Raw genomic sequence first — 72,089 nt, forward strand, 5'->3', positions numbered from 1 at the left:
TGCTGTTGGGGTGATTTTCTTCAGCAGGGACAGGGAAGCTGGTCAGAGTAGATGGGAAGATGGATGGAGCCAAATTTTATTTTTTATTTTATTTATTTAACTTTTATTTATCCTCGAGAGACCAATTGAGGGGTGACTCTCATTTACAATGACGTTGAGTTGAAATACAGGGCAGAAAAATCTGTTAGAGACTTGAGACTGGGGCGGAGGTTCACCTTCAAGGAGGACAACTACCCTAAACATACAACCAGATCTACTATGGAATGGTTTAGATCAAAGCATAGTCATGTGTTAGAATGGCCCAGTCAAAGTCCAGACATTTTAGAATATCTGGAAAGACTTGAAAATTGCTGTTGACAGACGCTCTCCATACAATCTGATGTTGAATCTGAAACTCAAGCTATTTTGCTAAGAAGAATGGACAAAAATGTCAGTCTCTAGATGTGCAAAGCTGGTAGAGACATAGGCCTACCCCAATAGACTTGGAGCTGTAATTGCAGCGATATGTGGTTCAACAACGTATTGACTCAGGCGGGCTGAATACTTTTGCACGCCACATTTTTCAGTTCATATTTCATTTTCATTCCACTTCACAATTATGTGCCACTTTGTGTTGGTCTATCACAAAAAATCCCAATAAAATATATGTACGTGTGTGGTTGTAACGTGATAATGTGGAAAAGTTCAAGGGGTATGAATATTTTTGCAAGGCACTGTAAGCTCTGGTGGTGAGCCATGATTTTCAAGGAAGAAATGTGGTCATTTAGAAATCTAAGATGGGGATCACTTCAAACGTTTGGTAAAATAAAATGTCTAACAGTGAAAGTATGAGCATTTCCACATGCACAGAGAAAAGGGACTAAACAGCTGTGTAGCTTTAAGAGAATAACAATTTTCAATACTAGAGCCCGGCCGATTAATCTGAGAATAATCATCATCGGCCAAAAGTTGGCTGATTAACCGGATGTTAACACTTAGATTCTTCCTGATATTTATGTCCGAGTAAAAGAAAAAATTGCCCCACATATAGGGATAGGGATCGTTAATATCTATTGATATCGATACGCCTTATCGATCCGGGTCTTTATCGATACCACTATCGATACTTTTCTATTATTATTATTATTATTATTATTATTATTATTATTATTATTATTATTATTATTATTATTATTATATATTTTGAAGAAAATATTATTTTTGGTTTTAAAAAATCAAGTGTATACTATCTATGAAAAAAATATATAAATGTTCGCACTTGTTGGTTAATGTATTGTCTACTGTCACTTTATCATGTTTTAGTGATTAGGAAAATATTTAGGAAATAAATAATTGTATTTTAAATTAAATTAAATTTCTAATAAATATTGGCATCAGTAGTTTAAATATATATTTTAAAATGATGAGAGCACTAATACAACTGTATTACTCGTGTTTCTCGCCAAAAACTCAATTTCCCATTCCTTTATGTTACACTTGAACGCATCATGATAACCTAATAGTCGTTTTACTGAGCCATTGTAGGAATTTGCAACATTTATGTTATCATTTTAAAAGAAGTTAGTACAAAGTTTTGAGACAAGCAGAAAAGCCACACAGGCCAGAATGACACAGCACACAAACTGCAACAACAACAGCTGTTGTAGAAACAGCAGAAAGATAGGAACACCATTGCAACATCTTGCTACAAATAGCCCGGATCTGACACTAGATCTGTTACACACACACATACACACATGCACTCACTTGCACACTCTCACTCACACACTGGTAGACACATGCACACAGACACACACACCCAACTGCCTGATATAAGCCATAGTGCCTTGCCACTAAGGCGCGCTCTTTCGCCCGAGGAATATGACAAGATGGCTAGGGTTTTCGGGGCTCCCCTTTTCAAAGTTCGGTTGAGAGTAGGTTAATTCTAGTAATATCTGAACAGGAGGTTATGATGGCAATGTATAGGTAACATCTATATTGTTGAAGCTGTCTCCTAGCTTGTAACTTTGAGTCAACCTTTAATAAAGTAAACCTGTTGAACCCTGATCCTACTTCTCCGCGTCTCCCTTTGCCTGCTGAAGTCTGTCCCCCTTGTATCAAATGTCGTGGAATCAATGGCCCACTCGGCCATGGTAATATCTCATTATTCCACCTCACCATCCTGAACACATCATCACGCAGCACGTCTGAAAACTTTGTTTACTTTTTAAGCTAACTAGCTTGTATGCTGCCGATTACAACACGGATTTCACAATTGGATTACTATTTTTAACTGACGGGACAACAAGCTACACAGTCTGTGTGTGTGCGTTTACCACTGGTACTTTGTGGATGATGAAGACGGGCCCGTCTGTGGTGCGGCGGCAGCAGCAGGAGGAGGAGGAGTCTTTTCAATCCGGAGACAGTCGAAGTTACTGCATTTGGCCTTTATTTGATGCACAATGCTGATGTGCTTGGCCATTGAGGTTGTGTTCCCCCCTTTACAAGAAATTATTTTGCAACATAAGTTGCATTTCGCTTCTGCTTTATCTTCGAACTTGGTAAAATAAAGCCAAACCATAGACCTTTTCGCCCGTTCAGCCATCCTCGCGAGCGAAGCTAACTGCCAGACTTCACTTGTTTTACTTTTAATACCTGTTTGCATATCATTCATAAACATTGGCGGACATGCAGCAGTGATTGGTTTGATTTGATTTAAATGCCGTGACGCGACTCGAGGGACACACAATTGCGTTACAGGACCTACGGGAGAAAAAAAACGACGAGACTCGATAGTGGTATCGATAAGCCCAAACGTTATTGATTTTCGGGTTTTGAAAAAAGTGGAACCGGGTCCTTGATAGAACCGGGTTTCGATCCCCATCCCTACCCACATATTTGTTTCACTATTTTGTTTTGCCTGCAATGCATATTACAATTAAGGGAAGTTCCTGTACACATTGACAGTAAAAGTATTCTAAAATAGTAACATATTCTGCCTCCAATTCCTAATTTGTCACAAGAGTTTGAACTGTATTCAAAAAAGTAATAAAAATAAATATTATTAGAAAACATTTAGAAAATGTCAAATTTAATCAGCCGATCAATCGGTTATCGATTTTTTTAATGCCAAAAAAAAATCAGAATTAGACCCAAAAATCCATATAGATCGGGCCCTATTCAACACGGTCTTTAGGCTCCACAATATAGAACATTCAATTGTGTATTTAGACCAGTTTACACTATAGAACACGTGCATGTTCAGTACCGTCTTTTCGCCATCTCACGCTGAATGGCTGATTTTCTATTTCTGACATAATACTTCACTGCTGTCCAGCTTCTTCCGTGAAGTTCCTTAGGTGAAGCCTTAATGCAGGCGACACATTGGGCTTTACCTGGTACTTTACCAGAGGTGATGTTCTCCATCAGGGTCTTTTCAACAGCTTTCACCTCTGCAGAGGACCACATCCTCTTCTTTGAGGTTTCTAAGAAATATAGAAAGTAAAAAGAAAGCCATTCAGAGGTGTGGACTAGCGATGTAAAGATTATTTTCTAACCAATCAGCTTTACAAAACTGCCGCTGTTTGTCGATGTAATCGGCCAGGTAGTTTTACTTTTCTGTTAGAAATCAAACGACAGACCTAGTGGTAAGATTTGCATAGGATTTCCACAACTTAACATAAAGCTCAACTGAAACCTGCCCGTCTCCAGTGTCTGGATGTCTGTTAGTTAACTCAGGCAGGAATGTCCTTCTAAAAATTACAGCATATATAAACATATAAATAAAACATTGACACAAATATATCATATACCTGTGTTTCTATCCTTTGCTGATTTGCTCATTGCTTTCTAAAAATCACTTTCAATTTGAGATTAAATCGTTCAGCCGTGGCAAACAGTACATTTAATGTATGAATTACCTATGTTAATGTCACTACTGTCAGACTCTGCAGTTTCCCGTCTTCTCTTTGTGGTTGAGGGTCCTGTTGAAAGAATAAATTATGAGTATATCCAAAACAGATAGAAGAAGAATCTGGCAGCTAACCAGCATAACCTGTGTGTTAAATACCTGTTTCTGGGTCATCACTTCCTGACTCAGAACACTGCCTTTCCCTGGCTTTCCCTGAGGATCCTGTTAAAATGATCACTATATTAATACAATCAATTGATTGCTAATTGGCAACCCACCTTTACTGTTTGAATAAAATCCATCTTTATCAATATTTAAAAACACCCAGAGCAACAGATTTGTTCATAGAAATTTAACAGGTGCATTTTCCAAAATGATAATGCACATCTGGAGGTACTTCAGGCACATCTAATGTCAGACCAGGAAGCAAACCTAAGTGTCTCAGCTGGGAGCATACATTGTAACAACTACACTATCAGTCACTCAAACACTGAATATTCTATTTACCAAAGTGAGGTATTTGGCTGGAAAAATTCAAAAGAATGTTCTCCTCTGTTCAACAAATATCCATATGTGATACAGTGATGAAACAATTTAACCTTTAAAACATGATGGCTTTGGAGGTGCACCAGGTGTTATAGTTTTCACTCTCAAAAAACGTAGGCTAACTATTTTTACAGTGAATAAATGTAAACAAATACTGATAAACTGCAGGAGAAACAAAAACTGACCAGGTGCCTCATCTTAACATTTTTCTTAAATGTTTTCCTAAAACTAAAAACAAAAGATAGGATTTGCTCAGGTCACATGTAACATAAGATACATTATTATCCTGTGGGCCGCTGGCCCTCTCGAAAGATACTTGCCACCATGCCTAACAACTTTTCTGGGGAAACCCTGAAGGAATATACTGTATATGCACATACAATACTAGATGAACTATAGATTAGTTCATTATTGGTTTGGATGCAAACATGATTTTTTTTGGAAAGAAGAAATGTATAAAAAAAAGGTAAATGTAAGTTGTTTAAATTAAGTGTTCCACTAGTTCCCATAATGCAAATTATTATTATATTATTAATTATGCTGTCAGTTCTTGTTAGGGGTGGTGGATCTGAGTCTTCCCCAACACCAGAGTTCGAACTCTCGGGCATACAGTTTGTGCTGAAATCTGGGCTAATTTCCTATAGGGGAGAAAAGAAAATGAAGCTGCTACCTAATTACCTACAGTGGAAACAGAGATATGAAATATACTTTGTCATAGCATTTGTCTAACGCGTTCTTATTGCCTATAATGCCAAATCACTCCCTACTTGCTTTTATTTTAAGAACAGCCTGTCATGTTGAGCCCCTTTGGTGTGTGGAGGCACCATGGGACAATGTATTTTTTTGTATACAGTTTACAGACAAGATATCATGGGTAGATACTTGTTTTTATTGACAGATGAATAATACTTATTCTATTTTTAACAATGGCGTCAAATGTCTGATTTGCGACATTAACATTTAGGTTTAGTGATATCCTACAGCTTGCACTCAACACTTATTTATTGTGTTCAAACACCCACATCACAAACATAGTGCTATCAGTAGCTGCATACTCACATAAGTCATTTCTAAGGCTCTCGGAGTATACTGGCTATAGAGGTGGGCAGTACACCGTTATCGACACCGTCACCGAATATGGATTTCACAATACCATCATGACATCATAAACACCCACACTTGACTGACTCCAGGAGCTGACAGTGAGCTACTGAGACTCCTGTGCTGCTCCACAGCTCTGAAAGCTCCATTTTGGAAACTCAAATGGTGCTTAATCTATTGATAATAGACTTGTAAGTGTTCGCACACGTGTAGACTACTATTCCGTGGGGAGAGGATCATGTATCCCCGCTGACGGAGCAGTCGAGCCACAGAGCTGGACAGGCTAGTGGGGATAGCAGCCGAGCTAGCTGCAGCTAGGCTGCTATCCCCACTAGCCTGTCCAGCTCTGCCCGGCTCAGTCGCCGTCTTCACGGGTGTCACTCCAACCATCGATTACTGCCGCTGCACGCTAAGATATGAATAGCAATAGATGAAACAATAGTAGGGCAATTACATTATTTTAAATGTTTTTTTTAAGGAAGTCCCATTAACAGTAAATAATATTACATCGACAAAAGTGACCTGGCCCAGGTAGCAGCTAGTTTGTTATAAAGCCTGTAATTTCAAAATCTTTAGTTTATAAGAATGCATGAAAAACTGTTGGAAAATTATCATACAACCCATCCACTTAAAAAGGTGCACTATGTAATTTTGGGTGTGTCAGAAAAGTGACATTTTCTAATCACTGAATGAACCAACTTTCCTCACAGGAAAATTCCCTGGAATACTGTTTGAAGTTGGAATGCTTCCTGAAAAGTTACTGTTTCACTGTTGTTGTTTACAGCAGCTGGGCCCACAATTTGGTTTACAAACATATTCTAGTCTTACGTTTGGTTCCAGGTTCTTCAAAATGATTTAGTTTTGATTTATGATCATAGAATATTCAATACTAAGAATTACATGTAGAGAAAATATGTTTTGTAAACTAACTGCAGGCTCTGTGAATGTAAACAAATCCCCCTCATCTGAAACTGCACAGTGCACCTTCAAGCTATTTTATTATAAACACATTAAATGTACACTCAACAAAAATATAAACGCAACACTTTTGTTTTTGCTCCCATTTTTCATGAGATGGACTTAAAGATCTAAAATTCATTCCAGATACACAATTGTACCATTTCTCTCAAACATTGTTCACAAATCTGTCTAAATGTGTGATAGTGAGCACTTCTGCTTTGCTGAGATAATCCATCCCACCTCACAGGTGTGCCACATCAAGATGCTGATCTGACATCATGATTAGTGCACAGGTGTGCCTTAGACTGTCCACAATAAAAGGCCACTCTGAAATGTGCATTTTTTTGCTTTATTGGGGGTCTGGGGACTCAGAACCAGTCAGTATCTGGTGTGACCACCATTTGCCTCATGCAGTGCAACACATCTTCTTCGCATAGAGTTTATCAGATTGTCAATTGTGGAATGTTGGTCCACTCCTCTTCAATGGCTGTGCGAAGTTGCTGGAGACGGCTTATGGTGGAGAAATGAACATTCAATGCACGAGCAACAGATCTGGTTGACATTCCTGCTGTCAGCATGCCAATTGCACGCTCCCTCAATGCTTGTGGCATCTGTGGCATTTTGCTGTGAGACAAAATGCCACATATATATATATATATATATATATATATATATATATATATATATATATATATATATATCTAAAAAACTGCACTGGTGATCCGATCTTGAAGTGCTTGCAAAAGTTAATATGAATTTCAACCCGGTTATGCAAACTGAGAATATTACTTTTTCCTCATTGGGAGAAAATAAGTCCCTGCGCGCTGGTGTGCTCCGACAGCACCGTGCGCGTCTCCCGAGGGGACTACTGAGCTGAATGTTGCGTCGCGCTTCCAGTATTTTCGGGTTGGACATCGCCCTTTCTTTTACCCAACAGTCCGCAATGAAACGGGCTGTGGGGTAATGCCTGGTCCCGCATATCTATTATAAGTCCGTTGCGACTTCCACAGGAACACAGCGCACAGGCTGAATTTATGAATTAAAGTATGACAGTTGAGTTCTGTCCAGGGTTTACGCTAGACAAAATTGGTGCCGGTCATGTGACCAGGTTTCATTAACGGTCATATCGGAAAAATCCAGTTCCAGTAGGCCTATTGATAAGCAACTACTGTATATAAAGATTGATATCATCAAGGCATGTATATTTTTAGCCTACTGTAACACCCGGGACTTTAAGAATCTAGTAGTAATAAAGGCAAGTCAAGTGTACATCATATACTCCTTTAATTTGTATCATATGGACAGGGAAAACAGTGACATAGCATCTCTGCCAACAAACAAACCAAACACAACATTAGTACATCCTAAAAAAGTCATTCCTTGAATATAAAATACATTATAAATCCTAAAACATCTCATACCTTCCTTGCAGTAAGTTTGCAGGGACCTGGCGTCAACAAGTGCCTCCCGAGCCCGAACGCACCGGCCCAGCCCGCTACAATCACAACACAAATCACACGTTTATCAAACACACCACACATCGGACCATACCAACAAAAGCATGCTTAGTCGCACTCTACTCACAGTTCTGTGTGCAACGGATCGGCTTCCCCGCACGCTGCCGAGTCCCGGCACTGTTTACAAACCCAGGAAGCTGCCATATTGACATGACGCTCCCCCTTTATTAGCGTCATGAACCTACTGGCTCCCGTAATACAGGGAGTAACCGCGCCCAGGCTGTTCAGCCACAATGCCCGGACTACGTGCGTCATTTTACCATTACATCCCCGAGGGTATGTTACACTACTATATTTAAATGTGGGCTACTTTCAACAGGCAGTGACGACAACACAATTCAATCAAAGCACAAAACATTTAATGTGCCGATAGGCATATTTTTCACTTCAAAAGCAGAGGAAATAAAACAGCAGTTTTTGCCTAGAACTTTGTGAAAAATCGACTCAACGCCGATTTTCGACTCGTAGCCGACTGAAGTCTCAAAATAATTGTATTATTATAATGATTGTTGTTGGAAATGGAAGACGTCAGACGCAGCCGTATGCGAGTTAAATGTGTGGTTGTGAGCGCACTGCAGGAGGTTCACTTCTGCTATGTGTGTAGCCTACATGAAAATGTCAGCTTCACAAATGGTTTGGAGATTTTTTTCAAACAAATGAGAAAATAGTGCAATGCAAATTATGCAGCATAAAGTTATAACACCCATTTACGACTGGGATGTTTATAAAAAAGCCTTCGTCCGAGGAAAGCAGCGTTTCACCGTGACACCTCGCCAGTGTGAGAGAGTGAGCCGATGCGCAGACAGACTCTGTGGTTTGACGACTAAAATCATAATCGGGGATATTCCGCCCGTAAGGGCTGCCAGGGCGGGAAGGCTTCCGCTATCTGATTACATTTATCGAGCCCGAAAAACATAGTGCCATGTCGCCAAACTGACTGCGCAACCGGAGAAAAAGTAAAGTGAAACAGCCGCTTCCCTCCGTGAGATGTCTACAGCAAACCGATATACAACCAGTCACCACCGTCACATGGACAGCGTTTAAATAAAGCTTCTCTTTATTACTATCATTAGAGCTTTGGTGCAAATTCTGAACATTACGGTGGCCGCTGTCTGTGGTGCTTAAAGGAAACCTCCGATCGCAATTTGTTTGCCCTGCCGCTGCAAAAAGTCAATGAATCGACTGATTTGTCGATATATGCCTCTGACACGTCTACACGCAAAATAATGAGTCGTTCATATAAAACAAACTGGCTAGTCATATTATAAAGTGCGGACACAATTATTTACGCTGCAAGTCAGAAAGCCATAATAAAAAATCAAAACGACAGTAGGTATACTGGCTTACAACAGTAGGCCTGCTGCCTGCAGCGACTTACCTAGGCTACTATTATAGCCTACTTTAAATAAAGTTTAGGTCTTTTCTCATATCAAATACTCTTTGAAAAAATAATTTAAAAAATGCACTAATGAGTTTAACAGTCTCTCTCTCGCTCGCTCTCTCTCCCTCCGTTTCGGCTGAGCCACGGGCATCAGCTGTCTCTCCGAAGTCAGTCTTCTTCATTGCAACTTACGTGAGACTGGCCGCTTCTTGGTATTAAGAAGTCATTCTTATATATAATATGTCCTTGTTTTGCTGTGGCTTAGGCTTTGATTTTCCCGCTTGATGTCGCCGTTTTTGTAAACAGTCCATTCAATCAAAACGAGAGCGCGTCATGCAGTTTTTTTTCCTTTTCCTTTTCCTTTTACGCATTCGCTACAGTCTACACACAGTTATTGTTTTAAATTAATGAAACATGGTTTTCCATCTATTCAGTAGTATTAAATAGTTGAAAATCACTGTAGCATGTTTTAAAACAATTCAAAGTGTGAAGAGTGAATTATTTCAACCAGACAATCTGACCGGAGACAATTAGAATTTTCGGTCATTTCGGTCGGTAATTACCGGACAACGGAAACTCTGGTTCTGTCACTATCGAAATTGTTATGTGTCATTTCGCATTTCTTAGTGGGCATACGGAAATGCTGGAGCTTTCTTAGTGGGTATACTGCGTATACCTGCATATCACGTAGACTACACCACTGATGTTGACTCCTCATTTGACTTTAAACAAGCCTACGAGAGGTATCCTAGAGAGGGAGAGAGAGAGCAAGCCAGCAAACATTAGGCATACAGTTTAGTTGTACCTGTTGCACCATGCAGACCAATATGATGCATGCACAGTGGATTTTTTAATCCGGCTGTGTTCTGGGACCTCCTACATTACTCTGCACAGAGTGATAAAATGGAGCATATAATAGGCATGTTTACATGCATTTGCTAAGTTGCATAGATCAATTGACCCTCCACTCAGTTTTTAAAGAGGACCTATAATGCTTTTTCAACTTGTATGACCTATAAATGTTGTTATAATGATTTATAGTCATGTTTAACCATACTAAAGTGTCAAGTATTGACTTACATGCATTTAGACGTATTCCCTGCTGACCGTCTCGGGTGGCTGTGCAGAGCATTAAACACTAGGGCAGACGGTCGCGATTCACTTGTTAAAATTTCCGGGATTCGTTACGTAGAGAATCCGGATTCTGCCATGTATGGTAATGCTGCAACATGCTCAGGCACGCTCCGGCCATGCCCCCAACTGCCTGCTCAAATCTGCCCGCGCGCCGCTGAAAGTGTTCCGGAAGGAATGTAACCAATCACAACGGAGTGGGGTTTGCAGGAGGGGGGCGAGGGGGCGGAGAAGGACGAAGCCTAGTGTTGACAGGGAATGCTGAATGCGCCCAGATGAGAGGAAGAGCTTCCCGAAAATCTACATGTTTTTTTGTGCTGTGATTCATGTCAGGTTGCTCTATAGGAGTCATTAATGAGAAAAATAAGACCAGAGAAGTAGTATAATAGGAGATCTTTAAACTCACCCTATATGGAATTCTTACTGAGTAAATGAAAGTGACAGTTCATGTACTGTAACAGTAAACAAGGTTCCAAATATCTGATCAATGCATTCAACATCAAAAGCATTTCCAAGCCCTGGGGAGCTTTGTGTCTGTTGTGGGTTTCTGTGTACTATTGCTGTCCTCTATCTGGCCAGAAGGCTATCTCTCTGCTAACAGAGGGGGATTTCAAACATGTGCATCTTCTTTGGACTTTGCTATGTTTTTAGGTCTGGTTTATTACGTCACATTTGATAAAACATTTTTTTTAATTCAGTCAATATTGTTATATAGCAATGAGGGGCCAAGCTGGCAGTTATTAGAAGTCAAAGGAGGTATCTAGAAATTAAGAGAACAATTATCAAAATATGCAATAAAGGTGTGGGCCCATAAGAGAGTTCTACTAATCAAAACTAAGCTCAGTCTATGCACCCATCACATAATGCCAACCTCACACCAAACCACTTCTCACAGAATTTGACTGTTGCAGACAAATTTCCAATGTCGGAATAAAATCATGAGGGTTTACTTTTGCTAGAGTTGTGGTGTGCTCCCGTCATCTCAATCGTTTGAAATGCAATATCTCACAAGTTCTTTGACACATTTTCTTCAAACTTGGCACTTTCTTCAAACTTGGCGAGTCGATAATGTCCTCATAGGATTTGAAAGGTCAAATGTCAAGGTCACGGTGTCAATGACTATTATTAATGCAATATCTCATGGAAGCATTGACCAGTTTTCTTCAAACTTTGCACATTTGTTGACTCTGACTCAATGATGACTTCATAAGATTTTAAAGGTCAAAGGTCAAGGTTACTGTGACCAAGTCTTCATATTCATTCAGCTATCCAGTGTAGTGTCAGCTTTTGTAGTTTATATTAATTCAATGCTTTTCCATATTTCATGCATCATTCAACGTTTCAATCCCATTCAGATGTATACTTTTTCAGCATTCAGCCCTAAAGCTTCTTAAATATCAGCTTTTACACTGCAATTTCTTTGAGGAATTGCATTTCTGGTTATGTTTACACACACACACTTTGTCAGGAAAAGGTCCCCACCAGTGCAAATTAGCACGACGCAATACCGTCTATGACCACTATCCCTTACACACTTTGTCAGGAAACGGTCCCCACAGGCAGATAAGCACACTGCAGTACCAACCCTGACCACTAGGGGCACACCCAAAGTAGTGAAAAGTGGTCTCTTGGGGCCCAATTTTTTTTTCAAAGAAAAAAGCACCAGGCATATCAGCAGGCTGTTTTCTATTGATTGCAATGCTCGTGCCTGTGGGGCCCAGGGATCGGGCCCCACCGGAAAAATTGGACCCCACCGTGTAAGTGAAATCTCAGGTGTTGGGCCTCACCGGAATAGAAAAACGCGCACACACACACACACACACTAATGATTATGCCGGTATTCCCTTCACCAGATTAAACACCCCTAAATTAATATCAGGACGTTTGTGTGTATATATAGCCTGCCAAGTTCATTTGTTCCTTGTTTAAACCTGTTCCACTATAACGTTTATGTGTTCATCGACCCCTGCACTTTAGTTATGGCAAAAAAAGACCAAAAGCCGATTTACACAATTCCCAAAAGGTTTTACTTTTCACCAAAAACCTTCACACCATATATTACCTTAAAGGCTCTGGTTTTAAAGCATGTTACCCTTTGACCCCTGCTTATCTCCAGATCTCCCCCTGTGTTGATCCCCTAACGACCCTTACAATTGTCTCTTCTAATTTTATCCTAGGTTAAGTCCAGATTTCAGACCTTTATCCTTGGTAAGTTTTTAGAAAGGAGGAGATTAGATAATAGGTTTTTAATTATTCTGGTGGATGAATACCTCACATTTACCCCTAGCTTCAAAAGACTACTGTTAAGTCCTCACTAAGTTCATACACCTGGATGAGCTTAGGCCAATAGATAAATGCAATTCCCTCCTAATTCAAGGAGTGTGTTTATGGGATGTGTATTCTTTGTTATCAGTAGTGTAGCCGTAGTGTAGGTTTGAATTGCTTACCTCAGAGGCGCCGCGATCTCTTTAAAGAAAAACCCTAATTAGGTCCTTGTTCCCAACACTAAACTAAAAATTCAGGCCAAAGAGTTATAGCGTTTTCAAGAAATTTTATTTAACCAATATAAAAAGATTATACGTTCACAATATAAAAAGAAAAGATAAAATAAAATGAAAGGAAGGAAAATAAGTACCTACTCTCCCATTAATGTGGTTAATATATGTAGAGAAGAATAAGACTTAACTTATGTGTTGTATGTCTTTTGTTCACATTGAATTTAGTTCATGAGTTCTCCCATTTTCAATCCACAAGAGATCAGGAGTATTCTCATCTCCAGGTTTTTTTTTTTAAAGCTCTACTGTCTACACAACTTCAATAGTTCTGGGTGTTGGCCGAACTTTCAATCTTGTCATATATATTTGAATATCTTCAAATGCTATGACAAGCTTGATTTTGCGACACAACAATCAGGAAAAGTTGGTTCAACAGTTTATTTGGTTGATCCACAAGAGATCAGGAGTAAAAGTTTGTCCACTGTCTACACAACTTCAATAGTTCTGGGTGTTGGCCGAACTTTCAATCTTGTCATATATATTTGAATATCTTCAAATGCTATGACAAGCTTGATTTTGCGACACAACAATCAGGAAAAGTTGGTTCAACAGTTTTTCAACCTCAACTCCATGCTATTCTACAACCTGGTTCATCAATTAGTTCCCATCAATAACCCAAATGGTCCCTTACCAAACTTCTCAGAATAGAAAAGGAAGAATTGGTTCCGAGCCTCTTCCCCTTCTTGAAAAGAAAAAATAACTGCTCTCAATTTTTCTAAGTATTTTGCACTCAAAAAGATTCAGAGTGTTTCTTTCGAGTTTTTCTTCTAAGTTTTTCGTCCATGCTAAAAGAACAAAAAAGTGGAACAGTCAACTTCCCCAAAAACCCTCAGCCGCAGACCTTCTTGCTCAAAACCCTGGCCTTAAATAGTCTGAAGACAGAGAGAGTGGGTGTGTGTATTAGGAGGGGAGAGGGTGGGGGGAAGATGAGGGTGTGTGTGTGTGTCCAGCTCAAGGACCCACTGCCCCCCTTGTCTCTCTCACCCCTGACCTGTCCCAGGACAAGCCCAGACATGCCTTTTCAGAGAGGCCTTATGAATTCACAATTATGTATATATTTCAGGATAAAAACTTGAATACAACACTTTTAGTGATTCTACCTTAATATTAAAGGTCACTTGTTACCTTGCCTGTCTTATTCAAAATATCATACTTTTCCCTACGAAAACAAGAAATATACATTTCACATTCTCCTAAGAACAAGATATGTACAATGAAAAGTTGCAATATTCTTGCCTATCTCAACACACACACACACACACAGAAACATTGCAATACACGTTGTCTCCCTTATACTTATTCGTGTGTTTGTATTTTTTCTTCATAAATGGATATGTTTTGTAGGGCTATTTTTGAGAGCCACGGTTGGATGGAGCGGTAGGCTATAGTTCAAACTCCTGGTCAGTGGGTGGCGGTGCTGCACCTGAAAGCGGCTCAGTAGGCTTACATCAGAAGAAGACGATGCGGAGGACTCCTGTGTTTTCAATTCGCAATACTGCTTTACTTTTCCTGGGAGTTTTTACGGTTTACGTCGTATGGAATTTAAAGGGTAAAACAAATATAATGGGAGAAATTGCATTGTATGAACTATTCTCACTCATGTTGTTCGTGAAAGCAGTGTGTGAGATTGTAGAATGGCGGTGAGTGTAAAGCAACTGTTCAGTGTGTGTGTGTGTTCGTGTTCGCAGGGAGGATGAGTGACCGGACGCTGGACTATTTGTTGAGTCGGAGTCATATAACGCGGAGGGACGGTGCAGAGGTGAGATGGTTGCACGCTGTCAACAGCAAGAGCAGGTTGACGGAGAGCCTCACAGGTAGAGACACTCACCTGTCACCGTCTGAGTCCATCACTGTGTTCCAACTTCCAATAGTTCTACTTCCATACTATTCAGTTGCCAGTTAAATATTGAGAATGTCCCAACAGGCAACATCCGCATCAAATGCAGTAGCATAATATGCCACAAATACCACGATGACATGTGAAAGTTGTTCTCCTTATCCGTGTCTTCCAGTCCAATCAAGAAGATGCTGTGTGCTCTGTTCAACCAGGATCAGTCTGTAGGCCTACTCTGTCTGTAGGCCACCACACTGCCTATTAGACTGTAAGCATGTGAAGGAGGCCTACAGCTGAAACTATCTCTGCTTTCCAATCCCCATACTTCCATACTATTTAGTAGGCTATGCAGAAAAATATTTAAGATGTCCCAATACATGCACGTCAATTGTAGTATTCTGAAAATACATAAATAACCCACTAACTCCAATACCATTTTGGAGTATTCGTCTTTATTCATGACATTTCTCAACATGATGAAAAAAAAATCTTCCTTATCTGATTTTTTTTCCTCTCCTGTGGCCCTTAAACTCTTCTGTACTTTAGTATGTAGTGAAGTAAAAAGAAAAATTATGTGATTTGGAACGCAGGGAAAGAGTCAAATGTTTTAAGCAAGACCAAATTTATCCTAAGCTATTTTCTTTAACCGATTTAATCGTTTGAATAATTGTGAGGGTTTCTTGCTTTTCTAATTTTTTTTAGTTTTTTATCATTGTAAATCTCAAATATTTGTGTTTTTGACTGCTGTTGGGCCGACAGCAAAATACATAGTAAGACATCACTGTAGGCTCTGCCAAGCTGTGATGGACATTTTTCTTATCCTGACATTTTGTAGACCAGAAAACTAATGGATTAATAATGAAAGAAATGAGCAGATGAATAGTTAGTTTTAGCCCCAGTGTGGAGATGTATCAGTGCAGACAGGGACACACTGGATCAAAGCCTATAGGCTGTGTATTAACACCAGATTATTTTTTCAGCGATTCACAGTACGGACCGGAAGCAGATTGCGAGGAGATTTTCAGTGATTTGACAAAAAGTGATTTTGTCAAGAAAGATTCTCCAGAATGACTCCACCTTTAAAGTGTGTATTGGAGGTTAAAAATATTTCTAGATTTATACATAATCTATTATGGACATCCCCATTGAAAAATAATATTGGTTTTTCAAAACATAAGAATGTTTATTCCGAGAGCAAAGTGGCTGTTTTGAGCTAAGCTCCTACAAAGTTCTTTTTTCGAAAACTCGTTTTGAGATGCGGAAGTAAAATTGTATCACAAAAACGGCCCAAGAGGCCACTTGTAGTGTAGATATATATGAAAAAATATTAAAATCTTTTATTAGAAATGTTTACCTATATGATTCTTCACTGCAGTATCTAACTTCCAATACACACTGCTCACAACTACTGTGCACGTACATGGCTCCCTCCAGCTCAGCCATTTTGTTGCTTTTATCAGATTCCACATAATGAAGTTGATCCGATCATAAAGCAATACAGTGGGACCACAGTGACAAACGCATGTAAAGCATTAAATTATATACAATTATTTAAGTTTTTAAGTAATTCAAGCGAAAGGAGCCTGACCAAGAACTGAGTGTGAATATACTTTTCACTAGGTCGAAATTTCTGTTATAAATCCTTTTTTGGGATTGGGCTTATGTTTTAATATTTTGAGAAGCTGGACTTGATTTTCATGAGCTGTAGCGCTAATCAACCAAAAAAATAATAATCACAATAATTAAAAAAAATAAGTTTCCATGATTTTCAAACCTTTTGAGATGCACCTGTATGTGTGTGTGTCTGTGTGTGTATGATGCTGTGTCAGAGACACTGATTTGTCACATTGTATTTCATTACAATACATTGACAGCATATACAGAGACATACTGTAGTGTTGTTCTGTTTTAACCCTTAGGTCCCACTCATATGATTGAGGCAGACATCATCATGAGAGGACATGATACCAAGGAGCCAATCATGGCCCATCCCCCTGACACAGATAGTGACATCACACTGAAGGAGTGGCTGGAAGCAGTGAAAGCACAAGACAAGGGAATCAAACTAGACTTTAAGAGGTGAGAGCCAACGCATCCTCCCTGTAGACAGTGTATGCTTGTGTGTATAACGACACATTCATATGAATCCATATATCCATTAATTGGCGAAAGATCTAATCACATCGATGCTACTCCCACACATCGATGCATATCACTGTCTTTAAAATATGCTTTTATTTTGACAATCTCCCGTCTGCACGTCTGTGAGTGACGTGAGTAAAGTGAATAAAATGGTAAAAAGTTTATAAAAATGTAACAGTTGGTATTAAGAAAGCATGATATCGTCTCATATTGATCGCAGTCCTGGAATCGAAATTTAATCAAAGTTAAATCGCGGCATACTTTTTAATATCGGCAAATCGGCACGTATGTTGTTGTCCAATTAATCGATCTTAATTCCAGGGTCATGAAATTCCTTGACTTTTTTTTTCCAGTCCTGGAAATTGTTTAGAAATAACTGAATGTTTTGGAAAAGTTTTGAATTACATTTTTATTGAGCCATATTATTGTGAAACAGGACTACCTACTTTGAGCTACTTAAATAAGGTTATGGAAATTGTGTAAAATCAAATGTAATGGGAAAGTTTTAAAAATGTATTGGTATGTACAGTATGTGTGGGGAACCCTGTAGGGGAAGGTGGGGTGATTTGTGCAACTTTTTACTCAAAGTGATTTTAAAGTGAGGCCTTGACAGTTATGTCTCCAACTCAAATATGTACATATATTTCAGGATGTTGTGCATCCCTGGCAATAAAAACTTTGGATCTGGAATAAACTGTTTAAGAAATATAGCTTTCGGAAAAAAAGTTGTCTTGTCGCACAAATCACCCCACAATGACAAAGTCACCATCATCATCTTTCTGGCCATCTGAACTCTCATCAGTGGTGTCGTTAAGTGGAATTGAGATGTCACTCTCTTCTGAGCTACTGTAGACAATCACTTTCTTTTGGTGACCAGCGTATACAGCCATGCCACTGGCACAACTCTCAGAAATGTACTTTGCACTAGTTGCTCCGTGCTTGTGGAACCAACTGCCACCTGACAAATGTGATTCCCCCTACATTTCTGCCTTTAAATCAAGGCTCAAAACCCATATGTACACCCTGGTGTTTCCTCCCCATTAACCTCTGCACTACTTACTTACCTCTGCACTACTATCTGTGTTTATGTGGATGTATGGGCTTTACGTCTTTTATTTTGGTTATTGTTATTTTACCTTCATTGTTTACCTACTGAATGCACTATGTACAGCACTTTGGACAGTGCAAACTGTCATAAATGTGCTTTTATAAATACATTTTACTTACTTACTTACTTATAACTCACCCAGGCCCTTGCGCACAAATCACCCCATCCCCAGAATTTTGGATAATAGGCATGATGCAGCAATTTAGGGTTGACATTGTGCTAACTATATAGACTCAAAGTGTAGCATACCAAAGCACTAAAACATGTGTCAAATGTTTTCAAACGTGTCTATAATTGTTCAGACACAATAATCAAAAAACCTTGATCATGGAAATTTTACTTTGAAAGGCAAAACACAGTTTTTTGAGCTTAAATGTGCTTATATCTTATTCCTTGTGTCTCCCTTCTTTACAGGATGAGTCAAATGGATGGCTCTTCTTAAATATGTGGTCACATTTCCAATTTCTTCCACGGTTTTCTAGAAACAAGGGGTTTTGCAACTTCCAAAATGCACAAATCACCCCACCTTCCCCTATATTGTACTGTGATGGAACCAGCGATTTCCAGCCCTAGTTGTGTATGTGGTGTGAACCCTGTGCTATCCTGTCCACTCAGCCTGGAGGCAGTGTCTCCCTCTGTGGCCCTGCTGGAGGGGGAGCTGCTGGCTGAGCCGGGGGGCCGTCCTGTGTGGATCAATGCTGACATCCTCCCTGGTCCTGGGGGCCAGGCCACACCTCTGGAGCCCCAGGCCTTCCTCTCTGCTCTGGACAGTCTGCCCGCTCACAGTGTGCTGTCTCTGGGCTGGACTACAGGATGGACAGTGGGGACTGAGAACCCAGGTGCACACACACACTTCACTGCCACTGCCTGTGCTTACATGGAGACATTTATTCTACTCAAAATAGAAGAAAAAAAGGGGATTTATTTTGATTTCATTCAGATTGAAAAGTTGAGAAGACACAGCAAGCCAACAGGAGGCCTTTATGGTGCTTGTTAGTACTTGACCCCCAATACTGGACCTTTGAGGTCAATATCAGTATCAATATTTGAAGGCCTAAATCACATGGTATTAGCAATACATTTTGGACAATGGAAAAGATGAAAATCAACAATTGTCTGTAAGCTTTCTGATTTCCCTATCCTGTGTATGACAACAACTGAAGATGCAGATATTCTCAAACAATGGTTTGGTTAGGATTAAAAATAAGAGCTCTGTATGAGTCCTTTTTTAACCCATTGATGACGGCTGCTGCGCGATGCCACATTGGCTCTCCTGCCTGATGCTGCATCGTGCAGCATTATTACTTTATCTAATTTTCATGGCATTCCCAGCATTGAATGCACTGTCATTGGTTCAAATACACATGAGGTGGGTTTTGTTGATTTTTTTAAGACCACGTGACCACCCAAAAGTTGTGTGGTTTGCCGAAAATCATGTCAATCAAAAAAATTAAAAATTAAAAAAATAATAAAAAAAATACGCCAGCTATGTCGGCGACAGAACAGTTAGTGGCGTTTGGTGCGCAGAATCAAGGTCTACTATAGACTACTGACGAAAATCACACAACACATTGCATCTATTTATTAACAATATTTAATAATTTTTTAATTCATCTAATTTTGACGATTTTTAGAAATATTTGTTGGTTTGTAAGCGCTAAGGGAGCATGTTTAAATAAAACATGTGAACCTTAACTTTTAAATGTATTTTATTTCATGTTTCTATGTGCTACACAGGCTTAGATATTAAGGTTTTGGTAGACTTGACAATTCGTACTATTTTTTCAGAAAGCCCTCAGGCATTAAGGACATGCATCCTAGATTGCCATAGTCATCAATGGGTTAAAGGCTCAGACAAGTCTGAACACAGCTGATGACTGTAGTTTTTGTTTTTGTTGTTCTATTTTGCAGGTTACAGCTGGGATATGGTGCGTGGTATGGAGGACATCTGTAGAAGCCTTGAACATCCAGTCACCTTCCCAGTGCGAGCAGCTCTCCTGGCCCAGTCCTTCTCCCAGCTCACCTGGCTGCTGCAGCAGTCCCACAGGTCAACATCACACCGTTACATCCTCCTTCTCTTACCTCTGTGTTTCCCATAAACACGGCACGGCAAGCCACCAGCTTCTACATACTGATAAGCCTTAGTTTTGGAAGGCTATACACACATCACAGTTAACCACCAGCACTTAAAAGTATAGCACCTCAAAATAATAAATGATCTGACTTACTGGTTGTTGGATCAGCTAAACCTAACCCTGCACTTGACAATAGTCTTAAGAATAAAATGCACAGGCACCATTGTGATGCTCTTTAAGTGTTCACTTCCTGTTGCAGCTACTGCTTGCAAGAAGGCAGAAAACACTGCAGGCAAGTTTGACTAGAAAATATCGAGTAATAATAATGATTTTCCATCATTTCTAGCCCCCACCATGCTGTGCTTTGATTGTGTGAAAGGTCCTGATATCAAGACAACAAAAGCCCCTTTTACACAGAGATTGCGGCATATTGACGGAACAACATCACTCCAAAATGCCGGCTTTGCTTGCTTCTGTGTTATTTACACAGAACCAAGCAACGCCGGCCTGCTGGCGCATCAGTAGTCCCTTTTACACAGCGCTCCGGAATGAAAGAGGTGCTTGTAAACAGCGTCAGGTGTGACGTAAACATTTAGCGCCGCGCCGGTCAGCTGCTTTACAACAACAACAATGGCCGGTGAATTGAGAGCAGAAGTGCTGGAGCTTGCAGTAAGAGGGCCGTATTTTACTGTCCCCACGATGTGCCAGTTGATCTCGCTACGCGCTGAGTCCAACATCACTGGGACAGTTAACCAAACTGACTAAATCAATCCGACCGCTTCACCTCTGTGTGTGTGTGTGTGTGTGTGTGTGTGTGTGTGTGTGTGTGTGTGTGTGTGTGTGTGTGTGTGTGTGTGTGTGTGTGTGTGTGTGTGTGTGTGTGTGTGTGTGTGTGTGTGTGTGTGTGTGTGTGTGTGTGTGTGTGTGTGTGTGTGTGTGTGTGTGTGTGTGTGTGTGTGTGTGTGTGTGTGTGTGTGTGACAGGTTGGTTGTGAGCGAGTCTCTTTGTGAGGGCAGCGATCTGCCAATCAGACATACACATACACACAGTGTGTGAAGTCACGTTACTGTAGACAGAAATAAAGTGTGGATATACGCTCAGACTTAGGATAATAATAGCGGCGGCGGAATGTGTTAGCAAAACAGTAGCTCTGTGGCTAACAGCTGAGCCGGAGCCTTCAGTCAGCTGAAGCAGACAGTCTAGCGGGGGCGAGCAGACTATTCCTCCGTTACTAGGTCGACCTTCAAGCTGAACAAGAGCCCTCCGCTGCGCGTCGGGCTCCTGCTTCAGCTTGTCGGTCTTTATTTCTAGCAAGTGACCCGTTCGCTATACTTTATCCCTTACTTAGCCTAGCCTAGCTTTCCATTGTACAACTTCTCCTGGGCAGAAATAGACTCATACACTCTGCAAAATTAAGCGCGGGGGTTTGGATTGAGCAACGGACCTTATGATCAGCTAGATTATACACCGTTCCTTTTATTTGGTGATTTTTACGGGACATCAGGCCGCCGTGGTTAATGTTAAACACACGTCCTTCAACTGCTAACATGGTCGCATGTTTAGAACGTAGGCTATGGAACGTCAAACGCCCCCCTGTTCCGCAACAACAAGCTGGAGCATTTAAACAGAGCGGAACTGATCGTGTCGGGAATCTTACTACCCCCCGAGGTAGTAAAATTCCCGGAACGATCACTCGCACCTTTCTTCCCTCGTTCCGCAACTGTCGCATTTATACAGCAGCAGGGTTCTCAACTTTTGGAAATTGTTTAGAGTGAGACAGAAGCGGATTTCCCATGCGAGCGCGCGAAGCGCGCGAGCGAAATTTTATTGTGTTTATTTATTAATTTAAAGCATAATAATGGTTTTTAACACAAGTTCAGTTCAATATAATTTCTTTGTTTTAGTTAAAATATAGCCTATTGTAGTAATTTTATGATGAAAGTATAACTGGATTAATACCAAATGCCAGACTAGTGAGATGGGTGTAGGCCTAGGGTAGTTCTTCGGGGTAGTTATTTCAGTAAAACTCTTAGTTCAGTTCAGCAAATATGGATACTGGATATTACTGATGCTCGCTGTTGTAGCTTCGAGTGGCAGATTTTGAGGCCTTCAGGATAGGGGTTTTCTGGCTCCCACTTGAAGCACTGTGGCTCCACACCAGCCATTTAGACCATCATAATGGAGGACAATGTTCCTTCTAGGGCTAGTCTGTTTCTGGTGCTGGTGAAGACCAACCATGGCGAAGACTCTTTCGGCGTCCGCATTTGAATGTGGGAGCACTAAAACCAACTTGGCCCCTCAACTAGTAGGTGAAAAATCGAAAAGCATGTGCAAAACAAAAGCATTATTAGCTATGTCTTATGGGCTTCATGAGGGGCCTCTAAGGCCCCCACACACATACAGGAATAAACTTTCTACATGTAAATTATATACTGTTCATAAAAAGTAGCTTTCCACCCTGTATCTGTTGCAATGGGCCCCTCCATCATATAACATGGGTCTGCAGACCAATCTTCTGAAATGTTTTTACAGTTGCAGAGTAAAGAGTGCTGCCTGTTTAAGAAAAATAATGTTCCTTCTGCAGCTCAAGATTTGATTTAAATCTAAATTTTCCAGATTGATTTTTCAGATTGATGCATTTTACTTTAAAACTGTACCAATTTTCTTCCAGGGGGGCATGCCCCCGGACCCCCCAACAAGGTACAGGATATCTCCCACAGTATCCCAAAATCCTGTGGGAAACACTGACTCCCTTAATATGTTTATGCCAGTAAACGTATGTATCTTTGCGGAAAAGTCAATGTAACTGACTGGATAGGGAGGGGGGCGGGGGGGCTTTAAGAGTATGGGCCTATTATCTCATAATCCGTTTATGAACCAACTAGTTTCCACAATCTTTTTTATTTTTGCGGGGAGCATGCACAAGCATTATTCATAGAAAAAAATAAAAAATAAATGTGGGGGGCCCACACAGGGTCTTGAAACGGGCCCCGAGATCGTTAGGACCGCCCCTGCACGCTTGTCGTGTAGCCTGACGAAACGCTGCGCCTTCTCTCTGCCCGCTCGGCTCTCGCAGAATGCATTAGTGGGCGCAACAAACGCCACGGCCCGTGTGAAACGGCCTTAACTACTGAACGAAGGAAATCAAATTAGTTTTTCCCCCAAAAAACGAATGACTTTTTCCCCAAAAAACGGGACAAATTGTGTCCCGGGAGAGATTTTTCCTTCCTCGGGACAGCTGGTGAAAAAAGAGAACAATTTCGGGAAAAACGGGACGGGTGGCAACCATAGATAGTATAAATAAGGTGGCAACACTAGGTGATGGTGGTGAAGGCCAGGATTTATCGAAGCTATAGGCTATATATAAAAAAAATTGTTTGGCAGAGTTATAATTTGCGTGAGAAATGCAAGGTGTGGCGTGGAGCGTGTGAATTGCCTGAAATGCGTGTGTCTCACTCTCATTGCGTGAGGGTTGAGAACCCTGCAGCAGGGCGGAGGGCCGAAAGGCCGGCATATTCCCGGCTTTCACTGGCTGTGTAAAAGTGGCTAAAGATCCCCAGTTGTCAGAATAGCATTGAATGTAACGCTGTATGTAGCCACTCAAGTTTGTATCTTAAGTTTTCACAATACTATGGCATTCTTCCTATCAGTTGGGTGTTTAAAAAGCTCCTCTTAAGCTGGTTTAAATACCGAATGTGGAAAAAGTATCAAATAACTTGGGGGAGAGGGGTGTTGTGTATCAATAATGGGTTTCAACACAGATATTGAGGTCGGTAGGTCATCTTTACCTGGTGAATAATGCAGTTTCAGGGGGATCTGTTTACATTTGCAGAGCCTGCAGTTACTTTACAAAACAAATGTACTTTACATGTCATACTTTCTATTGAATCATTCAGACTCCCGCCGGTGATAAGACTTCCTTGTGCTGTGTATCTGCAGGAGCTAGCGGCGAAACAAAACAGCTTAGTATGATTACGTGCTTTTAGATGCTTTATGCATAATGTATAAACAGTCCATACTATTAACAATGAATTCATGTATGTACATTCCAGAGTTACTTATGGCTTATCGAGCCTAAGGCTTCTTCCGTCACCCTTCGGACAACACAAAGTAAGATGTATGATGTGAAAGAGATAATTGTGTATTGTGTGGAATTGTCCGAAAGAATAATAATAATAATAAATAAATAAATTAGAAAGGAAACATTAAATAGACAGATTTCTGAACAGAGTCTTGTGTTACATATCCGGTACTGCAGCCAGACTCTACTATTCAAGACAGTGTAGTTGCATTCAGATGTCGCCAAACCCAAATTCCTTCCTTGTGATGCTTTGAATAAACGAAAATGATTTCTGACTTAACAATGTTAATAGCTTAGATAAAATGTACCTTTTCATTAAAGGTTTGTACTTTCCCCATGTTGTTGACAGGTACACTCTAACAGTGTGGACGGGTCAGAATGACCAGTTCCCACTCCAGGACCTGCTGCCTTACAGGAAAGAGTTTGACCTCAGTAGGATCTACTACGACCTGCCAGACCTTATGAGGACACAGCTAGCTTTGACTTGACCAGACGCTATGTGACAGTCCACCAGGAGCACACCGTGACACCGCTGTGGGAACCATTGCATTTGGAGAGAGGTGGAAGTGAACTGTAAATGGACTTCACTATAGTGTTTTTCCCTGGTTGTTCACAGACCCAAAACGCTTTACCTTGTTTTGAACACATTCACCCAATCACACACACACATGCATACACCTATAGCAGCAGCTACCACGCAGGGTGCTAGCTTACTATCCGGGAGCAATTTAGGGCTCAGTGTCTTGGCCTAGGGATGCTTTGACATATGGCGGGGAAACAGGGGATCGCCAGTGGACGATCGCCCTACCCATTTTTCCACTGTGACAGCTGTACGATCAAGTAAGATTCAATCACAAAATGTAAAAACCCATTTCCAAATTCAATGTTATTCTGAGACGTAAACTGTTTCTTTTACAGCAAATGTTATAATAAGGGGTAACACTTTACTATAAGGTACACACAATCGTTACTAAAAAAATATGTAGTAGGTAATGCATAACTATGAAGTTGTTACTGAAACTATGTAGTAGTTAGTACATTTTGTGTACCTTATTGTAAAGTGTTACCTATAATAAAGTATTTAAAGAAGTGTCTTTCAGTTTTTCGTACAAGTATATGACATATTCTGCTGTTTTGTATTTGAATTGCTTAAATAAAGCACTTAGTAAAATGAGAGTGGGTAGTGCGGACACATTTCCTTCACTGAGAGGCGAGCGGGCAGAGAGGAGGCGCAGCGTTCTGTCAGGCAACACAACAAGCGGGTGCACTCCTGTGAAAGTATAGCCTATTGTAGATGTTTTTAGTTATTTATTCTATAGTAGTACTTCTTTGTCCTCCAACAGGTGCATTTCCCCAGGACACCCTCTATTTGTAAAAACGTGTATGGCCGTTAAGGTTGCACCATGGAGGGGGCCCCGCTTAGCCTGGTGCTACCAGACCATCGTACTTTATTTAATTTGTACAGAAGGTCTGTAATTGGCAAACGTTCACTCACTTGGAGGCGGGTGTCTGTTGAAGTTTAAAAAAAGTTAAAAACTATTGGATCTGCCCAGTGCCACTCTGGATTAGCCAACCAATCGCATAACGTTTGGTCATCACGTGTGTCATGAGTCGGCTTCTGACGGTGCGTTCCACTTGTACAGGAAACTCGGAAATTTCCGACTTCACTACATATTGTAGTCCAGGGGTGGCCAACCAGTCAAAGACTAAGGGTGTATTCACACTGGGAAGGTCCGCTAGTTCACTTGCTTTGGTCCAGACCAAATAGAGTTTAGATTTTTTTCTTTTGGTGTGGTCCACTTTCATATTGCCCCTTTTGCAAGTGAACCAGCATTACGAAGCAAAACCACACGTGATCTGAGGTCATTCATTCATTGGACAGACATTCTGGGGTGGAGAGAAGCAGGAAGCACGAAGTGAAAACTGCGAAATATATAACTGATACGATATAGGGTTAAAAATAATAAATAAATAGGCCTACATCTAGCCTATAAATAAAATAAAAAAACATAAAATTATTGTTGTTTCATATGATTATAATATGTAGGCCTGTGTCAATGATGTGGCTTGTAGCCTACGATGTGAAACATAATATGTAGGCCTACTGTATTTTTGCTGCTGGACGCACGGCTCGCGAGGAAATAGGCTCATGCTGACACACAGCTGATATAGCCGTGTGTCAGCTTTGTGTGAGTTCGGCGCAGCTCTGCTCCAAACTGACACGGGGATAGTATTGACGGTCCCGTAACATGGGAAGCAAAATAAAAACACGCACTTCATACAATGCGCAGCGTGAACCTGTTGGCACTGTGCGGGAGACGCTCCCCTCTCCTTCATCTGATCGCTGAACACATCAGCATGTTTACACGTCCTGTCTATCAAATGTAATATATTTGCTCGGGCTCCCGGTCAAACCACAACTAATCTTCCCAACAACGGCAACACTTTCCCATAATGTGAAGCTGACGGTGATTTATTAAAAAAGAAAAGGCACAGTGCTTCCTGCAATTGGGTCGGATCGAGTCCGGACAAATTCACACCACAAACGAACTGCAGCAGAGTGCGTATGGAACCGCATCGAGACCACCTCTTCAGCTTGGTCTCGGATCGTTTGTTTGGTCCGCCCCCGAGTGCGATTGCTGTATTCACACATGTCTGAAAGATGCGCACCAAAGGTGGAAGTGCACCTGAGTTCGTTTCAACCGAACTAAACACGGCATGTGTGAATACACCCTAAGAGCCACATTTTTTACTGTGTTACTGCAAAGAGCCACCTCGTACACACGGGTACACATGAACATCCCCCTATCCCTTCCTCATACACACACACACACACACACACACACACACACACACACATATCTCTGCTCAGTCAGATTTACTGTAAATGTCACAACCAAAATGATAATGCAGTAACGGCCTTAACTATGTTTCACCCGTTTCAGTTGAATTTTGTATTATTATTATTTTTTAAATAAATAATGCTAGTGCATGCTACCAGGGTCAAGGGGGCCCTAAGCTAAGGTACTGATAACTTTACATGTCTTTTAGTCAAAGAGCTCAGTTACTCGTGTCAATAAACGGTTCCAAAAAGGAATAGCCTAAATATAAGGAAATAAATCATCATGGGCCCCTCAACTAGTAGGGGAGAAATACAAAAGCAATTGTAAAGCAACAGCATTATTAGCTCTGTTTTAGGGGCTTCATGAGGGGCCTCTAAGGCCCCCACACATACAGGAATAAACTTTCTATGTGTAAATTATATACTGTTCATAAAAAGTAGCTATCCACCCTTTATCTGTTGAAATGGGTCTCTCCATCATATAACATGGGTCTGCAGACCAATCTACTGTTTTTGCAGTTGCAGAGTAAAGGATGCTGCCTGCTTAAGAAAAATCAGAAAAATAATGTTCCTTCTGCAGCTCAAGATTTGATTTAGCCTCTAAATTTTCCTCTCTAAGTGCATCAGATTGATGCATTTTACTTTAAAAAGGTACACATTTTCTTCCAGTGTGCAATGCCCCCTGACCCCCCAACAAAGGCCAGGGTCCCTCCCACAGTGTCCCAAAATCATCTGGGAAACACAGACTTCCTTAATAAGTTTTTTGCCAATAATTGTATGTATCTGTGTGGAAAAGTCAGTGTACCTGACTGGATAGGTAGGAGTGGGGGGGCCCTTTGAGAGTCTTGGTCCAGGGGCCTATTATCTCATAATCCGTCTAAGAACCAACTGGATTACACAATCTTTTTTATTTTAGCGGGGAGCATGCACAAGCATGCGCAAGCATTATTTATATATATATATATATATATATATAAAAACGGGGGGCCCCACACTAGGACTTGAAACGGCCAGATCGTTAAGGCCGCCCCTGTGATAATGACAGAACTGGACTCCTACTAAGACGACAGGCCAGTCATTTTCAACAATGAACATTGTGTGCACTGCCTCACACACAAACTCTCAGTTCAACCAAGTCCACAAACAAAAATATAACAATTTACAATAGCGTTTTTCTCTTACTATGCATGTTGCTTAGTGGGACTTACTTTTAGCATGGAGTGAGCTGAAGTGGCGCTGAAGATTTGAAGCCTTGAAATGCGCTAATGACGCCTGGCATATAAAGCGGAATGGCTTGGCATAACGTTCAACAAAAATATAAACTCTCCCACTTTGTTTCGGAGCGAACTTGACACAAATTGTTTACTCACGGAAAACCTCCCTCCATGCTGAGCGGGCAGTTTCATGTTGCGTCCACACCAAACGTTTGCGAACGTTATGTTGCGTCCTCAATTAAACATTTGCGAACAGGCATACACATAGGGCCTACACATTAATAAAATTAAAAATTAAATAATAAACATGTAAAACGAAAGTAAGAGCCGCATGAAACGTTTGCGAACATGCACACACATAGGCCCACACAAAAAAAAAGTATAGAAAAAAAATATATATATTATAATCACAAAATATGATATGAACTGAAGAGCCGCACGAAGCTAGGCAAGGCAAGGCAAGGCAAGGCAATTTTATTTATAGAGCACATTTCAGGCACAGGGCCACTCAAGGTGCTTCACAGGGTTAAAATCAAATAAAGAATACAAATACAAAAAAAAAAAAAAAAAAAAAAATGAACAAATTTAAAACATGGATAAAAATACAACATTTAAATAAAAGAATTAAAACATTTTACCAAAAAAAAAAAAAAAAAAAAAAAAAATTACAGGTTAAAAGGGAAACAAGAACGTTTTGAGACCCGATTTAAAAGAGCTGAGAGTCTCAGCGGACCTCAGACTCTCTGGCAGTCCGTTCCAGACATTGGGCGCATAAACGCTGAATGCCGCCTCTCCCTGTTTAGTCCTAGCTCTGGGAACTTTTAAAAGACCTGTCCCAGACGACCTAAGGGCTCTGGGCGGCTCATAACGTATCAGCAGATCAGTAATGTATTTTGGCCCTAAACCATTTAAGGCTTTGTAGACCATCATCGATATTTTAAAATCAATTCTTTGAGTGACAGGAAGCCAGTGTAAAGACCTAAGAACTGGGGTAATGTGATCTACTTTTTTGGTCCTAGTGAGGACTCGAGCAGCAGCGTTCTGAATTAGCTGAAGCTGTCTGATTGATTTTTTAGGAAGGCCTGCAAAGACACTATTACAGTAGTCAAGTCTACTAAAAATAAATGCATGGACAAGTTTTTCTAAGTCCTGCTGAGATATTAGCCCTTTAATTCTCGATATATTTTTAAGGTGGTAGTAGGCTGACTTAGTAATTGATTTAATGTGTTTTTTGAAATTCAAGTCGGAATCTATCACTACTCCAAGATTTCTAGCTTGGTGTGTGCTTTCTAACATAACAGATTTAAGCTGTGCGCTGACTTTTGATTGTTCATCCCTGGCACCAAAGACAATTACTTCAGTTTTGTCGCTGTTTAATTGAAGCTAGGCAAAGAGCCGCATGCGGCTCGCGAGCCGCAGGTTGGCCACCCCTGCTGTAGTCTATGGATCTACCGGTACCTGGCAACGGTAACTTGCTAGAGCCTAACGTTTAGTTATTTGGATGAGAAAGGTTTCCCGAGCAGATGCACTGGAACACAGACAGGTCGGAACTCGGAACTACCAAGTCGGAAATTTCCCAGTTCCGAGTATAAAGGAAGCATTCAACTGAAACTGGAGCACGACTTCGACGTCATCGTTCTCAGCCACTTCCTCTGTTCGCTGATTGGACACTCAGAAATTTGTTCGAGCAAAATCCCACTAATACGCCCCAGCCCCAGACTGACTACTGAAGTGAAAATGAAATTTGGGTGGAAGTAGGTGGGCGGGCAGAGCCAGGCTAGGCCCGCTCCTATGTAGATATAAAAGACTGAAGAACACTGAAGGTTGAGTGTTATAGCCTACTGAGGTGTTGCCATTGGCAACTGTACATGATAAAAAAAGAGTATTTCAGCACGTTGTAGCTTTTCAAGGATACATATTTACTAGTTGGCAAGTTAGATAAAAGCTTTTTCTAAAAGTTGTGTAACTTATGTTAATACCCTTTTTTAACAGTGATATGCAGTACATTCCAACTTCAAAATGTGTCTATTTTACCATGAATATATTATTTATAGCTTGTAAATAATAAATGAGCCTCTAATAACTAATCATTTCTAAAATAGTGATAAAAATACAACTATTTAAAACATAATACAATGTTATAAATGCTCAGAATATATTCCACACAAACATCTTTTGTATTACAAAATTGGTTTTAAAATGGTAGATTGGATGTTTATTGAGGTGTGCTTCTTTCGCTGCAGTGTACTTTCTTTAATCCAAGCTCATTCTCAAAGATGGATATTTCTGTCATATTTCAGCAATTCTCAATCCTCTGACTTTAAATGAGGAAATATGTTGTTACTTTATCACAGAGAACACAAAGACAGACAAGGGATGTCTGGGGAAGTCATGAGATGAAATCCACATGTATTCGGCATGACACTATTAATGCCAAAGTAAACTGTATGACATGCTTCAAGTTATAAACTCATCAAATATTGTTTTGTTAAACAACCATGTAACCTTAGCTTGAAGGATCATTCATGACCTCGTAAACAGCAGTTTGAAAAAAAAAGAAAAAAAAGTCTCACTTGTGTCCAAATAGTTCCACTACATTTCATGGCCTCCCTCTGCAGATAGGGTTGCTCAGTTGTCATGGAGATGGTTTACTTGGTAAAATTTTTTTTATTTCTATTTCATAAAAGTGAATCATTCTTTATTTATCTACTTTTATGTATTGTTTTATCTATTTTCCCCTTATTTACTTTGCAATGAACTGGTTTGAAATAGACCTTATTGAAAATCAAGTTAGAGGAAGAGAGACCCTGCCCGGAGGAAGCCTGGGGCCCCCGTCTGGAGCCAGACTCTGACTGTTGTCTGTGCATTTGCACCGAACAGCAGTTCGGAGTATTCGGCCTACTTGGAGACCCTGAATGGAGTCCTGCATGGGGCTTCGGTAGGGGACTCCATAGTTCTGCTGGGAGACTTTAACGCGCACATGGGCAATGATGGAGACACCTGGAGAGGCGTGATTGGGTGGAACGGCCTCCCCGATCTGAACCCGAGTGGTCGTTTGTTGTTAGCCTTCTGTGCTGGTCATGGTTTGTCTATAACGAACACCATGTTTGAACATAAGGATGCTCATACAGTGCCTTGCAAAAGTATTCATACCCCTTGAAATGTTCCACATTTTGTCACGTTATAACCACACACATACATCTATTTTATTGTGATTTTATGTGATAGACCAACACACAGTGGCGCATAATTGTGAAGTGGAATGAAAATGAAACATGTTTTTACATTTTTTTTATAAATAAAAAACTGAAAAGTGTGGCGTGCAAAAGTATTCAGCCCCCTGAGTCAATGCTTTGTAGAACCACCTATCACTGCAATTACAGCTGCAAATCTATTTGGGGTATGTCTCCACCAGCTTTGCCCATCTACAGACTGACATTTTTGCCCATTCTTCTTTAAAAAATAGCTTGAGCTTCAGATTTAGCATCAGATTGGATGGAGAGCATCTGTGAACAGCAATTTTCAAGTCTTTCCAGAGATTCTCAATTGTATTGAGGTCTGGACTTTGACTGGACCATTCTAACACATGACTATGCTTTGATTTAAACCATTCCATAGTAGATCTGGCTGTATTTTTAGGCTAGTTGTCCCTCTGGAAGGTGAACCTCTGCCCCAGTCTCAAGTCTTTTGCAGAGTCTAACAGGTTTTCTGCCCTGTATTTGGCTCCATCCATCTTCCCATCAACTCTAAACAGCTTCCCTCTTCCCTGCTGAAGAAAAGCATCCCCATAGCATGATGCTGCCACCACCATGTTTCACGGAGAGGATGGTGATGTGCAGTGTTAGTTTCCGCCACACATTGCATTTTGCATTCAGGCCAAAAACTTCAAGTTTGGCCTCATCTGAATATGCTGTGTCCCCCGCATGGCTTGTGGCAAGGGTTGGAGGAAGGTACTCTGGTCAGATGAGACCAAAATTGAAGTTTTTGGCCTTAACGCAAAATACAATGTGTGGCAGAAAACTAACACTGCACATCACCCTATACACACCTTCCCCACAGTGAAACATGGTGGTGGCAGCATCATGCTTTGGGGGTCCTGTTCTTCAGCAGGGATAGGGAAGCTGGTCAGAGTTGATGGGAAGAAGGATGGAGCCAAATACAGGGCAGAAAAACCTGTTAGAGTCTGGCAAAGACTTGAGACTGGGGTGGAGGTTCACCTTCCAGAAGGTTAAATACCCTAAACATACAGCCAGATCTACTATGGAATGGTTCAAATCAAAGCATAGTCATGTGTTAGAATGGCCCAGTCAAAGTCCAGACCTCAATACAATTGAGAATATCTAGAAAGACTTGAAAATTGCTGTTGACAGATGCTCTCCATCCAATCTGATGCTGAATCTGAAGCTTGAGCTATTTTGCAAAGAAGAATGGACAAAATATATCAGTCTGTAGATGTGCAAAGGTGGTAGAGACATACCCCAATAGACTTGGAGCTGTAATTGCAGCGATAGGTAGTTCCACAAAGCATTGACTCAGGGGGCTGAATACTTTTGCACGCCACATTTTTCAGTTTTTTATTTCTAAAAAAAAATTAAAACCATGTTTCATTTTCATTCCACTCCACAATGATACACCACTTTTTGTTGGTCTATCACGAAAAATCCCAATAAAATAAATGTCCGTGTGTGGTTTTAATGTGACAAAATGTGGAAAATTTCAAGGGGTATGAATACTTTTGCAAGCCACTGTAAGTGTACATGGTACCAGAGCACCCTAGGCCGAAGGTCGATGATCGATTTCATGATCGTATCATCTGATCTGAGGTCGCATGTTTTGGACACTCGGGTAAAGAGAGGGGCGGAGCTGTCAACTGATCACCATCTGGTTGTGAGTTGGGTCAAAGGTGGGGGAAGACTCTGGACAGACCTGGTAAGCCCAAACGGGTAGTGCGGGTGAACTGGGAACGTCTGGCGGAGGCCCCTGTTCAATATATTTTCAATTTGCACTTCCGGCTCAGCTTTTCTAGCATCCACGTGGAGCGGCGGGAACTGTGGTCTCAAGGTCTTAGGTGCCTTAAGGGGCGGTAACCCTCGAACACCGTGGTGGACCTCGGTGGTCAGGAAAGCCGTCAGACTGAAGGAGTGCTTCCGGTATATGGTATCCCACGGGACTCCAGAGGCAGTTGCAAGGTACCGACAGGCCCGAAGGGCTGCAGCCTTTGCCCGTGTCAGAGGCAAAGCAGCGGGTGTGGGAGAAGTTCGGAGAAACCATGCAGAAGGACTTTCGGTTGGCACCCCTATGTCCAAATAGTCTAACTGACTATAGGATATACCAGTCCCCTCCAAAAGTATTGGAACAGTGAGGCCAATTCCTTTATTTTTGCTGTAGACTGGAAACATTTGGGTTTGACACCAACATGTGAATATGAGACAATAGATCAACATTTCAGCTTTCGTTTCCAGGTATTTACATCTGGATCTGATACACAACTGAGAAGATAGCATTATTTGAAAAGGAACACCACATTTTTAGGTGAGCAAAAGTATTGGAACAGATACACCTAAAATAAATTAAAGTAAATAAGACTTAATATTTTGTTGCAAATCCTTTGCTTGCAATAACTGCATCAAGCCTGTGACCCATTGACATCACAAAACTTTTGCATTCTTCTTTTGTGATGCTTTTCCAGGCTTTCACTGCAGCCTCCTTCAGTTGTTGTTTGTTTACTCTCTTCAGTCTCCTCTTTAGCAGGTAAAATGCATTCTCCATAGTCTTTAACTCTGTAGATAGACTTGGCCAGTCTGAAACCTTCCATTTCTTGCCCCTGATTAACTCCTTTTTTTTTTGCAGTGTGTTTTGGGTCATTATCTTGCTGCATGATGAAGGATCTTCCAATCAGTTTGGTTGCATCTTTCTTTAAATTGCCAGACAAAATGTTTCTATAAACTTCTGAGTTCATTTTGCTGTTGCCATCATGTGTTACATCATCAATGAAGATTAATGAGCCCATCCGAGAAAAAGCCATACAAGCCCAAGCCATGACATTGCCTCCACCGTGTTTCACAGATGAGCTTGTATTTTTGGGATCATGAGCAGATCCTTTTTTTCTCCAAACTTTAGCCTTTCCATCACTTTGGTCAAAGTTCATCTTGACAGCAACACAGTAAGTCTCAGAAGTCTACAGAAACATTGTTTCTGACAATTTAAAGAAAGATGCAACCAAACTGATTGGAAGATCCTTCATCATGCAGCAAGATAATGATAAAAAAAACTGCAAAAACAACAAATTAGTTCATCAGGAGCAAGAAGTGGAAGGTTTTAGACTGGCCAAGTCCATCTCCAGACTTAAACCCTATAGAGCATGCATTTTACCTGCTAAAGAGGAGAGTGAAGAGAGTAAACCCCCAAAACAAACAGCAACTGAATGAGGCTGCGGTGAAAGCCTGGAAAAGCATCACAAAAGAAGAATGCAAAAGTTTGGTGATGTCAATGGGTCACAGGCTTAATGCAATTATTGCAAGCGAAGGATTGCAACAAAATATTAGGTCTTATTCACTTTAATTTATTTTAAGTGTATCTGTTCCAATACTTTTGCTCACCTAAAAATGTGGTGTTCCTTTACAAATAATGCTTTCTTCTCAGTTGTGTATCAGATCCAGATGTTAATACCTGGAAATGAAAGCTGAAATGTTGGTCTATTGTCTCAAATTCATATTTTGGTGTCAAACCCAAATGTTTCCAGTCTACAGCAAAAATAAAGGAATTGGCCTAACTGTTCCGATACTTATGGAGGGGACTGTAATTGAAACAGCATATTATAAAATCCTTTAAGACATTGGCCTAGACCTCGGACCAGGATTTGGCTCTGCCCGCCTACCTACTTCCGCTCAAATTTAATTTTCCCTTCAGTAGTCAGTCTGGGGCTGCGGTGTATTCATGGGTTCCTGCTCGAACAGATTTCTGCCAGTCCAATCAGCGAACAGAGGGAGCGGCTGAGAACGATGACGTCGAGGTCGTGCGCCAGTTTCAGTTGTAGTCAGAGGAAGACAATGGATAAGGATACGAGAGAAGCTATTTAGTCTGTTGTGGCAACGCTGCAGAACATCGATAAATTAAAGCCGGATCAAGAACAAGCTTTGCTGAGTTTTGTTGGTTCCTGGCCGGTCTCGGCGCATGATATGCGTCACGACCAAACGCTATGCGATTGGTTATGGCAGATCCGGAGTGGCACTGGGCAGATCCAATCATTTTAAACCTCAACAGACACCCGCCTCCAAGTGAGTGAATGTTTGTCAATTGAGCAGTTCCAGACCTTCTGTACAAATGAAATGAAGTACGATGGTCTGGTAGAACCAGGCTAGTAAGAAGTTATGTTTAAATTAATTCCTGTTATTTTGTTTTATTGATAGCCAGGAAGTGGAGGGAAAACACCCTGTTTCCTCTTGTTGCATTATATGCAACTTACAAACATTCCACAGTGGAAAACCACTACAGGATCGAGAGGAGATATTCACTGATTTTGACATAAAAGTGACTGTGACAACAAGTGTAACCCAGGTTAACTGACCTAAACAAATAAAAGGTTAAACACAATAATAACTGTATTGTGGAAATCTAATATAGCATGTTGTATTAAGTTAAATACAATTTAAAAACTAAAAACATGACTATAATGTAAAAAACCTTTATTGCTGTTATATTGTACCTTTGTGATAATATAAATAGTGTAATACTCCTTTAGCGAGTGCAGCCGTGAACAACCAATCAGAACGGTGTAGCGTCACTAGTGAGTGAGTGAGCGAGCGAGCGGAAGAGAGAGAGAACGAGAGTCAGTTTGCTACGGAAAAATACTAGCGACACAGAGACAGAAAACGGAGTAAAAGAGGAGAAAATTAGAGTTAAAAGAGAATAGATAAAAGCGAAAGCAAAGCAAGGTTTTAAGAGCATTTAGCCTCACTTTTGACTTTCTTTTTGGAGTGTTTTATATTACTTTTTTATCGTTCTTTTGGAGGATTCTGTTATTTTTTTCTATGCCACGGGACTCTTGTGTTATTCGTTGGAGGACTCGGTGAGTTAAACCGTGTAAAATGATATACCAGTGTGTTAATGATTTCTGTACTTGTTAGCTAAACAATGGGAATGTAATTCTTTTCATTTGCAGAGGCTACTGAGTGTTTTAGTTTACAGTAAGCAACACGAGGCTAAGCATGGTCAAGTTAAATGAAAGTTAACGGTGCCGCCCGCCGTGGTTTACAGAGTAAATTGTATTGAATATGTATGTTTTTACACAGTTCTTAATTTCGGTATAATGCATGTGAACTAAAGGACATTTTTTTTATATTGCCTGTTATAATACAGGCCGGGTTTTTTATGAGGAGGAGATCGTTTGGTGGAACTGAACCGAAGAAAGAAGATGGCGAGCTACCTTTAGCAAGATATCATATTACAAGCTGCAGCACTTCCCGCTGCAGGACTGACGCTACTGTTTCTTGGATAAAGAAAGGACACTGAGTTTGGTAGGACAAAATAACTTTCCAAAAGTAGCTGCAACATGCAGTGAAGCTTCAACTCAAGGAAAGGATTTAACAAAAGGACTGATTAGATAGTGTTCGAAACTCAAGTGTATGGATCCCAGATAATACTGGTGTAGTTCTTTATTTCTTTTCTTGATGCACTGAGCTGTGCTTTATTTTTTTTGCATTTATTTTTGTTTATTGGGTTTACTATTGTGCAATGTGGGTATTTGGTATTTAAATTTTTAAATACAAAATAGTACTAAAATATCAACTGAGCACCAATAAGATAAAATCACATTTTAAATTGAGTAACAAAAATTAGGAAACAAAGAACAAAAAGAGACAATAGTCAACCAAATAGCAACTTAAAGGTGCAAGTTGGAAATATTTTATTTAGGTCTAAATCAGCCGAAGTGAAACCAATAAGGGGGAATACTTTTCTTTTTTTTTGACATATTTGATTTTTTTATGGTTATGCCGAAATGTGTATTTTTTCATATGAATGATGAATGGATTTAACATTTTTTCTTGCTACATAAATGAACCACAGTTCAAACTTACCTCTCAGTCTTGGTGTGTCATTACTACTCAACAGTCACATACTGCTCCTTAGAACCTAGAATCTAGCCCTAGTTACTTGTAAGGATTTACAGTGCTACACAAGCATTTTCCAGAATCGATGACACCACCTTAAAGAGAGACTTGGTGTTAAGAATTATTTATACAAAAACACATAGGTGTGCATTTTATTGTATTTTTTCATTTGGATATGATGCAACATATCACGATAAGGTTTTGTACATACATTTAGTCATTTTGTATGTTTCATTACATTGAGCTTAAACTGACACTGCCTGGTATAATGATCTGGAAATCTGTCATGAAAAGTCAAGTCTAAAAACAGTTCATCAATGTGCAAGGCCTAAACTGCGCTTAGTTTTAATAGTCCAAATGAGTTAGTATCAGCAATGGTATCATAGGTACAGCAAAGTATGATATTGGTAAAACACATTTCCTCCTACATGCAATATTAAATGTTAGTTGCCAAAAGTTTCCTTGAAGTTGACCAGCTGTTTTATCTGCTCACTCTGCATTGAGTGGCGTCTCCTCATCATTTGCTTTGCTTTCAGATCCCTCTGGAGAAGAGGTACACAGGATAGAATGGGCTTTGAGCCTGCAAGAACACTATTAGCACCCCCAATATGTGGGATGGGAGCATGGGGATTGAGAGGAGGGAGGTACCCTGGACGAGTATGGGCGATGTGATCCAGAAGAAGGGCCGCTGAGCCTCTTCTCTCCAGCCCGGCAGCACCACGTCTCTGGACACAGTTCTCCAAGGACTCCCTGGATCCTGACAGAGTGGAGGATCTGCTGGTGACCAGCTTGTGCCTTTCTGCTCCTGCTGCTCCTCCGTTCTTGGAGCTATGGTCTCGGCTGGCGAACTGCGGCAACTGAGAGTCAGAGCTGTAGTGGTCTATACCGATGTTCCGTCGACGGACCACATTCTGCAGACTGGAAACATTGAGTTGTCTGAGACAGTCAGAGGAATCTTCATCCACAGGACTGGATTGATGGGGGAAGGGGAGACTGTCTTGATGCAGGTTTGGGTGTGAAGTAGAATGTGATGAACCTGCAGCACTGTCATATGACATCTTTCTTGCCAAGCCCCTTCTTCCACCTACTCCCCTATTCTCATTTCCTGACATGTTCTCAAGTGCTTTCAGAAGTCCTGTTGTGTCTTTGACGTCGATGCTGTGGTGGCGTGAAACTGCTGGAGGTCTTCCATGGAAGGCCAGGCCATTGATTCTGAAGGACAACTCCTCCTCGGCTGTGACTAGCTCCTCTGTGAGAGATAAGCCCTGGCTCTGCTGGAGCAGTACGGAACTTTTGGACCACTTTTCAGAGTGCATCCTCTGGAGATTAAGTCGCTTATCCGCACCAGGAACACGCAAAGGACTAGGATGTTGGATTGGAGAACCTGGTCGAGATGTGACTAGGCCAGGCCCCAAGCCTAAATACTGGGGATCCCTTAGTCCAAGAAGGGGGCTACCAGGTTGGGGGGACACACTTGCTGAGGAGCCCTGTGGAGGACTTCGTAGCTGGACCTCGTATGGTGACATGCTACCAGATTTTGGGGTGTAATGCAGACGCTCCTCCAGGTCAGGAGTTAGAGGTACGTTGAGGTACTGCTTTGTGGTCTGATGGCCAGATGGCAGCATGTTTGTGGCGATGATAATCACCTCCTTACCCTTTGCTTTACATGCATCTAGGAGGACTCTTAGGACCTCCTTGTTTCCTGAATTGACGGCGTAAACCAATGCAGATAAGCCTGCATGGTCCTCCAAAGTTGGATCAGCTCCTCTGCTCAGCAGGAGTGACAGAATATCCACTCCAGCTTGATCCAGGCATGCATGCATCAGGGCTGTTTTCCCCGTCTTGTCTTGAATGTTTGGATCGGCTCCATTTTCCAGAAGATACCTATTGGGAGTAAAGACCACACTCGTTACACCAGGGAACTCCTTAAGTGGAAGATGCTAATTCTCATCAAACAAACGTACACCATATATATTTATCCTGGTGGAACATACCGAACCATCTTGTGTTTGGGTACGCTCTGTGAATCAGTGTGGTGGGTCTTGCAGGACACCATCAGTGGTGTCTGACCATGTTCATTACTCTCATTGATGTAGGCCCCTCCCTCCAGGAGCAGGCGAGTCAGACGCAGACGACTCAGATGGACAGCCTTCAGCAGAGAGTTTCCATCGGTCCAAACCTCTGTTGACTCATCCATTCTTAAGATCTGCTCTGCCTCCAAAACCCCCTTCAGTGTGTTCGATGAAGAATGGTCACTTGTTTGTCCAAAGCATCACAAAACATGGCGCCTGCAACAGAGGCAGAGGAAAATTCAAACACTGCCCAGATTAAGAATCACTTACTGCTTTTTAAATGCTCTGTTTTTTTAAGAATATGTATTTATGTGTGTGTGTGTGTGTGTGTGTGTGTTTCCTGTGCAATGACAATAAAGTATATTCCATTCTTCTATCCTATTCATTCCATTGTCCGGGGTAGTCCGTCAGGTTAGCAGTATTTGGTGGCTTTAAACTGCTGATCATTAAACACAAACACACCTTCAGATAAACTGCAGACATAATTGGTTTCTTGTACATGTTCTTTTCTTCATGATTCCATATTTTAGTACTGTCATGCTGTATATACATGACCTTGGGGAATATAATGGCACAATTCAGACAATGAAGTGCAAGTGTTTTTCCACTAGACTAAGTTATAAGTGTAGCCATTTTTATAGGTTATTCTTTTGGTTCCGTAGCACAATTTGGATGAAGATGATGTACTAACTTAAAATTCCTGGTATTTTCAAAGGGAGCAAATACAGCTGGCAACACAGCAAACACAAAATGTGTAACTTGTGTGTTTAGATAAGGTAAGTAGTGGGGTAGTGTCAGCAGGTGCTATATTCCCATACAAGCTAAACAAAATATGTGTGTTCTATCCTGCAATATTTTCTTACAAATCATCTCTTCATTTCCTCATTCAGGACAGAGCAACCAGAGGGTAGCACCCTTACATTAAAGCTCCCATATTGTGCAAATGCACTTTTCCGATTTTTTTGAACATAATTATGGGTCTACGGTGTGCCTACAGACTGCCAAAGTATCAAAAAAAGAAAGCTCTCTCCTTTTCTCACTCTCCCCTTTTCTGAAACCCTCTACCTCTCCACCCAATATACTCCAGTCAGAATTCTCCCCGTTTCTGACATCAAAAACTGGAAAGCCAGAAGCTTCCACTGTGCAGTCCACCCCCCTATTTCTTATTGGTCCACGGCCCCGAGATCCTCTCGAAAAATATTCCTTCACCCCCATGTTGTTTGCTTGTTGCTAAGCGACAAGATGCCTGTAGTACGGCAAAACATGATGAATGTTGCATAATCCACTAATTTATCTTAACCACAGCAGCCTCGTTTTTAATGACACAACGGAAGCTACTTGTGCTTTTTTTCAAACAGTGAAACTGAAATAAATGTTTTTATTGGTATTTTTGCCTGACTGGTGTAGCTATTGGCTTTGGGACAAGCATTCAGCTTTTGCTCATAAAAACATATTTCTATTCCCCACACCAGTCTGGAAATGCCTCGTTTTTAATAGGACAAAGGATTGGAAGTTATACTGAAGAAGTCTGACTTTGAAGATAATTTTTTCACCGATTTTAGTGGTATTGTTAGCAGCTAGCTTTGCAGTAGCCACTATCTTTTGCAGCATTTTTATTGTGAACATGCCGTTTCCATTAGCGTGTGGCTGTCAGTGCATCTGAATGAACATAGTCTTTCATGTAGACAAGGATAGGTCATGTCAAACTGTTCAAAGTGCGTTACTAGCACTAGACTTGGTTCTTCTCATGGGTAGGCTAAACCTAACTGTGCTAACAGGCTATACGTCATTGTTTACAAACAGACAGAGGGCGAGGCGTATCTGGCTTCGCTTCCGGACAGGGGGCGGGGGGAGCTCAAAGATTGTAAATTTAAGATGGGAACACACCGCACTGGCCCCCGGTTGGCGGCGTGAACGCAGGAGGCTCGCTGCTTGGTCATATTGGGCCATATTAACCCCAGCCGCCGACGCGGCCGCCACATCGAGGGCGGCGGTTGGCCACGTGAACGCAAGAGGCTCGCCGCTTGATCATATTGGGCCATATATTCCTGACGCCAACGCCGAGATCAGACCCGTCACACTTACGGTGCAACAACAACAACAACATGGTCCAGCTGTGCCAAAAAATACAGATGTATGTACACTGTGTACAGCGGCAGTCATGTCACAAATATCATTAAAACAGCCTGAACACGCACCCCGATCGCAAATACACACATTACACATTAACAGCAATTCAGCAACATACCAAACACAATAACAACAGCAGTGTGTGCTCAACTGCAAAAATAAAGGCAGACATCAGCCTACCTGAAAGTGAAAGTGTGCCGGGTGACGGAGGACAACACCGGTGCTTCGCTGTACTATATTGGAATTCCACACAGACACTGCCGTCAAGTTTGGGTTCATATTATCCTCAGGAACAGCACACAGCTGGGTGAGTTTCACTATGCTAACCGGCGCTACCTTGGCTAAAGTACAACCAACAGCTAAACAGATACAAAATACACATATTTGCAGAATGTATTGAAAGCCAAATGTCATCACTCCACACGCCCACCTCGTCTTGCAGACCACCGGGCAATCTCAACGCTGATTGGCTATCGCGGCGACGCCAAAAAGATAAATAATTTCATCTTCTGCGTTCGCTGCATATGTTGGCCGCGCCGCAAATGGCAGCGCCTTCGATTCACGCGCTTCGATGAGGCGCGGCCACGCGCTGCGCAAGCGCCCGCCGCTGGACGCCGATTCTTGGGTGGACGCGCGGCCACGCGCTAGTACATTGACTTTGTATGTAATCTCGCCGCACGGCCAGTGCGGTGTGTTCGCAGCTTTACGAGGGGAGCTGCAGCGCTTTTTAAAAAATAGGCCATTGTGAGATTAACTGAACATCAGCATAGTACAATAAATTATCTGAAAGTTTTTTTCAGCAAACAATTGAAGAAAAAGGTATTAGGGACCACTAAGACCATATAATATGGTGTATAATAGAACCGAAAAGTGTATAATATGGGAGCTTTAACCATCTAATGCTACTGACATTCAAATTATGTCTAAATGTGAAAGAAAATCACACTAAATGGGAACTTTTCCCTGGCAGACGGCAGCCAGTTTATTGTTGCCTTTCATGGCATAACTCAAAACATTCTGTTTCATAAAACATATTAGATAACAATGTGGAACCTGTACCCATCTTACCTTACAGGGGATTTAATAAGTTCAGGTTATGAAAAGCTCCAGGTTACAGCTACAAGTAGACTGTTAAAATAGGCCTGTTAGTTAAACCTTGGAGCCACTTGGAGTACTCTGAATGACCCATTACTGTAAAATATGGGACAATGCAAGCATTGCGAAATGTAATGTTACTCATACGAGTCCTGGTGAGCCATCCAGGGTGTATCTCTTTTCTTACCCAAGTGCATGCTGGGATAGGCTCCAGCCAACTCTTGACCTTGAACAGGAAGAACATTGAAGGATGATATCCATAGCAACAACATTTGATTACCAAAGTAATGTGACTGTAGTGCAGTCCAGACATGTCTGTTGCATTTTTGTAAAAGTTCATAGCACACTGAATGCAGATCAAATTTCGGTCATGGAGAAAGGATAGATGCTTTTTTTAATCTAAAAATTCATTACCTGTTTTGCAAAAATGGCCAGCACAATGGGCATAGCAAAAAAAGTGTATCAAATAAACATTATTTCTAGTTAAAGAGTAAAAGCATGATTGGTCCTTGATACCAATATATTGTAATATGTTTCATTGACAGTTGGTGAGAGTCTCCTTATGACCACTGTTCAGTTTGTACATTTGGCACAGTTACATCACATTTTTACATTAAGATGTTAGATCATTTTGAGTGTTTTTTTGCAATGCAGTTCAGGCAGAAACTAGTTGACGCACACAAAAGTCTGTGTGGGCAGTACTTCAAGATTCACTTTTCACACAAATTCAGTAGACAAGGTTACACGGCGGCAGCAGTTAAACAAAAGCCAACTCCCATGGAGAGTAAACCAAGCCCCAACCTCAGCGATTTTTACCAGCATCCAATAAGGAAGTGACCACAACTGTAGTAACCCGAAAGTGCCACTGGGGGCTGTATGCAGAAGAGAGCCATCTCTCATTGACTCCAATGTTAAACATGCCGTTTTCACAGCATCATTAAACCTATTTCAGGCCTGGATTGAAAAACCATTCTAGTCTGTATGTTTAGTTCATATCTCCATGACAACTCTGAGGGGGGTGAATTTCTTTCTAGCAGGCTAGTTTTTATTCTATTGGAGGTTAAAATATATGAATTTTAGGGGCGTGGCCTCTTGATTGACAGCTAGCCTCTGTCCCTCACTGCGTCTCTAAGGCTAGTTGTAAGGGTTAGCATGCTAACTCCGTCATCTTGAAGTCGACTGCAGACAGTGCGTTCATTCCTCTATTCGTGTGTGGATCCCTGCTGTGGAGATGTCATCATGCTCCTCGGTACACTGTACCAACCGATGGTCTAAGAACTGTGGTCGCCAGTTTTTTCGGTGAGTAACATTGTATTTAAAATATTTTTTTTATGTTACAATGTTAAACTGTATAGAACGAATTAAAATGTGTTGGTTTCGCAAGTAACACTCACAGCGTTTAGTTCTGTTATGCCAGCTAATTAAATTACCGCACTTGTTCCATAGTAGCCTACTGTGTTCAATACGTGTTGAATATCGGTTTAAATCATATATCAAAAATCAGAAACGAAAGGCTCCGCATCTGCAGCCCGGTGTTTGGCTGGTCGGTCCAGTTAAACCTTTTATAAACTATATGGGTTAAAACTATGGCATAAATACACTTTTGTGACAAAATATAGACCCCTTTTCTGTTTATCAACACGGCGGATGCGCGCGCTGCATAGTTGCAGAAAGAAAAATTGTTTGGCTGGTTGCCATGGTTACCCGTTTGGTTGTATTGCAGACGCGGTGTTTCTTTATAGGTCCATGGTGTTAAATAGCGATGTTGTCAGCTTACTAAAACAGTTTATCAGCGAGTGATAACATTGGTTATGCGGAAACATTATCACTATTGAACAGGAAACGTCTTAATGGCCCATACGCGTTGCGGGCAGTTGAGTGGATAAATGATGAGAAGAAATGGCCCCGACGACTTCAGTTGCCGGACTGCTGTTGGAGAGTGACAGTAAAGACCGACAGACAGATAGACAGAGAGAGGCAGAGATGCCTTTATTTCATAATGTTGCTTTTTGGTTTCAAAAGTGATCATAACTAGCCAGTGATCATCTGTTTTTAGACTGACTCCTGGCGTTGGGCTCACGAGCTGACCAGTTTATCAGACCAGCTGTTTGAGACGGAGATGAAAAGGAAAGTGAAACGTATGGTGGAGCAGTTAAATGAATAAATATTATAACCAAACACAATAATGTGTTGTGTTATCTGCTTTAGTAGCCTACAGTAGGCTAGCACATGTCGACCCCACTCAGTTTTCGTTTATTGATTTGTCCTAAATGGTATTTAGCCTACTTACCGGCTACACGTGCAAACCCCTACTGCCTAGTCAAACCATAGAGTCAAACACAAGGGAAGAGGACGGAGATGTATAACGTCTGGGTCATTGTAAATAAGCCTCCATTGCTTTCCATTGCTATAGCCTCGTCTCCGGTCACTGTCCTTATTGTAAACATTTCACAACTCATTTATGTAATTATACAGCGGTGCATTTGGGCATTTACTAACTTTATCACCATTCAAACAAAAAATAAACGGTTTGTGCATCCAACAGCACAACAAGACATGATTGTGGCTCGTGTCGCTCTTGTCTCTTTCTGCAACGGACATGTGCAGTAGAGCGGGGAGTGACGCTGTGTGACGTAGACGGATAAGGGGTCTATAGGCTATGGTCACAAGTTTGCGCTCATTAATATTTATACAGATGAAGGGGCTATGCGAATTCGTAAAAACTGCTCCGTTTCGCAGATAATACGATGGCCGTCATTGTAAAGATTAAACGAGACATATAGGCTAGGCTACTGTATTAAAGCAAAGAGTCAATTACAATAGTTTTTGGCTGTCAATAGTGCAGACTGTAAGGAACATCACATAAATATGGCACACCTCTACCACAATAGGCAGGTAGCCTATCTAAATTAAACAAATTCATTCGGTTTGCGATAGGTAAGAGACAGGAAGTCTACAAGGGTTGGCTGAAACCAATTTGGTTTACAATAGGTAACAGAGACAAAAGCCCCTTTTACACAGAGATTGCGGCATATTGACGGAACAACATCACTCCAATATGCCGGCTTTGCTTGCTTCTGTGTTATTTACACAGAACCAAGCAACGCCGGCCTGCTGGCGCATCAGTAGCCCCTTTTACACAGCGCTCCGGAATGAAAGAGGTGCTTGTAAACAGCGTCAGGTGTGACGTAAACATTTAGCGCCGCGCCGGTCAGCTGCTTTACAACAACAACAATGGCCGGTGAATTGAGAGCAGAAGTGCTGGAGCTTGCAGTAAGAGGGCCGTATTTTACTGTCCCCACGATGTGCCAGTTGATCTCGCTACGCGCTGAGTCCAACATCACTGGGACAGTTAACCAAACTGACTAAATCAATCCGACCGCTTCACCTCTGTGTGTGTGTGTGTGTGTGTGTGACAGGTTGGTTGTGAGCGAGTCTCTTTGTGAGGCCAGCGATCTGCCAATCAGACATACACATACACACAGTGTGTGAAGTCACATTACTGTAGACAGAAATAAAGTGTGGATATACGCTCAGACTTAGGATAATAATAGCGGCGGCGGAATGTGTTAGCAAAACAGTAGCTCTGTGGCTAACAGCTGAGCCGGAGCCTTCAGTCAGCTGAAGCAGACAGTCTAGCGGGGCGAGCAGACTATTCCCCCGTTACTAGGTCGACCTTCAAGCTGAACAAGAGCCCTCCGCTGCGCGTCGGGCTCCTGCTTCAGCTTGTCGGTCTTTATTTCTAGCAAGTGACCCGTTCGCTATACTTTATCCCTTACTTAGCCTAGCCTAGCTTTCCATTGTACAACTTCTCCTGGGCAGAAATAGACTCATACACTCTGCAAAATGAAGCGCGGGGGTTTGGATTGAGCAACGGACCTTATGATCAGCTAGATTATACACCGTTCCTTTTATTTGGTGATTTTTACGGGACATCAGGCCGCCGTGGTTAATGTTAAACACACGTCCTTCAACTGCTAACATGGTCGCATGTTTAGAACGTAGACTATGGAACGTCAAACGCCCCCCTGTTCCGCAACAACAAGCTGGAGCATTTAAACAGAGAGGCGGAACTGATCGTGTCGGGAATCTTACTACCCCCCGAGGTAGTAAAATTCCCGGAACGATCACTCGCACCTTTCTTCCCTCGTTCCGCAACTGTCGCATTTACACAGCAGGGCGGAGGGCCGAAAGGCCGGCATATTCCCGGCTTTCACTGGCTGTGTAAAAGGGGCTAATGTCTACAGGCTGGCTGAATGAAGCTGGCATAAAACAATAGATTGTGTAACCTGTATGAGAGGTGTGGAATAGGCATTCATTGGGAGAGTCGTGTGTGTGTTTGGGGGGATGGGGGGGGGGGGGGGGGGGGGGTTGCAAGCAGGAAGACCATACTTCAGTATAGTGTCAAGCCCCCCACATATAATATGCAATAATTCTCATTACATCATATATATATTTTTTTTTTACATTCAAATAAACTAAAATAAAATATACAATTGTGGCTGTGTTTCCGCAGCTGTGTTATCCTTGGATATTACGGCGTTTATCATCTATATATTTACATCTGCATTAACTCAAAAATAAATATACAATTGTCCTCTCCTTTTATCTCCTGTCCTCACACAGAAATCAATCAATCCATCAGCGGTACAATATGGCTGAAAACTCAGTAGCAAGACAGCCCAGCTTTACACTGTATATGTAATAATATAGGGGTAACGGTAATGATGATGCAATGTTTACAATTTAAATAAATGTTTTTCCATCAAAAGCCTTCCCCTAGGTGATCCTGTCTGGCTGGACAAATGGGTGACCGACATGAAGAGACAGAACTGGACACCCAGAGGGGGAGATCGTCTTTGTAGTGACCATTTCAAGCCTCAGATGCTCACCACTGACTGGAGGGTAGAAACCTTTTTTTTTACCCAACAAAGGAGGGAACATTTTACTTTAAAAGTACAGGCTATCAATAAAGTCTCTTTACAATTCAACCAATTTATTACAAAAGCAAATAAATAGACAAATATGTTTAGTCCAGGCATTATATAACCTGACCTCTCAAAAATTGCAACAGAAACCATTCCAACTGTTTTTGACTCATGAACATGTAATAAATAACATACTAAAAGTCTTAAGGAATCCAAGTGGTGGAAAGTTATTTTTTAAGGGGTTTCTTAACCATACCTTTATGTAAATTTTCGGATTCCTAAAGTACTGTTTTATGGTAGAGGGGATATGTGCAAAATTGTTAACCTTTTCAGAAAAGCTTGAAACTTGGTACACTTATACAGTTTGGGGCTCTGAACATTTTCAGATATTAAGCCATTGCAAAATCGAATCATGGTTGCCATGGCGACCATTTTACTTTCCGCCATAGCCTAATTATGCATTTTTCATCATAACTCCTGAACCAAACATAATACCACATAACTAGTGATGTGTAACCCTATGTTTTCATGGTCAGGGATTACTATGATACCACATACAACATCAGAAACAGTTAAGGTTGGGCGCCCTTAGCTCAGTTGGTAGGGCGTCCCCCCCCCGGGCCGGGCCCAGCAGCAGATCCGGGTTTGATTCCCGCCCGCGGTCGTACTCTGCATGTCACTCCCCTCTCTGCCCCATTTCACCTCTGTCTCTCTGCACTATCAATAAAGCATAACAATGCCCAAAAAATATCTTTAAAAAAAAACAGTTAAGGTCAATAGTTAAGGGTGAATCCAATGTTTTTCCGAAAATATAAGCCCAGAATCCAAAAACATCGCTGTGACTTTACAATTGGGGCCTATGTTGCATAAACATTGTGTATCGAGTTTTAATTGTGTTCTCTAACAAAGACATAGGCTTAAATGTATGTAAAATACTATAACAATATAAAAAAAACACAAATATTTGTGAATGCTAAACTGGCACAAATTAACATAAATTGTTGCACTGATAAACATACCTTTTAATATGAAAGTATTTTGGTGAACAGAAGAACTACTAATCCAAAGTGCAGCCAGAGCAGTACTAATGCAATGTGAAAGGGGTAAATCAATGCATACCATGACTATGCATTGCCCTCTGACCCCCTCTGGAGTGTGGTAACTTGAGAGAGGATATGTGAAAAGACATATTTCAATGTAGCCTTTTGTAATTGACTAATAAAAAAACTCAACTTAGTATTCAGATCGACTTTTACGTTTATTTAATAGTTGTATGAAGCATTGGAGCAAGTTTTCTCATACATAGTCTGGTTTTCCTCATCATCTTCCTCATCATCATCTCCAACCTGAGATGATTTTGCACCCCCAGATCCTTTGCAGGTACCACATGCAACAGAGCACTCAATGCCATGCTTCTTGCATATGCACTTTCGGTTGTTACAGTCCGTCTTGCATGTGCATCAGATGACCCATAAGAGTATCTGTGGAGGTGTTGGTGGGACAGTTTTGATATGGACAAGCACCCCACAATCCCTATTTGTGAGCAGGAGTTTGTTTATCTATTGTTCCCTTCCATTGTTGGACGCTGACTGTGATACTTTGCTCCTGCTGATGTAGGTGGCGGACCCAGTAGCTATACTATACATGAGAAGGTTATAGAGGCCAGCTTCTCACAAAAGGGCTTAAAACGAACTGGTTTCCTTTCCTATTGAGCACAGCGTTTGTTGTGTGGCAAACTCCACTGCTTTCTGTTCTATGAGCCAATCAGCATCACTTGTGGCATGGTACGTCTGACAGTTCCTTTTCTGTTGGTGACCACTGGGCATGTTAATGAACAGCTGCTTGTTTATTTGATTGGAAAGGAACTTGTTTTTCTTCAAGGTAACCAGCATGTTCTCACCTATGACGTCGGCTGCTTTGTCTTTGTATGTATATCAACGTGTCCAGGCGATGCGCATAACAAGTGCTCCACCATCGAGCATACTAAATATGACTTTACCCTCCTGGAAGGTCAGGTGTGTGGAGCGCCCAAATGGCACCTGCTAATAGTGGCTTATGTGGCTGTCGAAGCAGTAAGAAGGTCTCCAACAGGGCTGGAGGAGGACTGCACAGTTCATACTTAACATGGATCCCAGTTCCTGTGAACCTTTTGCAGCAATTATGTGTCGCTTGAAAAGTAGGTGAAGATCCACCTGCTCTGCTTCACAATCGATCTTCACTGAGGATCTTTGTACTGATGGTGATCACCCGACCCCTCTTCTTGAATGTGTTCTCAGCAGTAGTTTGTCCATCCATGCTAACCAAAATGGTGTTTCTGATGGCTTTTGCCATAGAAAGGTGCGAGACACTGCACAAGCTTGGATCCAAGCAGTAATTGTGTCTTTCTAATATTTTTTTTCTACATTAGATTTGGAGAGACAGAGTTAACCTGGGGCAAAGAGGGGAAGACATGCAGAGAACTTAACCAGGCTGGATTTGAACCCGGGTTCTCTGCGGCATAACCACTGTGCCATGAGCACCCCCTGTAATTGTGTCTTTCTTGGAGATAGTTCGGAACTGTGTGCGTTGTTAACTTCAGCACAAACTGGCATGGAGTGAAACCATGTCAGATGTTGCAGCCATGTCATACCTTGCAATCTTGTGATGCCACCACTGGTTTTCATACTGTCATTAGAACCTGTTCAAGATCCATGGACATGCCAGCCCATAGGCGATCACTCCACATGGAATCCCCCTACAGATCTCTGGTTAATATCTGGATGGTGCTAATGGACCTTGCACATCCTCTGCACACAGGCCTGCCCACACAATTGGCTGGGCCCCTGAAAACCTGTTTGTAGACTCAGGAAAATTACAGAGTAACTAGCCTGTCCTGTTTATAAGAATGTAGAAGAACTGCAAAAGGTACCCAACCTGTTTTTTCATGGGGTCCAAATATTTTTCACAACCACACCCAGACACAAGTAGCAGGTAGGCCTAGATGTGTTTTCCGTGAGCAGGAACGACTCAGGAAATATAATCCACACAGAACTGTTTAATATCAAAACCCAATCTTGTCACCATTTGGCACACAAAGGGTTTATAGGATGGATTAGGTTTGAAACAGTTACACTCCGCTGTGCTCAATCTGAAACATTTTGAACATTTCTGCTTTTCTACTGCTTTTTAAATGGCCTTAAGCGGAGCCGCAGCTCTGTGTAAACACCGAACTTTGAATAGATATTGAATAGTTTGCAATGTGGCGAGGCTATGAAAGCTGTTTGTGTTGCTTTAGATATCGGCACTAGCAACGCACGTGGACATGTTTTTTTCTTTCTCATTTCCTGTAAGCGTTGGATCTCATGACGTTTTTCAAGTTAATTCAAAGAGTTCTTCATACTTGAGGATTGGTATCTGGGCTGGGCCCCTGAAGACCTCCAGTCAATGCCCCCCCCCTTACCCATGCTTTACTCGTATCAATGCGTGTGAGTGCGCTCATCCCTCAATAAACACATACATGTATTTGTAGAGAGAATAACTATCTTATCAACCAGGGATTTGCAGGGACAGTTGGGGGAGCAAGGGCTTATTATTTTACAATAGTAGCACATACATTTCTGACTTAGCCCAGCATACCTACCAATTTATTTTGAATACCCACTCACACAATTGTTTAACAGATCAGCAGATCTCTACAAAATAATCAGTTCACACAGAGACATTGTTCTTCTTTAGTATCCACTAAAGCAATCTAAAAGTTTTTTCACAATTTGCACGTTTTCTATGCTACTAGTTTCTGGTATAAGATACATTTACACTAATTGACTGCACCAAATATTGCACTCTTTTGTATTTCTGCACATGACAATAAATCATTTGAAATATGTTGGTGGTATTGTTGAAATAAATAACGCTTAAAAATTAACATCAACAACAAATTCTTCACACAAAAAAGAAAAAAAGGCGGTTCTCTACATGAATAACCAAACCAACCTACCCTTCAAAACTATAAAGTTGGCCTATATTTGGTTGCAACATTTAGGCTTAGTTCATTCTGCTCTCATCACTGCAAAATTACTGAAAACATTACTGATATCATTACAAAAAAGTTCTTAATCTTTGAACACAAATCTGTTCCTTCAGTTATTTCCAACTTCTTTGTGCCTTGTATCTTTCTTTTCATTAAGAACTTTTTAAGGTCTATTTTTATTTTTAGAAACAATACAGAAAGCAGGACCTTGGTGGTTACAATGATTAAAACAGGATGATGCTGCTCGTCAGCTTCATTGTGGTATCACTCGGCTGGTTGGTCAATTGGCCAGGTTTCTGAAAAACTGGTCAGACTAGGCAAAAATGTCAGTCTCTAGGTGTGCTAAGCTGGTAGAGACATACCCCAATAGACTTTCAACTGTAATTGCATCAACAGGTGGTTCCACAACGTATTGACTCAGGGGGGATGAATACTTTTGCACGCCACACTTTTCAGTCTTTTATTTATAAAAATTGTAAATCATATTTCATTTCCATTCCACTTCACAATGATGCACCACTTTGTGTTGGTCTATCACATGAAATACCAATGAAATAAATGTACGTGTGTGGTTGTAACGTGACAAAATGTGGAAAAGTTTATGTTCAAGGATTAAAAAGCTAGGTTGTAATTTTGATTGTTTACATAATTACATGGGAAAATGTTAAAAGTTCAGTACATCATTTTAGAAAAAATATTTTTTTTTTAAATATGTAACCTTTTAAAACAGTATTTCATAACATTATTGTTGATGAGACAGTTGCTGTTAATAACCACTGTCTGCATGCTCATCAAAGTTCTTTAAGCATTCAAAGATATAGTGATATAGTAGTTGCTTGCACTAATTTATATTTCAGTTTCATTGCAGGTTCCCTAGTGTTCTGTCTGTCCTATTTTCCCTTTTTTTCCTCTTCTGTCTTGTGCCTTTTATTTTTTTGACTGTTTGTCTCGTCTTATATGTTCCCACTCCTGGTCTGCACCTTGTCGTGGTGAGTGGGCTTTCAACCAAGACTGGCCATTCTGAATCTTTATCATACCTGCTGTAACCTGTCATCTTTTCTTCAGTGCACTTGAGTGTTTATCTTTCTCAAACTGCTGAGCTATCTCTCTCTCTCTCTGTCTTCCTAGTTTCCTCTCGGTCCTCTCTGTCCTTTCTTCTCATTTAGATCATGCGCGCTGTTCATTCAACCTCGAACCAGGTTCCCTCCTGCTGCTGGTCCCATTCATCAAGATGAGTTGATTGTCTAGTGCATTACTTTTATCTGACTCTTTCTGTATTGTTTGACTCAGTGGTTGTCTCTTTGTCCTCTTCCAGGTTAACATGGAGGAATGAATGTGTGCCTCTGTTCTCCCTGATCTCCACGGTGAAAGAGCAACGGTGTGGCCCTTCATCTGGCAGCAACTGAAGTCCACCTACATTCACACTAACCTCATCTTATCTGCTTGTGATAATTGTCATTGATTGTGATCTTTTGTGATATATCTTGTTCTGCACTGTCCATCCTGGGAGAAGTATTCCTGCTCTGTAGCTCTTCATCTTTCAACGTTTTCTTTGTGGGATTTTTTCCTAACTTAAATAAAGTGTTTTACAACATTACATAGTCCTAATTATATAGAAACCATGATTGTATTAATTGATAACTTAATAGACCCAAATGTATTATGTTTAGATTATTTTAGTGTAATTTTTAATGAAAATATGCCAAAAATGTTTCATACTTCCAGCTCTCCTATTAAAATTTTAATGCAAAACTTTTACTTGTAACAGAATATCTTTACAGTTTGGTATTTGTACTCTTAATATCATTTTCTACTTTTACTCAAGTGATATTTCAATTGGTGACTGAAAGAGTCAATTCTCTGATATTATGATGATGATGATGATGATGATACTTTTAATGACCACACAGCCAGGCTGATGGAATTTGTTTTCAGTACAGCTCCTTGGTACAGGTTCCAACTTTACATTGAACATTAAACATAGATACAGACAGGCACATTACATAATACAAACGGGCCATGCTTAATCCTCAGCGTTCAGATTTTAGAATGTTCCTTGCAGTGGGACTGAAACTGTTTTTGAACCGAGTTGTTTTGGAGGCAATTGTCCTCCAACACCTCACAGAAGTAGCTGGAAGGCAGTGTGCAGGGTGAGTGGGATCAGAGATGATCTTGCGTTTCAAAGGTTTTTTTTATTAAATCACAGAGTATTAAACAGCTGCAATACAATGGATTATTAATTTTTTCCCCATTTTTTTCCCCCCCGAACATATCCCACCCATATCCCACCCAATCACAAACATTCCTGCATTAAGAAATCAACACATAAAGCAATACACAAAACAATACACAATGTCAAAAAAAAAGAAAAAAAACAGAAACGTAACAGAAACACAAACACACACAACAAGAAACAAAAACAAACAACCAATATGAAAAAATAAAAAATAAAAATTATTAAATCAAATAAAAGAGGGGAGGGGGTAGCTACTCCTCAACCATTGTGGTCGGTTTCTCATAATAGTCCAGGAAGGGGCGCCAGAGATGATCTTGCGGGCTCTGTGTAGGGTGTAACAGTTTGCGGAATAGTAATTGAAGGGATGGTAGGGGGGGTGCCAATAATTTTGGATGCTCTGTTGATGCGCTGTAATTTCTTCCGGGAGAGTGAGTCAAGACTGGCAAATCAGACTGATGGATGAGGTGAGGATGATTTCAACGATGGCAGAAGCGGAGCAGAAGATGGGACCTTACTCAGAACTTCTTGAGCAAGTCTTTACTGGGATTTTTTTAATGTGTGATATGGAATCTACCCTTATTCATATATGGTTTTCAGCTACTCTTTAGACCACCGATGGGCTAAAGCCCACTGTAGCAAATGGTTATTTGTGATATTGGACTATAAAAAACTTAATTTTTTTTTGTATTTGAGCAGTTACAACAAAAAATCATGGACATGGTAAAAACGGTACTATCATGAGCTACTGTGGTCCCCTCTTCCACCCAAAACATTACTGCAGCCACAAAGTGTATTTAATCATTTTATTCAATTGTTGCACCTTAACATAAAAAACTGCTCTAAATATCTTATATAATATATGTGTTTATATTCAAAATTATAGGCTATTAAATTAGTGTTTTCATCTGTTTATAGATTGAATATGTCCTCCCTTGTCATGTATTACTGTTAATAACATTTTCAGTCTGAAGACCAAAATAAAATTAATATTATTACAAATAATTTGATATCAGCTTGTTCAGACCTTAGTCAACACTAGGAGACATTTGTTTCAGCCAGAACGTTACTTTAAAAAAGTAATTAGTTATAGTTACTCACTACTTGTTCCAAAAAGTAACTGAGTTAGTAACTGAATTATTTTATAATAGAAGTAACTAGTTACCAGGGAAAGTAACTATTTGCGTTAGCCTACTGTAAAAAAAAAAAAAAGTTGCAGTATGTCAACAAATTTGGATTTTTCCGAGCAGTTTTCACAAGTCAGTTGAAATTAGTAGAACAGACAGGTAGGCCTACTTGTAGGCTACATAACCTTCAATATTTATTGCACATCAACAGACAGCAAGAGGTTTATCCTGCACTTCAAGTAGGCCTAGCCTATTTTGTTCTCAACAAAAGTAGTAGAGGAAACTGCTGAATGTACCGTGCTGATCTGCTATCACTGGATTCACTTCAGGGGTGTCGGCAAAAACACCACTTAAGGCCAAAAACGTCAGACTATGAAGCATGAGACGATAGCCCCTTTTACACAGCCAGTGAAAGCCGGGAATATGCCGGAATTTCAGCCCTCCGCCCTGCTGTTGCGACCGTTGCGGAACGAGGGAAGAAAGGTGCGAGAGATTGTTCCGGGAATTTTACTACCTCGGGGGTAGTAAGATTCCCGACACAATCAGTTCCGCCTCTCTGTTTAAATGCTCCAGCTTGTTGTTGCGGAACAGGGGGGCGTTTGACGTTCCATAGCCTACGTTCTAAACATGCGACCATGTTAGCAGTTGAAGGACGTGTGTTTAACATTAATCACGGCGGCCTGATGTCCCGTAAAAATCACCAAATAAAAGGAACGGCGTATAATCTAGCTGATCATAAGGTCCGTTGCTCAATCCAAACCCCCGCGCTTCATTTTGCAGAGTGTATGAGTCTATTTCTGCCCAGGAGAAGTTGTACAATGGGAAAGCTAGGCTAGGCTAAGTAAGGGATAAAGTATAGCGAACGGGTCACTTGCTAGAAATAAAGACCGACAAGCTGAAGCAGGAGTATACCATTGTTTTCTGAACGAGTAGTAGCCCTGTTTGTAGACGTCTATCCATCAAAACTATGACGTAGATCCTTAGCAACGGTCATTATACCCTTGACAGCGGTCTGTCTTGCTGGAAATAACAGACCTGTAGAATGCTGTGATTTACATAGGATTCTCAAAGTGCCATGTAATAAGCTATAAGCTAAGCTAGGCGGCGACCGGATCGCCGCCGCTATTATTATCCTAAGTCTGAGCGTATATCCACACTTTATTTCTGCCTACAGTAACGTGACTTCACACACTGTGTGTATGTCTATGTTTATGTCTGATTGGCAGATCTCTGCCCTCACAAAGAGACTCGCTCACAACCAACCTGTCACACAAACACACACACACACAGAGGTGAAGCGGATTGATTTAGTCAGTTTGGTTAACAGTCCCAGTGATGTTGGACTCAGCGCGTAGCGAGATCAACTGGCACATCGTGGGGACAGTAAAATACGGCCCTCTTACTGCAAGCTCCAGCACTTCTGCTCTCAATTCACCGGCCAGTGTTGTTGTTGTAAAGCAGCTGACCGGCGCGGCGCTAAATGTTTACGTCACACCTGACGCTGTTTACAAGCACCTCTTTCATTCCGGAACGCTGTGTAAAAGGAGCTACTGATGCGCCAGCAGGCCGGCGTTGCTTGGTTCTGTGTAAATAACACAGAAGCAAGCAAAGCCGGCATTTTGGAGTGATGTTGTTCCGTCAATATGCCGCAATCTCTGTGTAAAAGGGGCTGATGAGAGGAGGAGTAAGGATTTATCCTATGTTTATTTCCTTCTTTAACATGCACAGCAGCATACAGATCCCAGGAAAATAACAGCAGCAATATTCGGCTCTTGATGACACGCTAAACAGCTGTTGCAACCGGCGAATCGCGGCTGTTTAATAACGTGCATAAATTATAATTTATAGAGATCGGGAAACTCCATGCACTTACTCAAAGGGCGATGCAAACAAACTCAGGGAGAGCACGTTTCAACCGTGGATTGATAGGTGGTTACTGCGGCAACGCACACGCACTCACACAACAGAGAGAGAAAGAAAAATAAACTTCACTAAACAGGCGCTCCGGCTGACTGACGTTACTGCGCTAACTGACAGTTATAATGTCATCCACACTGAATAAAACACATCTTAAAACAGTATAAGAAATAACAATCGCTTATCTTGTTGTTAACCCACCGGTCTCAGTTTGTGTAGTATGGAGCCAGGGGTGCTGGTTTCAGCTATGAGCTTTTTAATGCCCTCTCTCAGGTGCTCGGAGGTGATATTAAGAATATGTTCAGCTCTGTTGGGGTTGTTGGACCAAACTGTAGGCAGGGAATTACGTGACTGAGGCTGAGCTCGTCTACCGGTAGGCTAACTAGTAGAGCGAGTGCTGTTAGCTTAGCTCCTGGCTCGTGCTAATGTTGCTAACTCGGTGTACGTCACAGTACTTTGGCTAGATGGGACTATCTCCCTCCCCCCCGACGTCACTACATGCCCTTTTTTGGTATGAGGAAGTGAGGCGGAGTCAAACTTAGGCAAAATGGCGGAGAGCACACGCCAAGAGAGAAGGGATACTCCTCGGTGAACTGAGGTCGGCCATGCTGCTCTATCCATTTATTATACTATCTATGGAGTAAACGAGAAGCAATGAAACGTGAAAGTCAGACAGTTAAAGGGCTTAACTGGAATATTTCTTCCTTTCAGCTGCAGACAGAATAACACAGTGTGTTCATCTCTCTCCCCTGGACTTAGCCTGGCTCCGCCCGCCTACCTACTTCCGCCCAAATTTCATTTTCCCTTCAGTAGTCAGTCTGGGGATGGGGCGTATTAGTGGGATTCTGCTCGTCCAGAGTTGTGGTTGTCCAATCAGCGAACAGAGCGAGTGGCTGAGAACGATGACGTCAAAGTCGCGCTCCAGTTTGAGTTGAATGCTGCGTTCCTTTATACTCGGAGATTTCCGACTTGGTAGTTCCGAGTTCCGACCTGTCTGTGTTCCAGTGCATCTGCTCAGGAAAGTGTGGACGCCTACAACCGTTCTCATCCAAATAACTAAACTTTAGGCTCTAGCAAGTTACCGTTGCTAGGTACCGGTAGATCCAAAGACTACAATATGTAGGCTAGTGAAGTCGGAAATTTCCGAGTTCCCTGTACAACTGGAACGCACCGTCAGAAGCCGGCTCATAACGTACGGCACGACCAAACGTGATGTGATTGGTTGGCTAATCCAAAGTGACACTGGGCAGATCCAATAGTTTTAAACTTCAACAGACACCCGCCTCCAAGTGAGTGAACGTTTGCCAATTACAGCAGTTCCAGACCTTCTGTACAAATGAAATGAAGTACGATGGTCTGGTAGCACCAGGCTACCCTGGACTTGCCTGTGTGCACTAATGCAGACCCTTTGAGTGTGTGGCCTTGTGTTTCTATCAGCCAAGTCTGCAGAGATGTGATCAATGTCTGTGTGTGTGTGTGTGTGTGTGTGTGTGTGTGTGTTAAATTAACCTCACAGATAATGTCCAGCCCCCCCCCCCCCTTCCCCCACACACACACCTGATCCTCATGATGAAAAGAAAAGCGCTATCTAAATGTTCTTTAGAGTTCTTCCACTTTGATTTGATTTGATGAAGGCCTGATCAAGGACATGGAATGAACAGGTCTTTATCCTGTAGAGTAGAGTGTGTATAGTGTGCTGTTAGTGTTTCACTGTGCTCATGACAACTTCAACATCCTCTCTCTGGTCACCAGTTACTCTCTAGCTGTAAACATGGAAGAGATTAGAGATCACCCTTGGGTCAGAAGCATTCTACCAACATTCCTCACAATCGCTGAAATAAATGAACAATTCCAGCTTCACTTCCAATCACAAAACGCTGATTACATACAGTCAAGTCCGAAATTATTCATACCCCTGGCATTTTTTTTTTTTTTAAGATTTTGGGGAGACAGAGAGAGAGGGGGGATGACCCGCAGTAAAGGTCCACGGGTCGGACCCGAACCCGCGACCACCGCAACGAAGGCCGGAGCCAACATGGCACGCGCTCTATTCACTACGCCACCGGAGCGCCCAACCCCTGGCAAATTTTGACTTAAAGTTACTTTTACAGCTTGGACTATTTGGAATGGTATAGAGATTTGGATTTTCCCATAGACTGTGACAGTTTTCAAAGGGTATGAATAATTTTGGACATGCCAATTTTTGTTAAAATGTTAAAGCAGCTACGAGCAACATTTAAATATCCTTTAAACAGCCCCATGTTAACTGTCCGGCAACTCCCAGAAGTTCCTTGACATATGGAGCCCAGCACATCAGGGACTGAGGTGTCTGCCCCCTTGGTGCCACTTACCCTGCCAGGTGCCATGTGAGATTTGCCCCAGTTTTTTTATGTATTTGTAGCTTGTTTTCTTGATTATTTTGTCTTGTTTGTTTGTTCCTGGTCTTTTGTTATTTTTATTCTTTATTTTTGTTTTGTGTCTTTCTTAGAGCCTTGTTTGAGACAGTTATTTGTCGTCATAATGACTGATAACGGGCCTGTTAATAACCATCAAAGAAAAAAAATTAAATGCAATGAAGAAAAGCTAAAAGGGAGAGTGATAGACAGGCGGGAGGGCGTTGCCAAGCAACATACACAATTTCACGGGAGCGAACTACACTTCAATGTTTACTCCTAAATGAATGAGCGGTAGCCTACTAAAACAAAGTTTACTTTGCCTCACCATCATCAGATGACCATTATTCATCTGAAATAGTCATTATTTACAACAACACAAACACATTACCTCATCGTGATCCATACAAACTGCTGTCTCTCGCTTTCTGTGAGGACACGTAATCTTTCAGCTCTGTGCGAGTTGTTAGTGAACCTGCATCAACTCATTGCAATCAGGTGTGTGTGGCACTGACTGGCATTAGTTGATGCAGTGTCACTAACCACTCTCACAGAGCCGAAAAGAGTCTGGTGCCCTCACACTTTCAACACACGGACATGCACTACATTGCTTCCTGATCATTTGAATCTTGCACGCCCGGCACGAGCTAGAAAACAGCTTCACGACAGCTGGCGTCGTAAAAATACTACCGCTTTTGTCCAAAGGGGCCGCCAACGGACAAAGTTACTCGTAGTGGCTTTAATAAAAGCTGAACATTTTTTTATTCCACAATGATGCCTCTTGTACATCGTCTTATTATCTTTTGGGAGAAGCCTGTGTCATTTCCAATCAAGAAAAAGCTTGCCGATTTCATAAAAGTAACTTTAAGTAAAAATTTGCCAGGGGTATGAATAATTTCGGTTTTGACTGTATATCATTGTTTTTGTCCAGAAAGAGTTAGGCTATGATTGGTTATGAGCTGCCTGCAATGTCTCTCCAAGTACTGATTATGATACGGTTATAAAGAATGCACATCACTCATCTGATTCAGTGTGGTTGCGGCTTTGAAGTATCAAATGTAAAAGAACAAATGATGCATAATAGCTCGTTTTATAATAATGACAATATTATTGGATAATTATTACCAATGCAGTTGCATGAAAGCAACATTATACTGTTTTAGCTCTTCAGGATGGGGTCAAATTTAAAGTGCTGGATAAATCGTTGGGTAGTTTAGTCATGTGACATTATGGGCCGGTTTCACAGACAGGGCCTAGATTAAGCCAGGAGTAGGCCTTAATGTGGACTAGTTAAACTGGGACGTTTAAGTCACTTTCATGGATATGGCTTAAGTTTGGTTTAGTTAGTCTGAGACTATGAAGTCCTGTAGTAAGGTAAGTAAGCCTGATTGTTAACACCTGCCCATGAGCACATGCTGCTGGTCCAACGGTGATCATAAAAACCCGGAGTGGAGCAGAAACACCATTGCTTGTGAGAAAAAACAATGGCAGAGGCTAAAAAAATCCCATCAATAAACTTTAATGAATTTGAAAAAATCTCTTAAAAAAATAGTTTGAAACCATCCGGTTATTGAATCTAAAAGCCATACTGCTGGGACTGAGCAAATAAAGAGTTGGGCCGCAATTTGCAACAAATTCAATTAATGAAAATGTTACTAAGAGAACAATACACCAACTTCAGGTTATCTTCATTATTATCGGTATTTCACATCTTTCTCATTTATAATTTTGACATTATATTTAATGATATCTGCACTGATAGACTCTGTAGAAAAACCCGAATCTCGCTTTAAAGAAGAGCTTGCCACAACCTTTCAACAAAGGACAAATTGCATGAAAGTTAGCCTGAGAATTCCATGAACAGAAAATGCAATATCTGAAGGAAGTATGACATGGAAATGAAAATTCTACAGGTGGAATTGGACATGAAGTTGGAAGAGAGAGCTATGATTCAAACAAGATACAGTACTGAGACAATTGTGATTACCAATCACAGTGAAGATATAAGTAGAAAATAAAAGGTGTTCATGTTGTGTTTTGTCATTTTGTTATTCATGTGTGTCAGTATTTTAAATCACAACAACCACATTTGAAAACAGAATTGTTTTAGACACTCATTTTATTATGCTGAATACATCTTCAATTTAAATGCATCCATCTAATAAACTCAAGCAAAGTTATTATTTTCAGTGCATTTTCCATATTGAAAGCGGTCTCTAAATGTAAGTTCATCAAATAAATGTTTTGGATAAGACCTATCCACAAGTACTCTTCTGGCTGGCCTCTGCAGTGGGAGTTGGTCTTCATTTAGATATTCCAAATAGTCCATGCTCTCTCACAAACACCACTAAACTGAAGTTAAACCTGCCTCTTTGGAGGATTAATTTAAACTCAAATTTAGACCTAAAGTAGCTCTAGTTGACAGTCTTGCAAGTGGCTTTGTTTAATCCAGAATATCTTTAATCTAGGACTATTTTAAACTGAGTCTGTGTAAATAGCTTTGAATTAATCCAGCTCAAACAGGCATTTTAGTCTCGGACTGGTCTTAAACCTTGTCTGTGAAACCGGCCCTTCATCATATTGTAAAGGTTGAAAAAAATCTTAATCTGAAAAGGAACCAATAATAAGAAAGTAGTGGAGTAAAAAGGACACTATTTAATGTAATGCACAGTGTATCAAGTGCCATCAAGCATAAATTGTACAATAGTGCTTGACTAAATGCAGTTACTTACTTTCCACCACTGCAGCATGGTGAATACTCATTTAAACAGCAAAACAGTTTTACAAAGTATTTTGTCAAAGATGTTTGTATTTACCAGACAGCAAAACATTAAATACTATGATTGCGCTATGGCTCATGTAAGCAAACATTCCCTGCGTTCCAAATCACATATTTTTTCTTTTTACTACACTACATACTAAAGTACACAAATAAAGAAATAAAGAATAAAGAAGAATAATCATGCTATTGGAGTTAGTGGGGCATTTATGTATTTTTTAGCATATCTACAATTGACGTGCATGTATTGGGACATCCTAAATCTTTTTCTGGCATACTAAATAGTAGGGAAGTATGGGGATTGGAACGTAGGGATTGCTGGACCTTGACCCCTACTTATATCTAGCCTGGGTTCTACCAGACCATCGTACTTCATTTCATTTGTACAGAAGGTCTGGAATCGCTCAATTGACAAACGTTAACTCACTTGAAGGCGGGTGTCTGTTGAAGTTTAAAACTATTTGATCTGCCCAGTGCCACTCTGGATCTGCCAACCAACCATGTCATGCGCCGGCTTCTGAGCCACTCCTTCTGTTCACTGATTGGACCGGCAGAAATATGTCTGGCGAAAACCTAAGAATATACTGCACACCCAGACTGACTACTGAAGGGAAATGAACATTGAGCGGAAGTAGTAGGCAGGCGGTGCCAGGCTAACTTATATCCAGGCCTCTGCTAAACAGATTTGAATCATTCTTATTTGAATCTGTCTCTTGTTAAATATCCTAACTTCACAGTGCAATACTGAACTGGAGTATATTAGAATCATCTTTACAATGCTGTAATGTTGGATTTGGGAGGACTCTAATGTGTAAAGATCCGGACGGTAGCAGTGACATTTAAACCCTGATGTGAGCTTCTTTGAGGGCCAGGCCTTGGCCTTCAACCAGCACCAGCACACACAGAATAGCAAATGAGAGCAAAGGTCATTCTTTAACATTTGATCATTTCACCTGTAAAGGTCAGACTTTTTTTTCATTCCACAACCTAAAAAGAGTATGAGATATTAATATGAAAATGGCAGTATACTGTACAGTAGATATAGACATATGGATTATATCAGGAGTGTCCAAACTACGGCAGTTGGCCCGCGGCCCGCTTTTTATTGGCCCGCGGCCGATTTAAAAAATATAATGTAATATGGCCCTTTAAAATATATATATATATATATATATATATATATATATATATATATATATTTTTTTTTTTTTTGCATTTCATAGTTAACCCACTAGTGCACGGGTGTCAAAACTGATTGATTGGCCCGTGGCACATTTAAAAAATATAATGTAATATGGCCCTTTTAATTTTTAAATAATTTAAATGCACTTATTATATTACAGAGAAATATGTCCCATAAAAGAAAAAGAGCACCAAGCCCATCCCAGAGGACCCTGCATAATATTTTATTTTAAATTAATATTATTATAGAAAATCCATGTGTCCTTCTCCAATAACTTGTAATTCATCTGACACAGTGTCTCCATTTTTTTCATACAAAATTATTCAGCTTTAGCCTCTTAATTTCCCTCTCAAAGTGCACCAGATTCATGCATTTCACTTTAAAAACTTAAAAAAATCTCCCTTGGAGGGGCGGGATCTCAGCTGGCTACTATTTTCACCCAGCTGGACATTGGACGCAAAAGCAAGAAACACTGGGTGTATCAATGGCATTTAACAAGAGGATGTATCTGTTTAATGTGCAAGTAAAGTGTTGCCGTGAAAAAGGATTACAATTTACAAAGACACTATGAAACTAAACATCAGAGCAGCTACATGTCCTGATAAATGTGTTATTTTTGCAAAGTGCCCCGCCCTTCGTAGATTTTTCTGTATGTGGCCCTCAGTGAAAAAGGTTTGGACACCCCTGGATTATATGATCATGGTATGGATAGATATGGATTGTATAAATGATAAAAATAGAAAAGTATATCAAATTGTATATTATCTAAACACTCACCGGCCACTTTATTAGGTACACAAGTTCAATTTCGTGTTACAGTTTTTTTCGATTGCTAAACCACAGTGGGCACAACTGGAACGGCATGTGCACAACTCTAAACACTATGCACAGCAGCGGTTCATGTGGACCAAACTCTAGATCGTTTTTCATTGATTAAACTCAATTTTCAAAACCCTACACACTCATCTCATGGCTTGTTTTAGACTTGTTAGTGAACATACAGTGTATATACAGTATATAGTATATATATTTTTTGGGGGGAAATGGACCAATGAAGACAGGTTGTTGGAAGGAGAAGAGTGGCAGTGAGAGTGTGAATGTGTGGAAGACCTAGTAGACATAGAGCTGTATTTTCTGATTACTGTAAATACAGTAAGGGCTACACTGATAGACCCTGTTGTGAATAATGGTCTCATGGAGTTGAGGGTGAAAACCAATCTGCAAAGATCTAAAGTTGAATCTGTAATACAAATTTTCCAGCAAACAAAAACGCAAGAGTTGCATCCTTACAGTAAATGACAACATTACAGGAATTGTATTTCTGTATTACAATTATAGAATATTTACACAGATAGATATCAATAAAATATAAAATAAAAAGATGTATCAATTAAAGCAAATGTCTGATTTTCATTTATTTTTGTTTACCTAAACATAACTGGTATGTTATAAAATAAACAATTTCATGTGAACTAATTTCACTCTTTCATCAAAGAAAATATTACATTATTTGTGTGAAGTAACTCAAATTATTCAAACTGTAAAGAATAAAAGTTTGTAATTTGTGTATTGGGGTTTGATGCTAGTGTTTCTACTCTGAGTGTGTTCTGATTGACAGTATGTGTTATCTCAATGAGGCTGGTTCATAGTGTTTGCTGCACTGAGCCTATTTTGCAGGTGAAGTGAACTGTTCAGCTCCAGTGACTGTTGGTAGTGTAGACTGTAGTTGGAGTTTTGCACATTGAGCAACAGTTGTGCCCACTGTGGGTTAGCGATCGAAAAAAACTGTAACACATGTAACTTATCAGCCAATCACATGGCAGCAACTCAATGCATTTAGACATGTAGACGTGGACAGGAAAACTTGTTGAACAGAATAGGGAATAGAGGGGGTCTAAGTGACTTTGAACGTGGCAATGTTGTTGGTGTCAGACGGGCTGGCCTGAGTATCTCAGAAACTGCTGATCTACTGGGATTTTCACTCCAAACCATCTCTAGGGTTTACAGAAAATGGTCCGAATAAGAAAAAATATCCAGTGAGCAGCAGTTGTGTGGACGAAAATGTCTTGTTGATGTCAGAGGTCAGTGGAGGATGGGCAGACTGGTTCGAGATGATAGAAAGGCAACAGTAACTCAAATAACCACTCGTTACAACCAGGGTATGCAGAATACCATCTCTGAATGCACAACACGTCCAACTTTGAAGCAGATGGGCTACAGCAACAGAAGACCCCACCGGGTGCCACTCCTGTCAGCTAAGAACAGGAAACTGAGGCTACAATTCACACAGGCTCACCTATATTAGAGAATAGAATATTGGAAAAATCTTGCCTGGTCTGTTGAGTCTCGATTTCAGTTGAGACATTTAGATGGTAGGGTAAGAATTTGGCGTAAACAACATGAAAGCATGGATCCATCCTGTCTTGTATCAACGTTTCAGGCTGGTGGTGGTGGTGTAATGGTGTGGGGGATATTTTCTTGGCACACTTTGGTCCCCTCAGTACCAATTGAGCATTGTTTAAACGCCACAGCCTGCCTGAGTATTGTTGCTGACCATGTCCATCCCTTTATGACCACAGTATAACCAATCTTCTTATGGCTACTTCCAGCAGGATAATGCACCATGTTACAAAGCTCAAATCATCTCAAACTGGTTTCTTGAACATGACAATGAGTTGACTGTACTCCAATGGCCTGCACAGTCACCAGATCTCAACCCAATAGAGCCCCTTTGGGATGTGGTGGAACCAGAGATTCTCATCATGGATGTGAAGCCGCCAGATCTGCAGCTACTGTGTGATGCTATCATGTTAATATGGACAAAAACCTCTGAGGAATGTTTCCAACACCTGGTTGAAGGTATGCTACGAAGAATTAAAGCAGTTCTGAAGGCCAAAGGAGGTCCAACCTGGTACTAGCAAGGTGTACCTGATAAAGTGGTCGGGATGTGTATATATATGTATGGATTGTATAGAAATATAAATTGTAAATAAAGTTTAGCAAATTGTATATAGATAGATTATATAGAGAGAGATTATAACATAAGGAACACAGGAAGTTAATTTAATAAATGTGAATTTTAGAGCTGTGGAAAAGGGGTAGGATTAAATAAGTTTTATACTCCTTCCTACTCATTTTCAGACATATCAATGGAATATGTCATTGTTTTTCTTATTGGTGAAATATTTTAAACATAGTTTTATTTATTTATTTTCGTTTTTTTTAGTATTTTTGATGTCTGAAATAAATATATTCAATTAAATTAATTCAATGTTTTATATATATTCATAAATCTTAGTAGCTAATAGATGTAGTCAAGTGGGAGGCTATATGCAATGCTTAACTAAACATGAAAAACCCAGGTCACTGGAATGTGCTATCAATTCATCACAGAATTACAGGTTCAATTATGACTGTCTGAACAGTATAGAACCAACTCAAGGACAAAGGTAATCAAAATCTTATGCAGCCTGCCTTCCAGTACAAACAGTCTCCTAAACAATGGCTATTACATAAATAGATCATTTTATATGTATCTGCATCGTGTATGTACAATATGTTGTCTCTTGCACAGCTACAAAGACAGACAGACAGACAGACAGACAGACAGACAGACAGACAGACAGACAGTTAATTTCTTCAACAACCATGTCAGAAGACATGTGCTGTGGTCAGAGGGTTGAAATTATTTTCCTACATAAAACAAAGAAAACTACTCAGGAAAAGATGAAACTACTAAAATCTTGTTAAGAACTGTTCAAAGCATTACTGTATTAAAACCTGGATAGATAGTGGTGAACCGTCTTCTTTGAGGAAGAAATGCGGTCGGAAAAAAATCTTTAATGATCATGAGGGGAGATCACTTCAAATAAATAAAATATCAACAGTAGAACTCCGGGCTATGTTTAATAGTGAAAGTAAGAGCATTTCCACACACACAATGCAAAGAGAACATAAGGGATATGGACTGTACAGATGTGTAGCCTTAAGAAAACCACTTATCAGTGAGGCTTATCAGGATAAAATGCTTCAATTTGCCAGGACACATATAGACTGGACTCTAGAGCAATGGAAAAAGGTTGTGTGGTCTGATGAGACCAGATTGACCCTGTTCCAGAGTGATGGGTGCATCAGGGTAAGAAGAGAGGTGGATGAAGTGATGCTCCCATCATGCCTTGTGCCTACTGTACAAGCCTGTGTGGCAGTGTACAGTAGGATCTGGGGTTGCTTCAGTTTGTCAGGTCTAGGTTCTAAGCAACCAATAAAGCTTTTCAAAATGTGTAAGGGCCCTATTCAAAGCTAAAGATGGTCCAATGAGATATTTGAGTGTGACTTTTTTTTGGGCTGGGCAGAGTATATGGGCAGCCTTGGCTCTGTAAACAAGGATGTTGCTACGAAGGGCCCCCTTTGGTTACATACCCTTTGTTTTAAATACCAGTTTACAGAGCCTAGGCTTTGTATAATCACTTAAGTTTTTTCAGCACACAAACAGTACAGACAGGTAACAGATCATGAGGAGATTTTCACATATTTTGACGAAAAGAGATTTTTGACAACAAACTTTCTCCAGAATCACTGACTCCAACTTAAATGTAATTGGTTGGAGAGGATATGTAAACCTATAACACTCATAGTTCTAGATGAATTAGATCATCTCCATCTGAGTGTGCTGAGGTGTCAGCTTTCTTTAAAAGTATGTCTACTGTTATAAATACTTCTTACTGTAAAAACTGAGCGAATATTAGATAAAAGGACACTGTAACAACTATTACTAATTCAATTTAAACTGTAGTGTATGAAAAGAATAAACAGCTCTTGCTCTCTACATAACTTAATGGAAATGCTCTTAATTACAATATGTTTGGGGGATTTTGGTAGAAATGTTGTCAGTAGTTTATAGAATAAAACCGAAATGTTCATTCTACTCAAACATATATGCATTATACATATATGCCCTATAAATAGTAAAACGAGAGACACTGAACATTTGGAGTGGTCTCTTGAACTTACCTGAATGGGTCTCATTCTTCAGTGTAGGTCCCCTTCCTGTGTTCCCCCGTCAGTGTGCATACAGGCTGGGCAGAAAGCAGTGTGGAGAGAGCAGACATCTGAGCAAGCAGAGAGTGACGGATAGGAAAGGATGAAATGAAGACTCCTATATGTGAGATGAGAGTGAGAGGCTAGCCTATGGCAGCGAGGGAAGCAGCGAGCACACAGCCAATGGCAGCCACACGGCTATTGTAAGCAGCCACACAGTGCAGACGACGTCGGTCTCTGGTTAAAGTATTTGCGCAGATAAAAGCCTCATTTATTCCCCACCTTCAGGTATTCAGACAGTGGGTGTGTGTGCAATGACAACAGCACAGCCCCACACATCACCGAGGAGCTCAAGGCTGCAGACAGCATTTAGTTTGGTGAAGATTACACAACACACTTCTCGTCCTATTATACCATACAGTATACAATGATGGAAGGAAAAAAAGGTCTGAGAATCAAGCCCTGCGTTCCAATCCCCATACTTCCCTACTATTTAGCATGCCAGAAAAAGATTAAGGATGTCCCAATACATGCACGTCAATTGTAGTATGCTGAAAATACATAAATGCCCAACTAACTCCAATAGAATTTGAGTATTCGTCTTTATTCTTGACACTTCTCGACAAAATGAAAAAAAAATCTTCCTTATCTGATTTTTTTTCTCTTCTGTGGCCCTAAACACTCTGTACTTTAGTATGTAGTGTAGTAAAAAGAAAGAGTATGTGATTTGGAACGCAGGGTAAGTTAGCCAAATGTATGGTTGAATGGGAAGCATTTAGTTTTATCTAGATTAGATCACTTTTTAAATTTGCTCATGTAGCCATAGTTTTTGTGAAGAGCATGTGCCAACCTTATGTCTGTAATGTAAATGTTAGTAGGAAGATGTGCTGAAATATACAGTAGGGGAGAACGGGGTAAAATGTCACACGGGTTGGTTGTCGCAATCGTTATATCTTGGAACCAGAAGGCACTGTCTGTGAAATTTTGGTATGTAAATATCCAGAATTGGGATCAGAGGTCACCTACATAGTCTTCCTTGGAGTTAGACTGTTGAATTTGAGGTGGGAGGACTGTTTGTGTTTTTCCTGTCAAATTGAAAATATTTAGCTCCTCAGTTTTTTTCTTCTAGGCTTTTACACAATGGGTTTATAACAAAACACTTGTTACCCATAAAAGTGTGAAGGGTAAACTATAGTTTAGATTGTGGTTAGCAAGCTAATTAGTTGTCAGATGGTTGTTGGCCTTGATGCTAGCAAGAAATTCAAGTTGGGGTTGCGCGTCACATTTTTTGGGGGGTTGGTTGTCACATGTTATCCAAAGGCTGCAGCCAGAAAAGGAACCCAATAACGAAATAAATTGTCAAGCTGTATCCTCACTGACACCCCAGAGAAGGAGAGAATAGAGCACGAAAAGGCAGCTAGCATGCAAAAGAAAAAAGGGCAACAAAATCAAAACAACCCAGTGCATCCCAAACTAGACCAGCTGTCAAGGCTACAGTAAGTTATGCAGGCCTATTTGTCAACTTGACAATGCAATTAAACTTTCAAATTTAGTTCTGCTTTCTTGCCTTCTTTTTAAGATTATTCCCATTAAGATAACATTGAGACAAACAACCCCATAGTGTGTGACAACCGACCCCTTGATGGGGTTGGTTGTCACAATGTGTAAGGGTGTCTTTGATGATTAATTTCTTCTTTATTACAATAAGATAGAAAAAGTGAGGGGTACACATTTCAAGCCAACACCTTAAGCTTCAATGTAATGTAGGAATGACTATTGAAAGATGTTTAGGTGATGAGCAATTCTCAACAGAGTAAAAAGTGTGCCTACTTACCCCGTTCTCCCCTATGGCCCTGGTGTACTACACTGTCCCTCGTACTGAATTGTCTAGTCAAGGTGGAGATTTGTCTACTGTGCCTCAATAGAGAGGGATTTCTAAGGATGTCAATGCCCTGATATGACTGTACGTAGGTGTTTCTTTTTGCCTTAGAACACACACACACACACACACACACGCACACGCACACGCACACGCACGCACACGCACACGCACACACACGCAAACACACACGCAAACACGCTGTAGACCCAGAAACCAGCAAGCAAGGATTATTTACTGGGGTTTTGAGGTCATTTGATGAAACACACATTAGCTCAATACGCAGTGTGAGCAAAATATAAAGAAAAATGTGTAACAAACAAACTAGATGTTGACACAGGGACTCTCTGTATAACAGGGCTACACCATTACATTACAGATAAGATACAAACATCAAGGCACTCAAGTGGATGTTTAAGACAAAGACATTTATTGCACCAAAAAAAATTTATTGACATGGACTAAAAAGAAATCAAACAATGCCTATTGGAAGACACTCCAGGTGGTATTACACAATGCACCAAACACTAGGTTAAAAAGGAGTGTCATGTCACACAGTCTGTGGACAGGGTGAATACAGAATCCACTTCACACCCATGCAGACCCATAGAAAAACTGTTTAAGATTGGTTAGGGACATTTCTTCATAATGTATTGACTTTACTAAAACACAGTTATTTTTTACGAACACAGTTCATCTCGCATCCAAAGCGCACTAAAGCAAACCAAAGGCCTTTCAGAGTCCCCCACACATCTCAGGATCAACCCCTGTATCACAACACCCACACATGTGTCTCCCAATGAGAAAACACATTGTCCCTTTACATTATACAAACCTGAAAAGATGACAAGGTTGTACCCTGTTTTAGAGAGCACAAAGAGCAACTCCTTACTGCATAGATCGTGCCTCATCACAGTATATGGCTGTGTTCTGAAAACCATACTATCGTCCTACTCATACTCATTTTGACGTGAATTTGAGTATGTGACGGTTTGGGTATGCGAGAATTGCCCTATTGAGTACTAATTTCCTGGAAGATCTTGGGTATGGATCGATTGGATACTTTTCCTACTCAACCGCCCCAAAATGCATTGCGTCTTTTCAAACGACAAGGAAGGTTTTTTTTCATTCTTTATTTACAATTCTGCATTTCCTGCACAACACAGGACTGTATGGCCGTGTCTGAACTGCCATACTAGCGTCCTACATCCTACATACTCATGCATACTCTCTACTCAAAGATCGATTGTGTATGCGAGCTGCGTCTAAACGTTCTCAGTTGAAGTATACTCAAGCAATGAAGAATTTCTTCTTCTTCTTATAAGATTCAGGCAGTTTAGACACTGTTAAGCTTATAACCGCCCTCTACAGGTTAGATATTGAACTAGATTTTTACAGTCCTGTGTTCATCATCTGTGTTTTAGACCTCTTGTTTTATAATAATGATGTTTTGAGGCGGAGGATCCCTCCGACGCTCTCTGTCCGGCTCATCAGCACTCAGCTGTCTGTGAGTTGAGCTGGACGAGCCGCGGTGTGTGGAACAGCGATCTGTTCTAATCTCTCTCCACTATCAGACTCACAACACTCATTTCACTTAGTGACTCTAATGTTGTTAGGTATTTATCTTCATCTCTTATCTATTGTAAGAGTTTATGAATGACTGCACGTACAGTTGTCAGATCGCGGAACCCCAAACAATGTTGTTGCCTAGCAACTTGCTCGAAAATATTTCATTTTCCTGGGCGGGTAGAATTGACCCAGTGCATTATGGGGCGGTTGAGTAGGAAAAGTATACAATCGATTCATACCCAAAATCTTCCC

General features: G+C 40.8%; 2 protein-coding genes across 2 annotated transcripts; one reads left to right on the forward strand and one right to left on the reverse strand.

Annotated features, from left to right (window-relative positions):
- Positions 1-14,773: 14,773 nt before the first annotated feature.
- fam151b (family with sequence similarity 151 member B) lies at positions 14,774-25,276 on the forward strand (the record flags this gene model as incomplete). The annotated part of the gene is made up of 5 exons (XM_080040118.1): positions 14,774-14,894; positions 16,834-16,993; positions 18,780-19,003; positions 20,076-20,211; positions 24,670-25,276. The coding sequence occupies 5 exons, from the start codon at positions 14,774-14,776 to the stop codon at positions 24,806-24,808; spliced, it is 780 nt and encodes a 259-aa protein (XP_079896244.1). The 3' UTR covers positions 24,809-25,276.
- A 12,653-nt stretch (positions 25,277-37,929) lies between these two features.
- ankrd34bb (ankyrin repeat domain 34Bb) lies at positions 37,930-39,683 on the reverse strand (the record flags this gene model as incomplete). The annotated part of the gene is made up of 2 exons (XM_080046555.1): positions 37,930-39,370; positions 39,481-39,683. 2 exons carry the CDS (start codon positions 39,681-39,683, stop codon positions 37,930-37,932), a joined length of 1,644 nt encoding a protein of 547 aa, XP_079902681.1.
- Between the last annotated feature and the right edge of the window lie 32,406 nt (positions 39,684-72,089).

The sequence above is a fragment of the Ammodytes marinus genome (assembly GCF_949987685.1).
Source record: "Ammodytes marinus genome assembly, chromosome: 2".
NCBI lineage: Eukaryota > Metazoa > Chordata > Actinopteri > Uranoscopiformes > Ammodytidae > Ammodytes > Ammodytes marinus.